Source organism: Ursus americanus, chromosome 11 (genome assembly GCF_024610735.1).
Source record: "Ursus americanus isolate L20-20 chromosome 11, mUrsAme1.1.p, whole genome shotgun sequence".
Classification (NCBI taxonomy): Eukaryota; Metazoa; Chordata; class Mammalia; order Carnivora; family Ursidae; genus Ursus; species Ursus americanus.
In genome coordinates this window covers 71,637,106-71,709,194 of record NC_142137.1, presented here as the reverse complement: position 1 = coordinate 71,709,194, position 72,089 = coordinate 71,637,106, and the positions used below count along the sequence as shown (strand labels likewise).

Below are 72,089 nucleotides of genomic sequence, written 5' to 3'. Positions count from 1 at the left end.
ATTTTGCTCTATTCTTAGTTCTTTGTATTAATTTCTGAAGACACTATTTTCTTTTTGTGGGCTGAAGAGAAGAGCCAGAGGAGTTTGTAAACATATAATTTAGCTGACATCTTTCCCAGAAGTCCTTGTCATATTCATTTAAATTAACTCAGGGTAAGCAGATTTGACTCCATAATATGTAATTTGAATATATGCATGACCATACTAATGACATATCTCTAGGGTCCTTTAACATAAATATATGACAACTTCTCTAAAGTCTTTTTAGAAAGAACTGGAGAAGAAATTCATTTGGCTGAAAGTCTAAAATTTCACAGGTGAAAACAAACGTTGCTTACTTTTTCTTAATCATGCAGTCACAGACATTACTCTCATGTTTATCAAATAATGTCTAACAATTATATTCAGATAATTGGATTTTCTTTTAGCATTTGGGTAGAAGATTTGAAACATGTGCTTATGAAAATAATTGGAATTTTTTAATGCAGGATTTAGCCTTAATTATGTACATATATTTACATTGGCCTTATTATTATTATGAACAACACAGGATCCTATCACTTCTACCTATGCACAAAGAGGCAGAACAAAGAAGAGAAGATTCGCCCATGATTTTTCACTCTCTGGGCTTCAAGGCAGAGCTACCAACTTAGCAGGCGATCGGGTAGTTTATGTTCAATATCATCCTTTCTAGTCGTTATTTTGATATATGCCTGGGCTTCAAACATGTAAAACAAATACCCAATTGCACAGGGCATCAGAGATATCTTTGCCTGATTTTTGGCAAATTGTTAAACAAATGCTTTCCCAAGGACCCAGACAGCTTTCCAAATCTTCTCTCCAAGTTACTTCCACACCCCCCATGTATGACGAATCCAGGAAAATGAACAAACTGATGCTTTATCTCTATCTCTAAATGTTGGGATTGAAAGAGGCAGAATTTAATAGCAGCATGAATGTGATATGCTCTGGAGGGTAACGTAAGTGCACCTGCTTCACAGGGACCGCGGCAATTAGGGAAAGAGTGTGGGGGTAGCATGGTGCAGGTGAGCACGACCCTCAGAAGAGTGGCCTGCTGTCGCTCCCCCGGTCACAACAGCTGGCAGATGCTGTCCTCCCCCTGGTGTGGAATTCAGATACCAGACCAGCCCTTTAGCCCATGCGTGGGCTTCTCAAATGCAGAGGAGGGGACCGCTTGCCTCATAGAAATGATAGGACTATCAATTATATGAGCTATAGAAAAAGATGTTTAAAGTCTTGGGTTAAAGCAAAACCTAGAAGGCGGTCAGGTGGTGTTTGACTGCCGGTCTCGTGTATGCATCGCATCAAGGCCGGAAGCAGTTCTGCGTAGAAGCTTCCACATTCACATGCGGGTGGCGCTCAGGCAGGTCTCTTCTAAGCGATGTAAGCAATATAATGGATTACAATCCACGAAACTGTGTACAAACATTTCTCCTTTCTCTTCTGAGCCCTCCATTGGGTTTTGAAATCAGTGGATTCTGCGTGCACTGAGAATATCAATGAGTGCAGAAGTCAGCACTTTCCTCTTGTGTAACTTCCTGAGCGGGTGCATCAACGTGAAGACAGATTTCAAATACAACAGCAAAACCGTACACGCATCTCTTCCAAGGAGTTTTATTGGCAGGACCAAGATGTTTCATAGCATCTGAAACATCGTACGGTAGTCATGGCGCTGTTCCACATCGGACTCCACCTGGGGCTGGGCGGGGCTGGCGTCATCGCTCCCGCGCACAGAGCAGGCATGTGACACCAAGACCTCCTGGCTAAGTAAATGGGAGGCTGACGAAAACCGGAGGCTTTCTGGACGCAACTTCATGCCTCATTCCATCACAGCTCATGATCTTCCGCGGTTTGAATGCCCACATCTGTAAAAGCTCCCCAAAGAGCTTCTCAGCACTGCTGGAAAACGTAATCTATACTCGCTCTCTTTTGATCTCACGTAATACTCTTCTTTAAATACCAAGGTATTAGCAGATAAACCATGTGGAAATGGGTGAGTAGATGAGTTGCTTTTCATATTGCATTACACGATGGATTGGAATGGATTAAGATTTCATCATTCATCCCCCTTGGCCCCCAAACCTAGTGTTATTTTTACCATTTTAAGCCAAGTGGATGTGCTTATATGACTTATGCTCTTCGGCTATGAAATCCATTTGTTTTATCCATTATACTTTCAGAATGATTGATGCAGTGCGAATACATAATAAAAACTAGTAATTACACAGAAAAAATATCTCTGGACTAGTTCCGGCTAACTTGAAGTGGATTTGGGGCTCACATTTTAAGGGTCTTACTCATACATTCTTTGATTAATATGTTAGAGTCTTAAAGGCTTTTCCAAGACCAACGCATGATCCCATTGGCTGGCTGAATTGTACGCTCACCCTTGAACAAGGCCATCTGCGCTCATGCTGAGCTCCGCGCAGACTGCTCTCCCTTGGCTTTTCACTGAATATGTGTTGGGGGATGGGGTGGGGAGGGAGTATCCTTAGGAGTCCTTTAGGCAAAACGACTTCACCAGTGTATCAAAGAGAAAGCGTGCACAGTTACCTCTGATACCCCTAGAATAAAGATAATATGAAGAGATCAATGAGTATCACACGGCTGAATATATGTGCTTTTTTTTTAGGTTTTCAGAAGTGATTTTCAGGTTTGGAAGTGGAAGGAAAACAGGTGTTACCTTTTGTCTTTCAGTGCTTTCTTTTAAAATAACCCCCAAGACTAATGACTCATGCAAGTGAAAATGTGGGTTTTTTTCCTAAGATGGAACAAAAGTGGAGGACAGCAAATGGTATTTCTGCTTTATACTGATGAGAAAATAATTTTAAGTAAACTCTCCATTTTCAGACAATATTGCATGCAGATAGGAATTCAATCAAATGCAGGTGAAAGTGTGCGGAATGACTGTTAAGTGACTCATGTTTGGGCACAAGCTTCTCCCTCCGTGTCACACAAGCCATACAGCAGGAAACACGGAAAAATAAACAAAATTTAACATCACCATTATTATCACCTAATGTCCCTACTGTATGTGTGGTGTTTTTTTTTTTTTTTTTTTTTTTTTTTAATTTAGACTTGAAGGTTTCCTGGCTCCCAAAGCCTGTCGACTAATAGTCCCCAGACTGGAAGCAGCACTCCTAGCTAATTCTCTATGCAAGTCCCAAAGCAGTTCTACCATCCCCACCCCGTTTCTGTTTCTTGGGTCCACTCTGTATACATGAGTGCTGTGGTTAGACCCCTGCTGCCCCAATGTTTGGAAAATATCCTAACTCATATGGATGTATTTCGGACCAAGTCCACTTGGCCATGGAGGCAAGGGTGAGGCGGACCTATAGAGTCACCACACTAAGAAAGGAGGTAGAAAAGTCTCTCTTGCTTTGGCACTGTTATGTTATTTCTGTCCAAATTCACTTGCATTTAGGCCTTCCTAAATGCCTTAAGAAAATTACTTCCAATTTCTAAAATTCTTGAGAAACCACTCCCAAGTTAAAAAAAAAAAATGCTTTCTTCCTTCCTAAGTGCAATTTGCTTTCAAGTATTTCATAGTTTGGTAGCCTTGCCACTCAATCTGCAATTTGTCTTTTTCATAAATGTTAATTTCAAGTATTTGCGAAAGTTGTGTATTTGGGGAAGCGCTCATACATTTTTAAAGCAGCCGACAACAGGAGAAGGAGATCACCCGTGTCTATAAATACAGCTACTGCTGCTGTCACAGCTTCGGCAACAAAAGAGAGGAAAAAAATAATTCCCTTTTATTCCTGCCGGAAGAGTTGCAAGGCTTGAGCATTTCTTTATGAACGTTATAATGAGTTGCAGTTGCTGTCCTTGTGCCCAAACATTGGGTCTCCATGGCACCTGGGAATGAGGGCACCCAACAGCGATCCTATGAAAGTACCCAGAAGTCTGCTGTGAGTTCTGTGTGAGAAAGCTCTCCACTGTCTCTTTCCTTCTCTTACCCTGAATGCTGGGGAGGCAGAGGGATTGAGGACAGGACATGGTTAATTGGTAGAAACCAAAGATCCCAGGTACCGTCGCCTTTGCTAGAGTTAAAATATAAGAAGTGGAGTTATGTGCTCGCAAAAGCATTAGGCTCCGGCCTTGAATTTGCAAAGGCGCTAAAAAGGGAAGTTACTGTTTTACTGCCATTGAGCCAGTGCACTGCTGAGATTCAGAGTTATTGCCAGATTTATTGTAGGGGTAAACTCACTAGTAGCTAAGTTGAGACAGCTCTCTTGCACTAATTCAGCATTTATGACCTGTCACAAATATACTTTGTTCATCTCTTAATGCTTCATCCAGAAATATAAGTTCTCATTAAAACATTTCTTCATCTCACTACATAGTAAGGTAGCCGAAACAGAACAAATGTGAGGTATGTATAAAGTGCTGGGGAGCTGTCTTCTATGAAATACCCCAACATTACTCTTGTTTTCCAAGTCAGCTGTCTCTGCCAGTAGGTGGGTTTGCGGGGGCTGCTTTTAAGGATGACTATTGACTGCTTTTTTGCCTTGGTAACCTCATCTTTTAATTCAGCAGTCTTTAGACTCCAATAAAATAAATATTAGCGCATGTTAAGTGTGGGGCCACAGGAGGAGGTAGGAGGACTCGCTTAACTTGAAACCCAGAGGAAGTAACACCTTTGGTTCCCCTGTCAAGGTCTGTAAACTGCAAAAAGTAAAGCAAGTGGTCAATGGCAAGTAAACATAAGCATCACGCAGCTATTTAAAATGAATATCACAAACTTGCTGGCAGTTAACACCAGGAATTTTTTAAAGGTACTATCATCCTGGTGCCTGGGGGGCTCAGACGGCGAAGCGTCTGCCTTCGGCTCAGGTCGTGATCCCAGGGTCCTGGGATCGAACCCCTGTCAGGCTCCCTGCTCAGCGGGCAGTCTGCTTCTCCCTCTGTCCCTACCCCTGCTCGTGCTCTCTCAAATAAATAAATAAAATCTTAAAAAAAAAAAAAAAGAAAAAGAAATGTACCTAAAGTATATAGTTAGTATCTGATTATTTTGATCATTAAGAAGTCAAACTCTTGTTTAAGCAAAATAAAAAATATGTAAGGTAGAACAGGTGTTTGTGCATATACATGTTTTTTGTAAAGGAAGCAGCAAAATACACGCATGCACAGACATCATACACACGTGCATTCATACACACACGCATGAAAACTGGCACACACGCATCCACACAGGCAGGCGTGTGTATGCCTGCATTGCAGAGACACAAATACAAAAGTACATACATATACATACATGTATCTGTGCTTGCACACAGGGACGTGTCTAGACACGTGCACACACCTACTTGCATGTGCACAAAGACAGTCATTTGTGCAGACATATCACAGCTGTCGGCGTACGTACTTGCACACGTGCGTGTGTGTGCATGAGAAACACTGGTCCAAAAACTAGCACCACCGAACTCTACATCTTCATATCTCAGACGTATATGTGAGCTTTTGGAGGCCTGAGCTGCCTGATCTGTAAGCTCGCAGGTGAGACCAGGGTCAGTGACTTTCACACCCAGCAGTTTCAGGCAGGTGCTTAAGGAGTTTTAAAGATGTCTCATATGAAAAAAGTTTGACTTTTCAAAAATAGAAATAATAAACATGATATATACAAAATGTTTTATTTCCTGTAATTTGATATGTTGAAGGCTGCTAATACCTTAATTTGTACTGGTCCATTCACTCAGTTCTAACGGGAATCAGAAACACAGTTTTTCCAAATATTTTCTCATGAATACATCTGAAGTTCTTGCGATCATATCCTTGTTAGAAAGCCTGGAGTCCCACACTAGTCCTTTTCTCCCCTCCATTACTACAGGCTTCAAACAAAAATGTGTAAGAGTGCATTACACATCCCGTGGAGCTGGGCTCTAAGGGATAGCAGGTGCTGGTCCCCACTCACCATGGAACGGCAACAGATTGTGTAATAAATTCCATCAAATACAACATGGGCACCATGTTCAAAATTTTAGAACTTAGAATAAATGTAGACACTTGAAATATGAATTTTAATAAACTAAATTGCATATACCAAATTTATTAAATTATCAGCACACTTGGAAATTCAGCTCAAATTTAATAATGAAACTAAAACTTGCATAACAAATACAATAAATGTGAATGATTTAAAGTATCAATGAATATTACAGAATAAGCACGAAAGTATCTGTAATTTTTAAAAAAGGAACACTAAATGTCTCCAAATGTGACAAAACACTTTGAAAGCTGTTCTCTGCCAAGTAACACGAATATTTTAACTGGCTAGAAAATGTGGCCCTCGACTTTGTGCAGTGTGAACACTTCACAGTTAAGGAATGCAACAATCGTTTTCAGATACTGTGTTCATTATGCTACGGTTCGCTTCTAGTTTTCACACTTGAAGGTCTTTGTCAGCGAGCTCTGTCTCACCAGTGATGCCATGAGGACATAGCCGTCAGCCTGGCCTGGGTTGCGACAACCTCCAGTGCCCGTGTGTGTGCTGCACGTGGGTTTGCTGGAGTGCGTCTCACTGGTACTCACCAACGTTTCCAACAATTCCGCTCAAACCCTTCCTGGAAAGTAGGAGTGGCCGTGAGACTCCCTCTGTCCAGCGGGATGTGAAAAGAAGCAGCGTGAGCCAGTTTCAGGGAGAAGCACATATTCACGCTTTTCCAGCACAAACTGCATTTGCCCAGCGGCCAGTGTCATGCACGCAGAGGAAGTCCAGAGTGTTTGGTGACTCTGAAGAGGAATGGCTCCGTTTAATAACCAAATCCCAGAACTCACTCTCTACAAAGTTTATGGGGTTAATCTATCAGATGCATAGTTTCAAAATTAGTTAATTTTACTGCCTTATTAAAGTTAATAACAAACAAATACGACTGTCTTGGAAACAGAAGGGGTGAAAAGAAGGAAGGGGTAATGACACAGGCATGGTTTTTCCGAGTGAACTTGGACATTGAAGGCATATGACTATTTCCCTGGATAAAATGCAGTTTCAGATCCAGAGAGTGTATTTGCTAAGTTCCTACTATGTGCCAGGCACTGGATTGGAATATAGCGGTAAGAGAGAGAAACAGTGGGATTCCCTGCAGAGCAGAGAGCTTATCCTCTGCTGGGAAGGGGGTGCCATGGGGTGAGTCCTGGGGGAAGTGGCAGTTAAGACCTGTAGGAAGAGTGCTCTGCCATGAAAGGGGAATAGTTCTTTTATTACATAAATACACAGATTATTTTCCTCAGCATGAACTGGACATATGAATGCCCAGAGGAAAGAGAGCATGGCACATTTAGGAATAGACTGTGGGAGCCTCTAGCGTAGGGGAGATGGGCTGGGGGGTGTTCAGTGGCAAAGAGAGGAGTCTGCTTTAGATGCAAATGACTAGGTGCATTTATGCTATACTTTCTAAAACTACCCTTCAGATTTCAAAGGGAAAAGTTTGTGAACCACATTTTAAAAGAAGAAAAATGTGTCTCTCTAGGGAATTTCTCAAAGACTAACGAGCAAGTAAGTGTTAAAGTTTCTTATAACCCACAAAGAGTGAAAGTGTATCATTTCCAAAGCTGGAGTTGAAGGTAGGGTTTTTTAATAACTCCCAATCAAAGGTAGGCCACGCTGAAACGGCATCGATCTGCCTACCTTAATGCCAATTATCTTAATTCAGAAACAGTTGGACACCATAATTCTGGGAAACTTTTAAAAGATAAGATGTAGCGACTGAGTAGTGGAACCGTGTTTTCTAAAACCAATTAAAAACAGCTGCACCTGCTAGGATTCCGAACTGCTCCGTGGATGGTCCTGAGTTAACTGTTGTAGACACACAGCTCTCTCACATGCCGTCCATGAATATGCCAGAACCTGGACAGCAACACCTTAAAAATAGGAACAGTGACTTCTTCTCTATGTCTTTTGTGTCATTGCCTAAATGTCCTTAAAATGGTTAACTACTAGAAAGTGTGAACCGACTCAACACAATTCCTTTTGTAGATTTTGATGATTACTTTTTAAGAATAGATGATGAAATTAAATGCTAAAATCATAACAAACCTGAGGAAAAGCTACTCAAAGTAAGCTGCAACCATCAGATAATAAAATGCGTAAAAGTAATTGGCAGGTGTGTGGGGGGCTGGGTAATAACATAAGTAGCAAGTGATACTGACAACTGCCAATTTCAAACGTCTGCCCGCAGAAGGATTTTGGTGCATATTCCGCAGGGTGGACATCAGCTCATCAACATTCAACAGGACTCAAACTGCTTTATTCAGTTTTTCCCATACTTGTATTTTAAAAGACATCTTATCTACGGTGTAATGCAGTCAGGTAGGTTGAAGGGTCTCAAAACCAGAAGTCCGTCTGAAAACGCAGGTTAAAAAAAAAAAAGCATTTATTAAACATTTCAGATAGATCCATATATCAATAATGGACCAGAAATTGGCGTATTATCTAGTCATTATAAGTAGCCAAGCTCCAACTGAGAAAGAACAGAAATCTTCCTGTGGATCTTCCCATGGGAACCACAGAGAAACTCCAAGTTCAGACAGAATCAACAATATAAGAGAGAGGTGGACTGTCAGGCGATCATAGTTCCATGAAGAAGCTCCATTCCCTCATGTATCTCTCTCTTCCTGTGTGAAGTGAACGGCTGGTGTCGGGAGCTTTTGACACCAATCCCAAAGATGACTCCATAAAGAAAGTTGTTTTTGTCTGAGGAGCGCTTCCAGGGCCGGAGAAGGATGAAGGGTAGCGTTCGAAGCACAATCATGCTCCAGTTCTGAAGTAAAGCCTCCTTGCATTGGTTAGTTTGGAAATTTTGGGGTGAAATTCCATCCAGAGGAACAGAGCTTTCAGGCCAAACTTTAAGTTTTGCAACCGGTATAAAGGAAAGATAATAAACCAAATGCCGAACACCACCTGAAGTAGAATTCATGGAACAGACACATCAAGAATTTAAAATAAGATAATAAATATCCTCAAAGGCCTAAGAGAAGACAGTAACATTATAAAACAGAAATAAAAGACCATGTGGGAAAATAATTGGTATGAACAAATATAATAATTTAGATAGAGAGGGCACTGATGTGGAAAGCAGCAGATGGATAGAACCAAGAACGAGCTGGCGTGCTGGAAAACCAGATGGAGAAACTGTCCCGGGATGGAGTAAGATAGACTAGAGCAGACGCCATGGAGAAAAGCGAAGGCACGTGGGGCATGGAAATAGATTTGCCACATCCTGATAATAAGAGCTGGAGAAGGAGAGAAAAATAGGGGAAGAAAATATATGAAGACATTGTGGCAAAAGCTTTTCCCAGAATTTGAAATGAAATTTCAGATTTTAAGACTTCTTAAATTCCAAACAAGAGGGATAAATCTCAGCGAAGTTCAGAACAGCAAGGATTTAAAAAATCCAAGGCTATCCCCAGGAAAAGTTGATAGGTGGCTAGAAAGACAGATGATAGACGCATGATGATAGATACGTAGACATAATAGGTGATCGGCAGATGGATAGACGCGAAATCCGTACGCACATGCACGCGTACAGAAACTTACAAAAACAGGAGCCTGTTTGACATCAAACTGCCCTCAGACACACTAGATGCAAGAAGACCATAAAAGGGTATTTTTCTAAATTTCAGGAAAAAAAAAATTTTAAACAATTTTGAGCAACGGTGAGGACACATGTTCCCAATCAGTCAAAGTCTTGCTCCCTCCTCCACCCTCACATTCAACATCCAATCCCTAGTCAAATCTCCTGATTCTGCCTCCAGGAAATCTCTCAAACATAATTCCCCTGCTCTATTTCCAGTATTTGCACCTTATTTTATACCCAGATAATGAATCCTCTAACCAATCAATTGCAAAGGTTTCCTAACTCATTCTCCTGCATCCAGCCTCCCACCCTTCTGATAAGTCTCCTGAGCTGTTCTCAGATTTATCTTTCTCTCAAACAATTCCAAGGGGCTTCCTTATTATTCTTCAGTATGCTGTTTAGCCTCTCTTCCCTGCTCTAAGGGATCTCCCGGAGCCCTGCTAGTAGCAATTTATCTCTTCCTCTCAGTGAGTTTTCTACTTTGGGTTAATACCGAGCATAATGACCTTGTATTTTAATACTTGATTCCCAACTAGATTGTGAACCCCAAATGGGCAATATGAAGGTTCATTCATTTTGGATTTACTAAAGTGAATGAATCCCCTCTGTATTATAGCACAGTTGGTTCTCAATAAATTTATGGAAATGCTGTTAAACGGCAACACATCCATGAAAGATGCCAGGATTTTCCCATTCGGGCACCCATCTCCATTAAGTCCTGTGCAAAGATAAGAGTGTTTCTGTAATAAACAAGGCCCAGTGCATTCGAAACAGGAAGATCTGCGGGGTGGTCACTCATTTGCATGCAAGGGACATGAGAACATGGCAAAGGAGCTGCTGTAAATCACCCGAGAGCTCAGTGACGGGGCCTCTCGGAACGCCTGGCTCAGAATTATTAATTAAAGCTTCCTCAAGGCTGGTTTGTTTGCACATCAGTTGAGCTAAGCCACACTGGTATCCCTGTAAATAATAAGACAGCCCGATTAGGCCTAGTCATTAATTAAGTGTCTTTGCTGTGGATAAACAGTGCAATCTTTCAGTCTGAGAAGGCCTATGGCACAGTGATAAATATGCAGCTGTTGACGCTCATGGAGCGCTGACATCTTCATCAGTTAACCGAGCTCCCTCCCCAGGGACATGAGCCTCATGTCACAGGGAAGATGACACATGCTGCACTTGGCCCCTAAAGTTACATCATATGCAAGTTTAAGAATAATCCGAATCAAGAATAAGCAAAAGGGGGATGGTTCGCACCCTTAACTATGACTCTTAGCTGTCACATTTAATCGTCTGAGGCTTTGGCGTGCTTATGGTACACAAATTTAGGCAGGATAATCTAATGGTCTTACTTGTAGGAGATGGTACAAGTCTGTATTGAAAAACAAAAATCAAAACTTCACTTGGGGTCCAGACTCTTCCAAAACTGTTGGTTTTTTGTTTTTTGTTTTTGACTTTTTTTTCTAGTTCAGCAAATGCCCTCGAACTGATGAAGAAGGGAAGTCATGTGTACATGCTCATACCACTTGAAAAGATAGTCATCTCTACAACACATGCTCATGGATTTCCTTCTATTCTTCTGTCCTTGCCAGTGCTTTGTAAACTGTGAAATGCACACAATATGGAAGGAATCGACTCAATTATCATTCTAATTTCCTCATGAAACTCTACTTTGTAATAGGGGTTAGATCACAGTGTTGGTGAATCTAGCCAGCCTTAGAGAACTGAGGAATTCTCAAGTTCTGCCATAATCACCTCTATCTCAAGATTGCCAAGAAAGTTACAAGCAGGAGCCAACACAATGTAGGATAAGCACTGTTGCATTAATACTTACTCAGCGGCCTTTGCTCCAAGTGGACCCACTGAAAACGTTCGCTAGGGCAGTGGGCCTCACTTGCAAGGATCGCATGGCCTTCTCCCCAGTCCCCAGAACCTAAATCTCAAAGTATCTGGGCTTCAGTGTAGACAAAGTGGGCAGAGGCGTGTGGGAGGTGCAAAGGACACACACTCCATTTTTTACAAAGAAAGGGGTGGAGAAATGAGGAGAAGATGACCATCCAGGCCTCTGAGGGTTTGTCTACCAGATGGGGCCAGAGCAGGAAGTTCAAGACAGGAGATCTGAACCTTCCTGATGATTCTCTCATTCTTGGGCTTGGCACGATCTGCATCTGAGAGTCTGCCCAACCACATTAGCACCTCTTCTTGGCTTAGGAAGGAGACGATTATGGGTAGGAAAGCTGGGCCTGATATGACCAGCCTTGCTGAGAGCTATTCGCATGAATCTCTTCTCGCCCTGACCAACCTCTAAGTCCCTTAGAACAAGCCATATCCTATTCATCCTGTATCCCCTGTGGAACTTTCCTTGGGCTTTGCCCATGATGACGCTCAGCGCATGCCACTTGAGTGGGTGAATTCAGGTCAGGCATATCGTGGTCTTTGTATGTGGGGACACTGAGCAAATAGCTGGCCATAGGGGATAATTGAAGGGAACTTCCTCAGGGTCACCCGAAACTGCCTTTGAGGCTCACCTACCATACTGTAATCGACAATTCTTGATTCTAGCTGAAGACACATAATGAATAAGTGAAAGGAAAACACATTGGATCAGGAGACTTTATTTATTACTGAACAGTTGCATAATTTTGGGAGAGACTGTTACTGTCCTGGAGAAGAGCTCAGGGTGATGAAGAGCCCCCGCCATAATCCAGGAGCTCAGCTAGTCCTTGTTGAAAATTCAACCACAACACACACTTCTGCTCTCAAGGCTGTCTATAGGTTAGCCAGGCAAAGGCGTCTATGATACATAAGAACCCAAGAATTCATCCCAGAGCACATACTGGGACAGTTAGAAGCAGAGGCAGCATGGTTTCTTTGACTGAAGTGGCCTGAGATGTTGTGGTGTTACTTGTTGGAAATATAAGGATTCTGTCACGCTGGGAAGGGGGGTGGAATTCTACCTGGGGTCAGAAGTCATGTAAGTAATGAATAGAATATGGATGTCACATTAGGAAAAGAGAGAGAAAAAAAATTGCCGGCCTTACTTAGTGCAGAATAAAGGGTCAGATAAAGATGTACAGGAGTCCAAACTGAGGTCAGAGGGACAGAGCCCCAGATACCAGGCTAAGGTGTTTGGATTTACAAGTTAGTAAGAAAGTGTCATCACTGATGGGTTTACTCAAGGGGAGTGATATGATTAAAATTAGCCGTGGTGAGCAAAATGAAGCAGAAGGGAGAAAGACCGGCACCAAGGAGATGGAAACAAGTCACCACAATGACCCAAGTGTGACTTGATTACAGCAAAAGCCAAGTTCACGGCAACAGAGTTTAAAGGAAATTATGGCGTCAGAGCCATTAAGAAGAAAACATCCGTGGCTGGGAGAGTGAGGAGCGAAGCCTGGACGGAGGGGCTCGCGTCAGCTGCTGATGAAGGGAAGAGCGCATAGATCAAGGTCAGGGCGCTTAGGGTCTGCATTGCTGAAACACCATCTGAGCAGAGCGCACAGTGCCCTGCAGACGCTCGTTTGGTGGGTGTCGGGAAGGAGTCCAGGAATATGCATTCTAACAAAATTCCCGAGTAGCACTTGGACTGAGAAATTTTAGCTTAAACTGGGACTAATAAACCAATAAATTATATCCTCAAGAATCCTAAGACCTCTGGTTGACACGTAGTGTCCACAGACTGTGATGTGGACTCCAGACTTTTCTGTCCCCTCCATCTAAATTCGGTGCCTGTATCTCTTCCTGATCATGGCCATCCTTGCCCTACTTTCAACCAGAAGCTAGTCTCTCCTGACAAGCAGTGTCTTCTAGCCTCTTCTAAAGAACTCCATGCACTGTCTTGCCTCTTCCTCTCCACTTCCCTGAGACATCCTTATCTTTGTAGACAAGGAAGCTGAGGAATCAGAGGGTTTTTCACTTCAGATTCCTTACACTTGCCCCCCAAATATGTTAGTGGGAGGAGTAATCATCTGCATAGGGCCCTTCTAAAAAAAACAGCCCTGTTTTCTGACCTGGGGGTGATGCCCTGACAGTGGCAGAGACCGGAGGCTTGCAGAGCCTCGTGGAGCCCTTCCCCTGGCCATCCTGCAGGGCCCGGAAGGCCATCACGCTCGAGCTGTTGCATGTGAGCACGGCTTCCCTGCAAATACCTAAAGCAAAGAGAGCAGCTGGGAGAGCTCAGCTTTCAAGGCTCCAACTTAACTGAAATTCAGAGTGAAAAAATGAATGAACAAGCAACACAGAAAAAGAGACGTCCACCAGGCACGGTGGACTGAAGGGACTCGTCATGTGGAGAACGGATGTCTTCTCATCTGCTCCCACCTGCTCTCTCAAAGTCCCCCTTCAAAACCTGATATTTATCCTAACCCACAACCTCATCCTACAGAATATTGGCTGGAGCCTAGACACAATTTGGTTGGATTAAGGACATTCACCCCTTTTCTGTAGTAAACCACATTATCCTAATGATCAATAAAAATGATAGTGGCTCTTATTTATTGAGCATTTAATACTGTCCAGGTCATTTGCTAAGCACTTGCAATCCCTGTGTCTTGGGGCGGGGGAGAGGGGTGGCAAAGTGAGGTTGGTAGTTTATCCTTTTTATAAGTGAATAAACTCAGAGAGGTTACAGCTGTTCCTTGATTTCAAGAGCAGGATTTGAGTCCAGGCTGTGTGACTGCACAGCCTGCCTGCTTACACATCACACATTACGCAGGAGCTGAACAAGTTGAATGACTTTATTTTAATTTCTTGGACAATAGAAATGAATTAGGGGCACACATGTTTGGCATTTGATTTTGAGTTTGAATTTTGGATCCCATCCCAAAATGGAATGGTAATTCAATTGCATATGGAAGCTTTATTCATACTTTCTTTTTGTCAATAATTCTTTATAATGACCTGATAACTTACTGTAATTAGTGGAATTGAACTCAAAAAATTTGAGTTTATGCACTGTGTCACATTCTGCTGCAATGACAATTGCTCCCTGACTCAAGGCTGCCAGCAGGAGCCCTTCGCCCCAGGTGCAGAGGGCCCATCAGGAAGGACATAGCTCCCTCATCTCGCTTACCCAGTATCCTTTCTTTGCTAAATACTTCAGGCCAGACGCACTGCATTTTTGCCATAAAATCTTCTCATTGGTAGGATCATGGAGTTCCAGACCAAAATTTCAGGCACTATCCCAGACATCTGGAGGTCTACCACTGACTGTATCCCCTCTCCGGTTCTTCTTGGCACACTTTCTTCTGTCCTGCTGGGGCTGTGCTTCACCCTTTTTGTATTTTGCCCTCCTGGTGGTTAGATAAGGGCTTCTCAGCACTCTTCTGTAAGTACAAGGAGCTGAAAAACAATTTTTCACTGTGGTAAACTCATATGAGGGGGTGACATTCCTTTTCCTTAAAACAGAACATCTCTGCTTCAGAGATTCCTGACATCTCCATCTAAAGATGTGACCTGATATTTCAAGCACTATGTCATGTTAGCAGAAAAAAATGTCACCACATTTTTAAATTTATTTTATATTTTTCCCATGTGCGTGGATGTCCATTCTCTTCCGGACAAACGTCTGTGTGGGTGTGCACTGCTTGTGTATCACAGGCTTGAAGCGGACGCTCTAACCAGTAAAAACCGCCCAAGAAAAGGCCACACACTTCGAAAGGAAAACAGACACTGGCCCCCAAGTGCTCTCATTTGTTTGCACTAATAGGGTCCTCCTTTACATGGCCCCCTGATGGCCAGTAGCCCCACACACAAACAATATCTCCGCTTCCTAAACGCTGCAATTCACAGATTTTATTCTTCATGCAGCATCCTAGCCATGTACCACCAGCCTGTTACAGTCGGCAATATTTAATCTGCAGATTTTTCCATTTACAGGATGGTTATTGGGAGAAACTGGATCTCACAGCGAAGTCAGACAGTTTATGAACTCTTCTTTTTAAAAGACACAATTTCTTCCGGTAGAACCTATAAAGAATAGAATAGGAGCTGGGCTTCTTTTACCATTTAGTTTGGGTTCACATTTCACATCTCAAAATGCAGGAAGAAAGGGGTTCCAATGTTATTTGACCCAATCCTTCCTTCAATTCTCCTGGCATTTATCTCTCTTGTGTATGAAAAGCTTCTTTTGAAGTCCGAACGCCAGGCATGGAGGAAGGAGAAATTCGTCAAGAGAATTGAACTCGGTGAGATTACAATGTAGTTTTAATATAGCTGTAGCTGACACATGTCAAGGAGATAAAAGGAAGATTCTGGATTCTAAGAACAGTGCCAGAACTATGAAGCACTGCTTTAAAAATACATATTATTTTGATTGAAATTTGTAGGGAAAAAAATCAATATAATCAACCACTCTAGCAAATGGATGTGTTGAGAAAATGTACTCGTCCCTACAGTGTTCATTTTTTAAATGGAAAAAAAAAAAAAAGGCAAGCTTTCACTGAACACATTTCTGATATGTTTTCTAACAGGCAATATTTCTAAGTGTACTCAACCTAGAGAATCTTCTCTTTCCAATTTTATCCAGAGCTACTCCCACACAAACAACTTTATTAACTCTAAATGAAAGTTGATAAATTATACCCATATCCTAACACAGTTGCAATAGGATATCAGAGTCTATTTGAAAATGATCAGTTTATCTCTCTTTGAAAAAGGACAATTATTCTAAAAATTCAACCTTATGTAGAAAAAAGGATGAAATTCTGAGAGGTTTATTTCAACATTTACCCGTTCTTGTTAGTATTGTCTCTCACACTCAACTCTGTAAACCACAGAATGCATTTGTATGACTTTTGCCATCAAATAAGAATTCCCTTATGAGGATCCTAGAAAATGACTCCCAACAACACAGGTCAAAAGTCTATGTCTCCCAAATTCTAAGATAATCCCACGGAGTTTTCATGATAGTTTTGCCCTAAATTTTCTGATTTCTGTATGTATAAGGGAAGGTCAAATTCTAGAAAGAAAATTTTTACATTGCAAGTGAAAATGTTTATTATGACTATTATTAACTATGAAAGAGGTGTTGGAAGCATGAAGTTCAGGCTAAGTAAATACGTTTAGTTATCTCCTCAGCTCCTTGCTTCATAAATTATGATTGCCAGAAAAAACCTCATGGTTGATATTTTGCTTGATTTAGTCTCAGGAAACAAACAAACAAACAAACAAACAATGGAGACAGAAATCTAAGTCGCTCTCTTCTTTGCTCATTATATCTGTATGTAAGGGACAGCAAGGGGAAAATGATTTGGTGAAGAAATGATGGATTCTCTTTTGCCAGACAGAGTTTGGGATGCCTCTGAGGCATTCAAGTAGACATAGGCACTTGGAGATTTGCAGGTCTGGTCAGAAGCTCCGAGGGGCAGTACAGGGTAGGTGTGTGGACTCAGGAGTCCTGGGCACTGATGGTGACTGAAACCATGAAAGTGCATAGGATCACCCAGCAAATAGGTACAAATAGGGAAGACATGAGTACGGGAGCAACAGCACCATAATTGGGATGTTCAGAGAGGAGAAGCCAGAAAAGAAGAATGAGGGGGAAGTAGCTGTTCCACAGTGTAAGAGAAAAGGAGGTGTCAAATAGGAAAGAATATCTTATTGTGTCAAAAACTACTGGGAAGTCAAATAAGATAACAGTGAAGATGGACCATGGAAATCAAGAAGAGATCATTTGTGACAAATGATTTGGTGAAAACAAAGCCAAATTCTCTGATGTAGATAGAAATTGGGAAGAGACGAAGTGGAAAAAAAGAAGTATAAATAATTTTTTTGAGATTTTTGGCTATGAAGAGGAAGAGATAGATAGAGCGGGTGTTTAAGGGGATGCGGTGACCAAGGGAGCTTCAAGGCTGTTTGTTATAAAGATTGAGGGACATAAGGATGATCCAGACACAGATCTTTTAGGAAGACACAAGAGATGTGATCCAAGTGTGGAGGGTCTGGCCAGACAATTTGCAAAATGAGAGTGCAGTTATTATCCCCACTTTATAGGAAAAACAAACAAATAACAGCAAAAGAATCTGAAGATTCAGAGCTAGTCAGACACACATTCAGTTACTAATTCTACCTCCCTCTAGCTATATCTCTGGGCAAGTTTCTGCACTTAAAGCACAATGATTATATGTACTGTAAAGAGATGGAGTGAGACATATATTGGGCAAGTATAAAGTGCCAATAGCACAATGCCTGGCACAGAGTGAGCACTCTGGAGTTTGCCATAGTACTGATGGGGCAGTGGTTTGGGATGTGTGTTTGTGACAATTGTGGTTGTGGATACAGCTATAGAGTTATTAAGTCAAAGAGCCAACCTTAACACCTATGTCATGACACCAGATTCAGCATTTGATACCACACTATACTCAAGAGAAATGAAAAACTATTTTGAAGTAAATGAAAATGAAAATTATGTCAAAATTTGTGGGATGCCGCAAACACAGTGCTTAGAGGCATGTATTGCAAAAGCACTGCCTGCATGTATTGCCTGCATGTATTGGAAATAGAAAAAAAAAATCTAAATTCAATAAAGTGTCCATCTTAGGAAACCAGGAAAAGGAGAGCAAATTAAATCAAAAGTAAGCAAAAGAAAATAAATTGTGAACATTTTATAATGGAAATAAAAGTGGAAATCAATAAAATTGAAAACAAGAAAACAATAGAAAAAGTCAATGATACCAAAAGATGTTTCTTAAAAAAGATCAATAAAATTATAAGCTTCTACCCAGGCTAACAAAGGAAAAAAAAAGAGAAGACACAATTAGTAATCTCAGAAACTAAAGATGAGACATCACTACAGACACAATGGACATTAGAAGGATAATGAAGGAATGTTAAGAACATCTCCAGACCCACAGATTTTATAACTTGGATGAAATGAGCTAACAGTTGTATCTGTTCCTCTGTGGTTTTTCCTTAATATCAGGGCTGGATCCTCTTCCTTACCCAATGTTTAAGAAACATAGATTTTTCTAATGCTTAGCTGAGCCCTTACCACTTAGGAGGTATGTTTACATATTTCTCTGATGAATGAGTTTCCCCAAGTTTCCATCCTCTGTCCTTACCTTTTCTCTTTGAAATTGACCCTCACTTGTCTCACTATCAGAATTCTAACTGTCAGCTCTATGGAGAGAATGTGTCCTCATAGATCTATGTCTCCAGCCACCAAAACTGCAGGTTCATATTTCCCAACTGCCTGAAAGATACTGTGACCAAAATGATCCACAGTGATACCAGTTTAAGAGTCTATAAACTGAACTCACTGTCTTTCTTTCCTTCAGTGCTCGGGGACATCCTCAGGATATCCAAGTTCTGTTAACGTGCTCGTGTTCTCATTGTGAAAGCCTAACATTTCAGAAAATATCACTCTTCCTTTTCTCTTGATTAGAAACAACATTGGTTGTTTCTAATGATCCTTGACTCCATCTCACTTTGTCTCTACTGCTCCTGGCTCAAGATTTTATCTCTCATTGGATTAATTCAACAGTCTCCTAAGATGTCTTCCTGTTTTGTGGTTCTCCTTGCACAAATTCATCTGGTACAAAAATCTCAGAGCTAGAGAAAAGCTTTTAGACACTGAAGTTAATTTGGTATGGCTGCACTATATCATTCAGCCTTCTTTTCTTCTAGGTCATGCCCGTATCCTTGTATCTGCTTTCTGACATCCTCATTTTTTTTTTTTTTAACTCAGAAAAAGCTTCAGAGTTTACCTTTGAGTGTCCAGTTTTCTATGGCTCTCCCGTGTAAGGAAAGTTGGTGATAGGCAATTTTCTCTCAAATGAACTGATGTGGGTGGGAGAAATGCATCACAATTCTAGTGACATATCCATTGCCATTAAAATTGGCACATCCCATTGACTCTAATGCACTAGTGCCTCTGACCAAACAGTCAGTTAATTTCATCTGCACTTTGAGCTCTTTGTTTCCCCTTCACATGTGATAGCACTGCCCAGAGAGTTTTATGTGTGCCCAATGAATTCCGTTTATCTTTTCCTCTGCCATAACCCTGAAGGGCCAGGTTGTTTTTATTTCTTTGAAAGTCATGAGGAGAGGTTTAATATTATTTTTCACCAGTTGGATCTCAAATAATATCTGTGTGTTTGGCTTCCCCTGGGGTTCAGTCCATGAGCATTACTGGCTGGGGTCTGTTGGAGGGAAGAGAAAGAAGTTAGCATAGTCATTCTTCTGGCTCCTCATAGAGTGGCAGTGCTGCCCGTGGTCTGGCTGTGTGTCTCCTCTGAAGAGGACACTTCCTCTTTGGGTACCTACTTCCCCTCAACACCACCAATCCTCTCCAGCTTCCAGTAACCACTCACTCCCTGCGCTTCTCCATCCTGGGGTGGTTATGGTTTTGCCCACTGTTACTAGTCCTGGGGAACTACATTACTCCTTGTGATTTTCCAACACACTCTCCACACCTTTGAAAAGAGTGCCTTTATTAAGCATTCCTTAGATACCAATTTTGACTATATGCCTCCTGTGGGGACCCAGATGGACTCAACCACTTACTATGTTACCTATGCCACTTATTTGACTTATATCAACCTCAGACTCCTCACCAGTAGAATATGTTGCCTATCTTTCAGAATTTTTGTGAAAAACAAAAGATAACCTTTCTAAAAGCAAGAGGCTCAAACTTTATGTAATAAAAATATGATAAGTATAGTGTCATAAAAAATTTTTGCATAGATGAAATGGAAAAGATAAAAGACAAACTGGAGAACATGTTTGCCATATATAATAAACACATTTTTAAATATATAATGAGCTCTTACAAGTCAACATAAAAAACTAGAAAATGAATCCAATAGATAAACGGTTAAATGTAGTCAGTAACAGAGAAAAAATACAAATGGGTTTAACATTTTTAAAAAGTGTTCAACCACACATCTAATAAAAAGAAACACAAATTAAAACCACAATGAGTTGTTTTTTTTTTTTTTTACCTATCACAATGAAAAAGATCCGAAAGCAGGATAATGCAGTCTATTGATGAGGATGTCAGGAAATCCGAACTCTCATACATCATTGACAGGAATGTAAATTGGTACAACCTCTTTGGAGTGAAATTCAACAATATCTAATAAAATAAAAAAGCACATATGCTCTGGGCCAACAACCCCACTTTCAGAAATTAATTTTCTAGCTAGCTTACATCAGTGAACAAAGATGCAAGTACAGAGCTATTCATTACAGCGTGACTTACAGACTCAAAAGATGGGAAACACCCAGTTTCCATCAGTTTGGGACTAGCGTAGAGCTTTGACCTCAGAACCCAGTGAGGCTGGAACAAGTTTTCCTGATTCCCTCCCTTGTAAGTTTCTGGATTCGGGCTTACCAAGAGAAATGTGTAAGGTGAGCAGAGCAGAAGTACAGCTCCTACGGCATTTCCTCTTGCAAGTTCTCTGCATCCTGGCCGGGTGCAAGTTCAGCTCTGTGGTAAAGGGTACCAGCTATCCTGCAGGTGCCGGGGTCATCGACAACAGAGGTGGTGAGATACCTGGTTTCATTTTACCCTCACAGTTCTAGTTTGTCCTTAGTCTCCCACTTCATGCCCAACTGCCTGTGCCAATGACTTCAGACTGAGTACCATTTACGGGGTCCACAGACATACATAGGCTGCTCGACCAGCCCCCAGACTGGAGGGTCTAATTCTTCTAAATCACTCAAACTGTCCCTATTTCTCTGATCAAACACCTACTGATACAATTAGTTAAAATAAATCATGAGGGTTCTATAGCCATTGGAAATAATAAAGTAGTTCTATATATGAACATAAAGCAATGTCCAAGACAATATTATTAAGTGAAAAGACTGAGGTTCAGAAAACTGTATAACATATGCTACCTTTGGTTTTTTTAAAAAAAAAGTCGGGGCAGGCCCACACCTGCACTCCACACTAACAGGTACCTCACCTTGCCTGTCACGAGCTCTCACAGGAAGGACACATACAGAATAGCAACTGTCATCTGGGGAAAGGAGCTGGGGGTGGCGGGGTGACCTTCTGTTGTACATCTTTGGTACTGCTTGATTTTTTCCCCATGAACTTGTATTAATTTTAAAAATAATAATATTTTAAAAATGAAATGACTCACTAAAATCTTGTTACATGAATCTCCCGAGCACAAGGGTGTCTGGGAGCAAAAATTCCTGTCTACTTCAAGGTCCTTCTAGCTGGACTAAGAATCAAGTTGCATGAGACAGATTAACAGGAGAAAATCAACTTGAATAGTGTATGTATGAGTAATTCACACAGATGTGGAAATTCCAGAAACAGGTAAAAAGAGGTGTATGTGTCATTCTGAACTAAGAAGGGGGCAGAGGTCTGGGACTTCCAGGAAAGGAATGCACTTTCCAGGGTGATAAGAAGGGCAGAGGTTTAGTGATTAGATGTTTGCCCTGCCATACAGATGGGTCACTCACGGTCTGAATTGCCTTCAGCTCGAAATAATCTGTGTGCCCAAGTGGGACCTTCTGGAGAGATTGTCCTGAAGTCCTTCAAGGGGTGCTCAGTAAACATCAAGCTCCTCGCCCTCCTAAAGGCTCAGCTCTTACCCTCCCATCTCTGTAGTTCATCCGTGTTTCTCCCCGCTGCAAGACAGGCTGGTACCGTGAGCCATGTTATAGACATGTTGGATAGAACGGACCAGAACATGAGAGGGTATTCATGTACTCTACTCAACCTGAGAGCCAATGACACAGTTATTTTGATAAGGGCACTGGACACACGACTCTAGTTGCTGGAATAGGAAGGAGAGAGATCGTCAACAGCTTGTTGTTGAAACAGGAGAGAAGGGGAAGGCCTCGAAGTTTAACGAGGGTGCAAGTGGAGAGAGATACTGCCTATGGCTGCCAGCTTTCAATATTTCACTTACGTCTCCCTGAAAAGGGGGAGCAGGGACCTACTATGTGAAAAATTTGAAATGCCTATAATGCAATAAAAGTCCCAAGGGCTGAATTCTGCTTTATTTATAGCTGAAAAGTTTAAGAATTAAGTATGTATGTGTATGTATTGTATATGTGTGTTTGTACTCAAGAGCCTTAGGAATACATTTTTTTTTTATTTATTTACAAAAATGAAAAGCTTCCTGGGAAGTCACAGTGAGGAGGACAAGTGCCGTGGCTGAATGTATACTGGCAAAAAATATTTATGGCAGATTATCAATTTTATGAAACAGTCACACACAATTATAAAAGACGCTGGTAAAAATATAACTTCACAAAGCTCATTGTCTTGAACAAGGCTTATTTTCAACTAACTGGTTGTGGGAATGAGTCACATGTCATGGGCTGTGGGCAGACGGAGCTAAGCTCTGCTCTGCGTCACCCACACAGCATCGGGAATGTGTCTGTTCCTTTCACATCACTTCCTCAGAGTAACTCCCATGGGACCTCACACACCAGTGCCCTTCCTCCTCTTTGCAAGGCCTCTACCCAGCAAAGAGAGTGGGCTTGTATTTGAAGGAAGACAATAAGTCTGTAGATGGACTCTAAAGATTGTACCAGAAAGAAGGAAGGACAGAACGAATGGTTGGCATATTACCAGAGATCACCAAAGCCCGCCGCGTTGCGCTCCTAGCTGCTTGCCACGTCTGCACTTTAGTCTGGCCTTGACCCACGGCTCCGCAGGGAAGCAAAGTGAGTAGCAGAGACAAGCGATGTTTCAGAAATGAAGCAAAATCCTTTAGAAACGTCTGTAATATGATTGTACTCTGTAAGACCAAAGAGCACAATGCTTTTTCCCCCCCTGAACATCTAAACAGACCTGTACGTCGCTTGTAGGATGGAATCAACGCGCCCTCCAAACTCGCATCCACGGCCATTAGAAAAACTAACTAACTGAAAACGAACAATTAAATCTCACAGATGCATAATTGTAATTCCTTTCAGATTGGTGTGGTTTTCCTTTGCTGATTAGTCCTAGCAAGTCAGACATCAAGCTTTTTAGAGGGAGTCCTCCTTTTTAAATGTCAGTTGGTCAGAGAGCATCCAAGAAAAGGAAAAAGCATCTGCGAGTAGGCAGCATTTGCCCTGCTGTGATGCCTACTTACCTTTCATCACTCATAAGCATCGCAATCATTATTATTACCAGGCATTTATAGACCACCTTTCCTCCCCAATCAGCTTATAAATGGTTTTACAAATGGATTAGAAACAGCATAGATATGGATCGCTTCACACAGCACAAAGTACAGTCTCCTCCAGGGGAAATGCGGGAACTTCTTTAAAAATCAGGATAACATTAGGTGAAGGTTGAAGACCAACCATGAAGAATGGCTTATTTGCTTAAAGCTGTAGGGAATATTAGGTAAGCAAAGGGCATTTCCTTCTCCTGGTTCCAAGGTCAACGTGGCCTCGTCGCCTGAGGTTTGAGGTTAATGGATGGAGCTTCCAGATGGCGGTGTTTCCAAGGGCTAGCGCACCACGTTTTTATCTTCTGGCGGGAGACTAGTCAAGTCACAGCAAGGCTTCCCAGTGTCTCGGCGTCTCGCCAGCGATGCCACCCTGGCCTGGTGAGCTCTGATGACATGGTTAAATGACCTTCCGATGCTCACAAAGCCATCGGGACCCAGGGCTCTGCATGCTGGTGTCCTCTTCTGTAAAGACAACAATGGTACTTTCCTACAGGATCCAACATCGCAAGCCATTTTGGTTTTGTGCAGAACCTTGCCGCGCTCATCGGCTCGAGCTGCTTCACGTGGGCCCTCACCTGTGGTAACTGGGAAAGGATTTGTGATTCTTATCGAAATTGCCTCTTCAGATGTTGTCAGGAGATGCGCCGCTGATCCCCCTGTTCCCTGCGACTCCCACCAAGCCCCCTAAGGCAGCACTTGCTTCGAGCTAACAGCCCCCTGTCAGTCCTTTGTGGAGACAGAGAATCAATCTACTTTATCTCGTCCGTGGCTATTAGAAGTGAATTTCCTCAGGGCGGTTATGAGAGATGCCAATTTTTAATGAGGCTTGTACTTGATATTTACTATATTTAGATGTAGGCCTCTCCTCCTTGGATTTGGTGAAGTTTGCTAAGAAACTTCGGTTTTCCACAACCTGTCTGTAATGATAATATGGGTAGTGGCACCCACAAGCAAAGGAAGCATGCACTTAAAAAATATTCTGGAAGTAAAGGTCGCTGGGTTCTTCCCAGCTGCTAGAGAAGGGGGGCTCGCTGCTTGTCACATCAAAAGTGCAAGACTCTCGTTACCATGCAGCTTCTGACTCAGCCTGTGTGGGAGAAGGCCTGAGGTTCTGCATTCCTAATAAGCACCTGGGGTCTGCCCGCTGCAGTCTGGCGGACCACCCCGAAGGGGCCGAGAGCTAGGTTACTTGCACCTTCCAAGTCCCACATCTGAACTTTTCCCAGCCAACACACTTGCTGGAAAATTCTCTGCACGGGAACTCCTTGCGATTCCTGATCAGATGTGACCAGAGAACCCCTCCGTGACAGCCCCACCGCTCAGGGAGCAGCAGAGTGTGGGGTTCTCACTAGAGAAGGGAGGTTTGTGAGAAGAAAGGTGTCATGCAGCAAGAGATCCATGCTGCCTTCCCTTCATACTCCGGCATTCTGCATGGGTCGTCTGGCCTGGCTCCACACAGAATGCAAAGTTAGGATCTGTTGTAAAACCCGAAAGCTAATTCTCTCGATTTTAACGACAACTAAGAAGCAAAAGCCAAGGGAGCTGGGCTCCCTGCAGAGGGCCCAGGAGGGCTTCACTGACAGCATTGGCAGCAAGCGGGCACGCATGGAGAGGGACCAGGCACTGGGGTCCGGAGACCTCCACCTGGGAACCTATGTGGATTACGTGCGGGTGCTCACGGGTCTCCTAGGGAGAAGCTGAGGGATGCAGGAGGAAAGGGCAGGCAACTGCTAGTCCACGTGAGAAATGAGTGCATACAACATGGGCTGCGAAATCCATCACTGGCTTTCACTGGGGAACATATTCCCAAGTAGCAGTAAATCAGGTTTGATATTGAAAGAATAGAAAGAGGAACAGAAGCAGCTACAAAGTGGAGGCACTCCGAAGACCCAACAGAGGGGTTGACGGTCCTTTATTTCACAGTTTGTTCACAGCTCACCACTGCTAGCCTACAGCCGATGTTGGCAGAAGAAGGGATGTTGTATTCCAGTCTGGGGTAAGCCATTTCAGCTCTGGTCACGTTGTTCAGATGGCCTGGGGAGTTCTCAAGGAGTACACCAGAAACGTGCGCTTGGTGGAGACGTCTGGGTCTGGCGTGCCTGAGTGAGTGAGGGCTGCAAGTGGCAATGAGCGCATTCCTCCTCTTTACACAGTCTACGTACCTTCCGGGACGGGAGACGTTGTGTTAGCTGCTGAGACAGAAATCAGTGTAGGAGCTCTTCAGAGGTGGCCGTGTGACTTTTCTTTCTATTTCTCCGGTGTGTAGTAGTCTGTAGAACACAGCGGGATCAAAATACATTCACCAAATGAAAAAACAGTAGTTAACACTGAAGTATTTACGCAGTGCCAGGCACTACACTAAAATGCTTTGTATGCATTATCCAAGGGGGAAAAAATTAATACAAAGGATACAGCCATTCTTCCTGGGAGGATTAACAGATTAGTCAAGGCCTATTAAGAAATCTCCTGCAAGAATTTTTTCAGAAACCAGAGAGCACAGAGGACAGCATAGTTTTCCAGACAGTGATGAACTAGATCTCCAAATAGATCTGGTGTTTCCAGAACGTTCCCACAAGATGATTTGCCTCAGTTCCTGCTCTGGGCCGTATTGATTAGATGTTTGTTTTCGGGTGTGAGCATCCCCTCTGCCTCGAAGCCAGGACAGTGGTTTCTGTCATTTGAAGACATTCTCCTTCCTGGATGTGACACTAGCAGGTTTGAGATGGGAGGGACAAAATGTGCATACCTCACATTCCTGATAAGGTAGGTCTGTGGGCCTTGGGAGGTTGTGGTGCCTTCCTCTCCAAAAAAAAAATGCCTGTATGTTCAAGCACGTAAGTTAAGAGTGCTTAAACCAGAGGCCAGCTCTCGAGAATGGAATCAGGAAATAATCCCTACAGTTAGTTTTCCGCGAAGGCGCAGCTTTAGGGTTGAGCTCATTACCATTCTCCTCTTGGGCTCTTGAGTCCCATCACCAGAACCTTTTACTGAGGTGCACGCCTCCAAGAACAGTAAGATAAAGTCTCTTTGATTGCCTCAGAGGCTCTGAGCACCACCTTTGTCCAAGACCTCAAAGAGAGAACTAAACAGCCATGCAGTTTATGTGTAAGAATGAAATTACCCTCAATTATTTCCTTAATGGGGAGGAAATGGGAAGTTAAAACTCTTTTCTGCTGTAGCAAACCAAAGTGTGGGGTGAGAAACAGCCTTTTTTCCACAATTTACTTTGCTTAAATTCAAAGTTGTTTTGTTACAGCCCCACATTCCCCCAGAGGAATTCTGTAGTTTTGCAGCAAATAGCATTTGCATTTGCTCATTGACTCACTCTCAAGTTTCCTGTAGGAGAGCTTCAAAAGATCCTTGCATGCTGCAGGAGCTAATGACTGCCCTCCCCAGGAGTCTGCTCAGAAAACGGTTTCCCTGCAATGACTTGCAAAACTCACAGCCTACCTCTTGGAAAAATCTCAAATGTGATAATTAGAGCAATAGGCATTTTCATAGGAGAGGAGGTATATCTCAGTGATGGGTGTTCCAAATTCTTGGATTTCAGCAAGCAAAACACAATGCAGTCAGGGGAAAACACTTCTCTGCATAGTCCAAGGCCAACGTGGAATTTAAGGGAGAGATGAGACAGGTTCCTAGAGTACCCAGACGAGGTCTGGAACTCATGTCTTTCCGGCTTATTGTGCTTGATGGAGCAGGACAACACGAAGAAACAATGTTTTCTATTGCAATTAGAGATTAGAGATTACATGTACCCCAAGCTCTCTCCTTTTCCAGCACTGCGTCTTTGCCAACGTCACACAAACTCTCTCAGTCCCTGTGACTCCATCTGTAAAGTCGGGATCCTAATATCTACGCTCCCTATTTTGCTAAGAGGAGTAAATGAAATACAAAATAAAAGTTTCCGAAACAGTATAATCTGTCCGAGGACGTTCATTGTCTTTACTCGCCACTACTGGACCTCTGCATAATCATTTTTTAATTCTAAAAAACAAGAAGGTGAGAGAGAGAAATGAAGCCATATGTTATTAATTTAGAGGCAATGGAAGCATGAGAGAGAGAAAAACAATCTGCCTTTGCCTCGTGATATAAACAGTGGAGAATTAGAAAAACCGGTGAGACAGTCTTGGAGAGCTTACTGCGTGTGTGTTTGTTGTGTTAGAGATAAACTGAGGTATATTAAACAGTTTAAGAGTTTACCTGAGCAAAATTGGATTTGAATGGGGCAGCACCAAACAGGAACTGGTTAGGAGTCCTGGGGCAGGAGCCTGCGAGAAGGTAAAGAAACAAAACAGGAGACTGTTCCATTGGCTGCAGCTTAAAGACCAGTTGGCTCTTTGTGATGGGTTGTCCTTATGGTTGTGGTTTTGTGACCTTGAGGCATTTACCGTCTTTGATTTTGGTTTGCTTGGGGTAGGAGGCCAGGGCATGAGAGCCAGCTCAGTAGAACGGCCTCCGTGTTTAATTAATTTAACAGTTTGCATGTTTGTTTCGGTTTGGTTTGACTTTTTAGAGCCGGAAATTCTCATAGCGATGACCTAGCACAAATGTCTCGTTTTACTGAAGGGAAGACTTAAACTCTGTGAGGCCGCCGTGTCATCCCACATCTACGACGGTAACAGAGCACGGATGGAGTCCAGTTCTTCTGATTCGCATGTGCTGTTATTGCTACCATAGCTTCTTCTATTCGCTGACTCCCCCAGGACACGGAGGGTACCTGATCCTACGATTCCCATGAAGCTCCGAGCAGATCCCCGTCCTTACTCTGCATCACTACAGTAAACTGTGACTTTGGCGATTTCCTTGATGTCATCTCTGGATCAACTTTCTCATCAATTTCCTTTTAGGTCATCCAGGTTCTTAAATTCATCCAAAACAAGGCCTTATGTGAGATTAGGAAAAACTGCCCATGACAGACACTGCTGTCCCATCACAGCACAACCCTGTTGACCTCAGACGTGGCCTCAGACTCTTCCAACCCAGAGCTTGAAAGACTCTAGCGATAAGGATTGTGCAAAAAGAAACCTTTTTGCCATCCATAGATTAAATGAGCTCAAATTCTCAAATGATACGAAATGGCCGACCCTGAATGAACTGTCCCTGGTGTTTTGTCCCCTATTATCTGTTCCCAATCATGGTTTCCCTCTAGGGCTGCCCCCATATGGATGACTGTGACCTGATGAATGTGGTAATAAAGTATTCTAGAAAATGCCGTGGAAGAAGTTTGGAAAGGAAGGGCTCCCTCTGGGGCTGGTAACGGGAACCGCAGTGGAGCTGGGAAGGCAAGTCAGATGCATCTACCATACTGATCGATACGTGACGTAGAGTCAAACTGTGCTGAGCAGCGTCCTAGAACACTGTTGTGTCCCAAGAGGCCTGCAAGCCCAGGTCAGGAGCTCCCTCCTTTCCAGCCGAGCTGTACTTTCCAGATAAAGACTATGATGGAGGCGTGCCACGAGACAAAGAAGGGGACTTAGGAGCATTTGGATACGGTGTCGCCGGGCAACACCCACCCTGTCTGTGGCTGTCGTCTACCACACTGCAGGGACACTCCTGCTCCCTCCTCGAAGACTTGGCTCCCGGCCCCTCTGCTCTCCCGATGCTGTTCCTACTGTGATTCTCGCTGATTTCTATTTTCACCAAGATGACCTTCCACTAGCCTGGCCTCTCTGTTCCTTGACCTCTTCTGTGATGATTGTCATTTCTACACTCCAACCAACTCGTTCCCTTTGCCAAGCCTCAGACATTTTCATGACAGCAACGGCAAACATTCTGCAATCTAAATTTCAAGCATTTGCTCTCCACTCCCCACTTCATTTTCCAGATCAATGTCTACACTAGAGGGCATACTAGCCGGTGTGTTAGGACCAATAGTCTGCCAAGCCTGTCTTTCCTCTGTCTCTCACTTCCCTCGTCTCCTTTCTTTCTTTGACAGCTTTAATTCTAATAGCAGTTATTGAGATCACTCCCTTGGATTTGCCCTCAACCCCCTTCCAGTCCAGGTGAAGTGAAAACCATGGTTAAGCCCAACTTGTCCCCTCCTGTCCCTGGACATCTGCAATTGAACACAGCAGGAGAAAAATACATCTCCATGTGGACTGAAATTTGGAGTCTTGAGCATTAACCTCAGGTGGGCCCTTGGTAATGGCTGGCCATAAAACTGTATTCCCTACCCAGCCACTCTCCCTCTCTTCCAGGCTAATATCGCAAACCTCACTCTCTCTTGTTAAACCTTGTGCACCTGCTCTTCCATCCTCCTTCTTGTCCAACGGCCTTAACTCTTATTTTAGCTACAGTAGGAGTCCCTAGAGGAAGATCTCACTGCTCCCACCGTCACCTGTGCACCCCTCTGTCCATGTCTGCACGCCACAGACTCACGCCAAACTGCCTGTTCAGCGTCGCCTCCGCTGGATGGAGGATTATGTACTCGGTCTGTGCCTAACTTCCCATTTATAAAGCAGGGACAATAACATTGTCTACTTTTTTCAGCAGTTTCGGTCGTGAAGCCTGTAAGTAGCACCTGGCCCAAGTACACACACCACGTTTATTTGCTGTGATTGTATTCTCTATGCACACGTGCTCTGTCTCCCCTGCTATGCTTGTGGATGAGTGACCCCCCCCCCCCTCCTAGCGAAGGGCACCCCTCCACCTGGGCACTGGGCTCTGGTCTCATCCCCTCTCACCTAAGCAAGGACAACACTCCGGGAAGCCAACCTCCCCACAAGACTCTTCTCCAAAATACAAAAATATATAAGATGCAGCTATTTTGCCTGTCTCTGAGAACCTCTCTAGACTCCTACGTATCCAGCTTTTGCACTGCCTTCTCCTTCTTACAGTCAGACTACCTACAAGCATTGCCTCTCTCCCATCTTCAATTTCTCTGCTCAACTGTACCCACCCCAAGCAGAGTTAGCCCTCACCGTGCCACCAAAACTGCTTTGTCAGGGGCACCAGGGTCCCTTGAAATGATTTCTTCACTTGGCCTTTTGGATGTCACAACCGCCTGCATCTTCTCCTACTGTTTTGTTTGCGTTTCCTTGGACTCCTTTTCTAGACCAGCCCCATTTCCCCACGCTTGAGGTGTGGGAGCCCCGGGACTTGGTGCCTGGCTGTCTTCCATAGACCCTAAGTCCCTGGCTGGTCTTCTCCAATCTTGTGGTTTTCCGTGCCACCTAGGGGGCATTCCCCTGCATGGATGTCTTCAGTGTGGACTTCTTTCCAGTGTTCTAAACTCCAACAACCCACTGCCCTGCAGCTCCCTTCGAATGTAACCATACCGGACACGGCTCCTCACCATCCCCTTCAAACCCACGTTTCTGCCAACCATGGCACCTCAGCCCATGGCGATGCTTTCTTTCAGGTCCTCAGGCGGAAAACAGGAAAACCAATCTGGCTTCCCCACTTTCTCTCATATCCCTCGTCTTCTTCTTCTTCTTCTTTTTTTTTTTTAAAGATTTTATTTATTTATTTGACAGAGAGAGAGACAGCCAGCGAGAGAGGGAACACAAGCAGGGGGAGTGGGAGAGGGAGAAGCAGGCCCCCAGTGGAGGAGCCTGATGCAGGGCTTGATACCAGAACGCCAGGATCACGCCCTGAGCCGAAGGCAGACGCTTAACGACTGAGCCACCCAGGCGCCCTATCATATCCCCCATCTTAAACATCAGAAAATCCTGTCAGTTTTACATTCAAACTACCCTCAAAATCTGGCCAGCTCTCAGTCCCTTCACTTCTCCCTTCGTAGTCCAAGCTCTGAGGATTGCCATGTTCACCTCCCTGCGTCCTGGGCTCTTCGTGCCTCTTGTCAGTCTATTTTCAACAGAGTTCCAAGGGGATCATGAGCCATTCCAGTTTGGAGTATGTCACTTCTGAAAGCCCTCTGGTGGTGTCCTTATCACTGAGACCAAAGGCCAAGTGACGTTGGCCCACAGGCCCCACAATGTCTGCTTCCACACACACCGCACTCCTTCCCTGGCCTCATTTTCCATGGCACTGGCTCACTTCCGCCATGCTTCTCCTAGAACACTCTGGCACACTTCTGACTCGCTGTCCTTCGCCTGTAATGTTCTTCCTCTGACGCCTGATGTCCACCTCGTCCTCTTCCTCACCCCCTCCGCTATTTGCTTAGACACCTCAGTGATGCCTGTCTTGGGCACTAGATCTACAATGTCGCCTGTCACTGCTTCCATGTTGTCTCCTCTCCCTGATCTGTTTTTCTGCTCCCCCCCTCGTGTATCCAGAAGTACAGTATCTTTTTCCTATTTGATTAGTCACCGTGTGTCTCTGCTCCAGAGTACAACCCACATGTGGGCTGGGACTTGATTTGTTTACTGCTGTGTTCTCAGCTGTGCGATGAGGACTTTGCCCAAAGAGAGGTCTGGCCCTCTTCCCTGGCAATTTGGAAGTAACCTCTAAACTTATCTAATTTCTCCTGGGATAGGAGTGTCTTAGTCATTCCTGGTGGGCCCCTTGGATCCCATCTGATAGTTTCTGCTAAAGAAGGGACTCATGGTGGCCTCTCAGTCCACCTCCAGGGAAGGGAGGTGCTGGAGATTGCGTTTAACGTTGCGGGCAATCAAGCAACGGATCAAGCAGGCCTACCTGCTGGAGGCCCATGGAAATCCCTGGACACCAAGGCTCGGGCGATATTTCTGGTTGGCAATCCCAATGTTTGTTGTCACATGTCTGCGCCAGAAGGGTCACGCACCCAGAGTCAGAGGAAGCTTTGCAATTGACGCTTCCCTGACTCTGCTCCATGTGTCCCTTCTTCTGCCTGACTTCAGGTTCTAGTGAGTTCTGTGAGTCTTTCTAGTGGATCATTGAATCTGAAGGTGGTTTGAGGAAACCACAAATGAGTCATGGGTACAGAAGCGAGGGTGGCTTTCTGTGGACTCTTCCCTTAGGCTTTGCAGCTGGATTGTAACTGTGCACTGAGCTCAGAAGCCCTGGGTGGACATGGCTTTCTGGGGGCCATGCCCTTCACCTTGCATGTTGGTTAACCCAGGATACCGGCTCTGAGACCTGTGCTTGGCCTCGTGAGGCATCCCTAAGTAAGTGTTGGATGAAGACATTAATGAATGAGTGAAAAGATAAGTCCTAACCCAGATCTACATTTGGAAATGTTCAAAATAGCAATTACTAAGCTCAGCTGATATTCAGCACATTTTTCCCGGGTTCCATTTGCTTCTGACCTTTGGGGGTCTTGCAGGACATGTGAGGCCAAGGACTAAACTTTGCCTTTGTATGAGCCATTCCTGAACTTACCTAAAAGGCCTTCTGTGAACATTTCATATGCAAAACTAACAACGACATCCTTTTTATTCAAAATTGCCATGTTGTGATTGACAAATTTGGGAGTAAGCAGTCTCTGGTAGAAACCTATTAATATGTGCTGAGTGTAAAGAGAACAAACCTAAGGAATATAACAGTGTTTTATTCTGTAATTGAAATACATAATAAAACAAATGTGTGAGTCATCTAAGACAATGACAAATATTAATGTTAAAATATGTTTTAAGTTATAATTTTTAATTTTTTTAAATCCAAACTATTTTAATCCATTCAGATTAAAATTGTATTGATTGTTTTTAAAACCACAGCCTTTCAGTTTTATCTGCTAGAACATTATATTCTTAGAAATAGTAAGCCCTAACCTCAAACAGAGGGGAACGTAAGAGGGTGACAATTAAGACTAATAATAGAACCCTCTTCTTGTGTGTTGGAAGCCTGAAGGGAGCCTAAGACCTTCCATTGAGAAGACAACCTTTGCAATTTTAAAAATGCTACAAAATGTTTATCTGAGATGAAAGGAAAAAAATGGGGCGATATAGTTTCCTTTCAAATTAATAGTAAATAAAGGCTTCCTTCTTTCATACAGATTTGACTTTTTCTTGAAAATCCCTAAAAAACTAGCAGGGAAACAAGGGAGTAGAAATCATGGACGACCCAATTTGATAGTCAGTGCAATTCAAGGTTTGCAAGAAATTTCTGGAAGAACCTGAAACACCATTTATCCCACGTGACACAGGCACACGTGTCACTGGAAACATAATGCCAGTAATCAACGGTGAAATGTCAGTTATGGCTCGGGGCTGAACAGGGAGGGACTCTTTATCAATTTTATTACTTTGGAAAATGTACACACACGTTAGTATTTTCCAGGTCCTTTTCCAAAACTGCCCAGCAATGAGAAATATATGAGATCAAAAATAACTTTGACATGGGATATTTTTGGGTGACAGAATCAGCCTATTCTTTTCTAACCTATCATTAAGGTCTGGGTGATTCTCCTGCCCTAGAAATATGAGCTTGGATGATGAGACCTTCTTACAAATGAGACATGAACTGAGTAAATCTCATTCAAGATGTAATTTGAATTTAATGCCTTGTCCGTAAAATAAACAAAGTATCATAAAAAGTTTAATGGTACATAGTGAATCAAGAAAACTCAAAAAGTGCCAAAAACTGTGTAATCCCAGCAAGAGCACTTCTCTATTTACTGCACCATGTTGTGGGAAGAGCTGAGCTCATCACGATATTTTCGTGGATCATCACAACACGGACTTTCTCTGAACTCACTGAGCCGCCTAGGATTGCTCATCTTGCCAGCTTTTAAATCATTTTACCAAGTATCCGTGCTTCATAGTCGATGCTTTCACGTTTATTAGGGATCTCTGCGCTCTGGGCACAAAGCCTGGGATTTCAAAAGGAGAGGGTTTATTGCCCAAGACAGACATTGCCCAAGAACAGTTCTGGTGGCACGATTTGGACAGAAAAAATCCTCTCTCCCCCTGTTTGCTCAGGTGAACCACATGGCCCGCTGTATCATTTAATCATTGTCCAGGAATTGGCTCTTGTGCTGGAGATGCTTCTTGTTTCATGGTTCAGTATCAGCAGTAAAAAGACATCATGGACTTTTAAAATTATTCCTGCCATCATGGACCTCTCTCTACCCCTCACAGAGGCAAGCCGGGCAAATACTGGGTACCAACGAGGTACAGGAATTTTCACTATAAGTACAGTATGGTGAGTAAGGGGACAAGTTTGGAATCTTAGGGTTTGAATCTCAGAACCCCCACTTGTTATATGAACATGGATAGGGCTTATAAACTTTAAGGATTTCCATTTTCTTACCTATAAAATGAGGATTATATGCCTGCCTTCTAGGAGTGCCATATAGACGAAAGGAGATAACGCATTTAAAGGAATAATCCCATGCCTAAAATATAATTGTCAAAAGTGGCTCATAATTATTATTATTAAAACACACGTAGAGTAAATTTACATATTTTCAATCATAACTTGAAAGCCAAGTGTTTATATATATATATACATACACACACATATACATCTATATGTATATGTATTTTGAACAACTCATCTTTCAGAATTCAGGTTAGAATAAATTTGTATGGATACCACTGTCTTGGCAAATAAGAGGTGTTTGCTGGTTCCCTCTCTTAAGTGGAAGACCTGAAGCACAAAGCAGCACTTCTCCAATGTCACAAAAGAAAGTTTTCTTCTAAAAGTTCTGCTAATAAAAGGAAGTCCAAGGCTGAAGTTAGAGAGGACATAACTTACAAGACAACAGAGCAGAGGCCCTGGGGACGCTGCTTCGTTCTAAAGGGGCCGTCGGCCTCCCTGTTGATGACAGGGCACCCCGATTTGCTGAGACCCAGAAGAGTCAAGCACGCTCCTTTGCCAAAGAAAGTGCAACACGGAGCTCCAGATGGGGAAAATCACCCGGAGCAAACCGACCTGTCCCGATGACGTTACAAAGGCCCCCCGGGAACCCTTAGCTGAGGCAAGCGAGTGACTGTGACTGCGTCATCACGGCCTCCTCTCTGTAAATGCAAGACGCCTCGGAGAATGTCTTCAGTGTTGGCAGCAAGGACTCCTGTGTGCCGCGTGTTCTTCCTCGCGGCTTCCTCCCCGGCTGGGCACCCTGGGACACTTGGAGGGGCATCCTGGCCGCGTCCCACTTCCCCTCCCCCCAGCATCGATGTTTCTGCTGAAATCCCTCTTTTTAAAGGTGAGATAATCAGCTTTTGTTCCATTGGCTTGGATCAAAGACAATCTCTGAGCGGAAAAACAAAGCCGCCCTACGCTGGGGGCAGCCGGCCTCTGTACTTCACTAGCAGGGAAAGGGACGGGGTGTTTTATTCCTTTTCCAGGACTGGAAATTCTCATGCCCTAGAAACCCCAGCAGCAGAACTGAAGTGTTTCCCAAAGACAAACATCCCTATTATGAAGGGGACAGGACTTTGGCAGCCACCTCCAAACTGTGGTGGGCAAGTTGGCACCGGGCCGCCCTGCCTCGTAGAGGGAGAGCAAACAATTCCTTTGTCTGCTGTCCATGGGGTCCGGACTGGGCGCCACAGTCAGGAAGTTCTCTTGGAGGCCCACAGCCCCTCCGTCAAAGCCTGCTTTCTCCATTTAGTGCATTCCTAATTGTATTATCTGACTCCTCCGGAGAAACAGCGGCCTTCCCTGTCAACTGTGGCCCTGCCCCCCGCGAACGGCTTCTTTCTGACTCCCAGGGAGAAGGGCAGACACCTGAATGGGCTCAGCCATCCCTGGGTGTGGGCTGAGAAGGCCTCCTTGGCTGAAAGCAACAAGTACCAAACACGAGGACGTGAGTGTAGAGTTATTGCTCTGATAAAAAAAAGAGACTTCACTTTACACAAAGCCCCTGCACCTGCCGTGGTTATAAAATCTCTGGAGTTTCTACATGTTCTCTAAAAATGTCAAATGGGAAGACTGGTGACGTGATTTGGGCGCATCCTGCTTTCCAGATCATCTCTGGTTTGCTGTCTCTGTTCTTAAACGAGAACTGCATTGCACTCCCTCCTTTCTAGAGAAAAGGGCCCCGGAAGCCCCTCGTATTTTCCTGGAGGGTGACTTCTCAGAGACACCTGGTTGCCAGGCCCCCCACCAGGGACCCTGTGCTTCCCCTGGAGAGAGGGCTCAGAAATGTGCAGGGCTGGTTTTCTTGATTCGCTCTCTCCTGTCAGAGGGTAAGAGGGAGAAAAGTCTATAAAAAGGAGCATGCAGGTATTTCCATGTCATAAACAATATTCCACAAGCCTCCTCGCTGCTGATTAGCACTTGAGGTGAGATTTTCTGAAATTGTTTTCTCCACCAGGTCCTCCTTATCAAGGGAAGCCTGGCACTGCTGATTACCACACCGACTAAAGACCCTGATTAAGAAGCCCCCCTCCCCGCCCAGGCGAGAGTCACCAGTCCCTCCGAAGCTCCCTGATGGTGACCGTCCTCCTCTGCCACTGTGCCCACCCTCAGCCTTTATCTTCCTAAAGGAAACAAATGCCCCATTTTGTGCTGTGCCTCATTTAAAAATAAGATTTACAGGCTTCCTCTTCCGCTCAGCCCTGCACACCTCATTCAGCCTCCCTGGCATCTGCTTCTCGGTCCAAACCAGGAATACAAAGATTCTCCTTAGCTGGCTTAGACTCCTTGAACACGTTCCAGCGCCGCCGAGAACACCCAACCGATCTTTCAGTTAGATGTACGTACACACGCAGAGAGAGGGAGAGACGGAGGGACAGGGAAGGACAGAGACGAGACAGGGAGCCCAGGGACATGGTAGGTGTGTCTGTAGAAAATAATGATCCTAACTGCTTAGCCTTCCTGTTTTACCAAATGATTATTCTGGCTGCCAAGTATTCATGGCTACTGTCCCTAATGAAACCTAAACGACAGGCCCACAGGCTATGGATTCAGAATCCTATGGCTTTAAGTTCTTTTTAATAAAATGGATCAATTTATGAAAATACCATTTTAAAGCCCAATAATGTAAACCCAGTAGAATTTTGTGTCCTAAACTGCATAGAGAAAGTTCTAAGATTGCTCCTCCTGAATTTCTGTATGTATGCATTTGTGTATTATTTATTTATTTATTTTGTCAAACAAAGCAGATGACAAACATTGCCTTCACTGGGGACATTAAGTTAAGACGAACATTTGGGAAGAATTTTTTAGCAGTTTGTAAAAGACTTTTATGGGCTTTTAGCATGCCCAAAGTGATCCATGGTTAGGAAATCAACCAGCTCTTTTGATTGTACTGCCTTCTTTACCCCTGTGGCAAACACAGGCCCCGGACGCTCTGGTTTGGGCTTTCTTGCTGCATCGGAATTAGGACACATTTGCTAAAATGTCAGCAGAGCACGTGTTCCTTCCGTCGTGCTCTCCGTCAGTTAGATGAACGATACCACCCTCCTGCCCAGCAGTACAAGAAACCGGTGTAATCTGAGGACAAGTCATACTCGCCTAGAATGATACTGGTTATCTTCGAAATAAATATGCAGCCAGACAAACGATGCATCCGTTTACCTAACTTTTTTTTCCCCATTGTGACCTTGTCACCAGAGTCTCGGGAGTTAAAACTAGCAACATTCCTTAAAACTAATTTTTTTTTCATTTTCTCAGAATATACAAAGCATCACCAATAGACCATTAATTAAATTCCATCCTTTCTCAATTTCAGAAAATTACTCTTTCTCCACAAACTCGTATGTGCGTGATGAGCAGAGGGACAACAAAGAGAAATCCATTCTTAATTGGAAAGGTCAGGATAGACAAATTAACCAATAGAAGAGACTAGAGTTTAGAGACGGGTGCCAGGCGTCTGCTATCAAACAGAGACACCTCTGTAGCACAGTGAGGAGGGGTATGCTATCAAACACCTCTGTAGCACAGTGAGGAGGGGTATGTTCTCCCCAACAAATGGTGCCGAGTCAATGGTCTTTTCCGCACAGGAGACAAGATGTATTTGAACGCCATACACAAAAATCACTTCCTGATAGATTTCAGATCTCATTGGCAAAGGTAAACAATAAAGCTTTTAGAGGAAAATGTAGAGAGAGGTTTTTGTGACCTTGAACTAGGAAAAGACTTCTTTTTTTTTTTTTTTTTTATTTATTTATTCGACAGAGATAGAGACAGCCAACGAGAGAGAGAACACAAGCAGGGGGAGTGGGAGAGGAAGAAGCAGGCTCATAGCGGAGGAGCCTGATGTGGGGCTCGATCCCATAACGCCGGGATCACGCCCTGAGCCAAAGGTAGACGCTTACCCGCTGTGCCACCCAGGCGCCCCTAGGAAAAGACTTCTTAAACAGTACACAAGTAAGTACTAACAATATAGGAAAACTTTGATACATCGTTCTATGTTAAAATTAGAAAGCTCCGTTTATCAAAAGACACCACGAAGACAGTGAAAAGACAAGGCATGTTCACGATCCGTGTGCCTGACAAAGGACTCACATCCAGAATACATAAGGAACTACTAGGAATCAATTTAAAAAAATGAAAATACAGGCAGCCCCAAAGAAAAATGCCTAAGAGAACTGAGCAAACTCTTCACAGAAGAGGATATCCAAATGACCAATAAGCAAACGAAAGGTCTTCAACTTTACCAGTCAGCATGAAAATGCCGATTAATGCCATAATGCCATACCACTGCATACACAAGGAATGGTTACAATGATACACAAGAAAACACCCGTGTCGGCAAAGATGTGGGATGACCGGACCCTCAGATGGCACTTGTGAGAAAAACCATCCTCTAGCCCTTTTGTATGCAGTGACCTCACAACGTCACGATCACTCAGCAAGTCCATTCTCAGTGTCGAGCCCCAGCAGACACGCCTGCACACGTCCACGGAGTCATGAGCTAGCAGGTGCAGAGTGGTGCCTCTCGGGATCGCCCCAAACTGACAACAACCCCCATGGCCATCAAGCCTAGAACAGATAAAGAAATTGTGATATGTGCACTTACTGGAACACCATGCAGGACAGGAAATAAACGCTATTCAACTGCATGCAACTGTATAAATAAAACGTAGGGTGGACAAAGACGCTGAACTCCAAAGGGGGCATATGTGCTGACTGCTTACATGAAGTCATAAATTAGGGACCACTAATCTCTTCTGATAGAAAGTGAGAATTGAGCTAGTTGCCCTTGGTGGGGGAGGGTAGAGTCTGGAAGGCAGGTCGGAGAAGTTTCTGGAATGCAGTTAGTGTTCACTTTCCTTGTCTGGATGGTAGTTACACGGGTGTGTTCAATTTATGGAAGTTCATTGGTATTTGTACTTTTCCTTATGCGTATGATGCCTTGTAAAGTGTTAAATAAATAAATAAAACGTAAAACGTGCTCAGTGGGAAATACAGTAGAGAGTAACTTAGTCACAACATCAGTAATGAAACCCATTATTTTCAGAGTTAAATGTAGTTATAACCATGTTTCCTTGTTTTAAAAAAATTTTCATAATATACTTGTGGAAAGGGGCAGCATTTCCAGAGAGATATTTTGTGGGCCCCTTGGAGAGGTTTCTTTCCCATGATGGTTGCAGCAGATAGCATCCTGGCCCCGCTCCCCTCTCCCCTGTCTGCCCCTGCAGCACTCACCTCCCGAGGAGTATGGACATCTCTCTGCCCGGGCCTCTGCCTGGTGCTGCCGTCCCCGTGCCTGTTCCCGTGACAGACCAAAGTGCAGGGGCACTAACCTGTCTGGGGAGCAGGTCACAAGATGGCTGACCCAGCTCGTTCGCCCCTCATGTGACACTCAGGGGCACACGTGTAGCTGGGCGGAGCTGCCCACTGGGCTGCCTGCCCTTGGGTTTCTCCCTGCCCCATGTCACCACCCAGGGAGCCATCACCTCACATACATGCACTGCTGGCACACCAGCCCCCATCTTGGAATCTGCTTCTGGAGGGAGCTCAAATTAATACAATACGATTGAACACAAAAAGTTCATTTATTTACACTCAAAGCCTAACCAGATGTCAAAACAGGAGGGAATCAAACCCGTGATGAAGTGGGAAATAGATAAGAAACCACAGCGTGAACTTCGGTCCAGACACAAGGCAGTTGGGAGCGAAGCAGACTTTAGAAAAGGCAGCTGATGTTCAAGGATAAAGAGAAAGGAGACTGCATGGAAGGAGTAGAGGTTTTCCCAAGGAATTCAGAGAGACCTGGACAAGAGCAGTAATTACATAAGTTGTGGTTCAGAGCTGGAAAACATGCACGAGAAACGGAGATGGGGCTCAGTCTTGGTCTGAACTGAACAGAGAGCTCTTTCCTCCCATTCTGGCCTATTTTTTATTTACAAGGACGAAGAAAAAAGTGTTACAAAGACCCAGGAATACACGAAAAGCAAACAAACTAAAAATGAGTTTCTCTCCAAACAGAAAAGAAAAAGATTGGCACCATACTTCTTTAGAAGATGAAATGCAACAAGAGCTGGTAAGACATGCTGTAACGGGAGGTGAAGGAGAGATTCTTACCTACTCAAGTTACCATACGTGTGAGCAAGTGACAGAAAACTTTCCTTGGGTATGCACGGAGTCAGAAATCTTCAATGAATAGGTCACTGCTGGATAATCTATTGAAGATAAACTCCAGATAACCAAGTGAAAAGTGTGAACCCTGAGAACACAAATTGGAGAAGTCATTGGATGAAAGGAATGAATGATTTCCTCTGAAGTATCAATGCCTAATGAGCAAGTCGTCATGCACACCCAGAGCAGAAGTCCCCTCAGAAAACCAGGAAAAGCTGCAGGGGAGGGAGGGTCCCACGGTGGTGGCATCTGCATCGACTGAGTATAAATTCTCCACCTGGGGAAAAGGAGTGTGGCTGTCACACAGAGCTGCCCTCCGGAGGATGACAGGTGACAGGAGTAGCAGGTGGAGCACTGACTTTAATGTGACAGTCAGAGAATAAAAGGCAGTCCTGCCACCTCCAACTTCCAGGACCTTGGAAAAAATCACTGAAACATGAGCCTCAGGATTTATTTTAATCCCTAAAATGGGAATACTATTTGCATCAATATGGTGGCATTGTTATAAGCGTGACCGAGAGAATTCAACTAAAATATCTAGTTACTATTATTAAAGCATCAGCCCTTCAGCTTGCTTGTGGGTGCTGATAAGCCTTTTCTGCGGGATGTGGTCCTGCAAGAAAGAGGAAGCTCTCGGATTCTGCCCTAAGTGCCGTGCACCTGTCAGCCGGGGATGGCATTCCTCGGCGGGGGGTCGGCAGCCCAGCATTGGCAGGGACTCCTCCCGGCTCTGGCGGCACGCTGACCGTGCGTCTCAGTTCCACTGCCACTGTGAGTGTTCCCCGTGTTTTCATAGCTAGTTTCACAGGTAAGTCACAGACTGCATGACAACTGGCTGCCAGACACCATTTTAAACCTTTCACAGCAGAAATATCAAACAGAAGTAGAAAACCAGAAGCAAAGTAGAATCACAGAAAGGGGAAGATACATGGGAATGCAGATGACTAAGACAGGCACCCGCCAATTGTGAAAATTGCTTTCAAGGGATAATTAATGTGAGGAAAATCAAAATAGTATATTTGACATGAAATCCCTCATATTATTTTGGAGACTTTTGTTTTGTTTTGTTTGTTTTTTTGTTTTTAAAGATTTTATTTATTTATTTGACAGAGGCAGAGACAGACAGCGAGAGAGGGAACACAAGCAGGGGGAGTGGGAGAGGAAGAAGCAGGCTCCCAGGGGAGCAAGGAGCCAGATGTGGGGCTTGATCCCAGGACCCTGGGATCATGACCTGAGCCAAAGGCAGGTGCTTAATGACTGAGCCACCCAGGCGCCCCTGGAGATGTTTTTTTAAAACTTTGAAGAACTGGATAGAGCCTCATTTTTCAGAAGCAAATACCAAACAGCACACCCTCTGAAATTAAAATATATTACTAAAAAAAAGGAAAGTCTATGGAAAATAAAACGCATATCAGAAAAAGATGTGCCAATTTAATAGAAGTCACATGAATCAATTTCAATCTAGATATCCCAATATTTCCTATGAGAGATTCTTGCCAATTAGGCATATTACACATTTGGACCACTTCTGCTGTGAAATATGTAATAAATCCTAACGTGGTGTTCAGTTATATAGTAACATGTATGACCTTTATGAAATCTGTTATTTTATTACCTGGTATGTTACTTATTTATTATGTTATTTATTTATTTACCTGATAGGTTACATTTTACATTATATAATTTCATTTCTCTTCAAAACATTAATATTTAAGTCAATGTTATATGCCCTTGGAACAAGTTATTCCGAAGTGTCTTTTAATGTTTTGTGAACCTTTAGAAATACGATTCAACTCCTGGGGCCCCTGGGTGGCTCAGTCGGTTAAGCCACCGACTCTTGATTTCGGTTCAGGTCATGATCTCAGGGTCCTGAGATGGAGCCTGGGTTGGGCTCTGTGCTCAGCGGGGAGTCTGCCTGGGATTCTCTCTCTCTCTGCTCCTCCCCCACCCCTCCTTTCATGCACATGCAACTTTCTCTCTCTTCTAAAAAATAAATAAATCTTAAAAAAAAAAGAAATATGATTCAACTCCTAATTAAACAGAAGTTTCTGTTCATGAATTTTAACAATGGTTATGTTGGAAAAAATTAGAACTAAGCTAGTTTCGAGTGTTTAAATATATTGTTTTAAAATTATTCTTGGAATGTGGCTGCACAATAGAAAGAGTTCACTTTCATTGTGGTCATCGCCCTCCGAAGGGCTTAGCGATTAACAACGAGCCTGGCATGGGTGCTGAATGTAAGGGCATCGCCGATAATGCTGCGCCATTGCGGGTCACAGAGTTAGCAGGGCTCCGCGTGAAAGGGGCTCTGGGACGTTCTTCTCAGTGAGGGCTGGTGGCAGAGGGATGACTAGCTTTTTTGAGCACCTGTACTGACATTTTACATTTGGAGATAAAGAAATGCTCATTTGTTCATTCATATATATTTATGTTCAGTGTTACTGTATGTTGAAATATACCTTTACAAAATACTGTGTTAGTGCTGGAAAATGGAGATAAATTTGAAGAGTCTGAGAGAAATGATAGAAATTTGGGGGTCCCAGATAAGGTCTAAAGTGCACCTTGAAATGCTTGAAAAACAAGACAAATGCTAGGCTTTTAAGAAATTTGTAATGAACTTATTTGGCAAGATCGGAACGAATCAAAATTTGGTTGAAGGACCTCACACGAAATGCCAAGTCTAATGAGAGAAGAGGCACTTCATTCTCGAAGGCCCAGCCCACTGGCCTCAGGGTCACCTTGCCCTTCCCCTCCACTCCACCCACAAGCCGGCTCTACACAGTCCTTGCAAACAAACGGACGAAGTGCCTTGTCTCCAGGGCACTCCCACTTTCCCTTGCAGGGTTTTTGATTTATTATGATTTTTAAGCCAGAGTAGACTCATACACGTACCCTCTTAGAACTTTAAAGCAGCTGCTGGACCAGAAACGGTACAAAATATTACAGACATTGTCTCACTTATTCTTACCACGCCACTATTAGTCTGGGTTGTTATCAACGACGATTTTTCCAACCTTCTCCCATCAAATGAAGTTTTGCTCCGTCCGATCACACCTGCGGTCTCACACCGTGGTACTTTGGAAAGACAGCGCGGTAGTGGCTTTTGCGCTCTGTGGCACGTGCCTACACTTCCTCCAAGCGCCACCAGATGACAAATTTTGATCCCTGGCAGCATAAACCCGTGCCAGCCTTCCCATTTGGATCTGTGTATCTAAAGAAAATTAATTCTTTATTGTTTAAATTTGATTCCTATGACTAATTCTCAATCATTACCAAGACTTAAAATATAATTCGGAGGCATTTTTCGAAATATCCTTAAATACCAATCTCAAATAGGAGCAGTTGGTTTTATAACACTTTAATACGCTTTCTGAGCGTCTGTCAGAGAATAGCTTTGACTTAAAATAAAATTGCTTTTCTTATCTGAAGCCTTCTGTGAAGCTGGGACACAGTGTGGCAGGGTGTACTTCTACCTGGAACGGAGATTTTGCAGTTGGCCTTGGCATCAGCCCCATATCAAAACTCGTCGCCTCTCTTGTCATGGAATTCACTTACAAGGTATCCGAACAGAGCTCCGCTGCCCGCTGCCGTCATTGCTACAAGCCCGACGCCCCGCTTCTGACGTTTAACTGCACAACGCACCGACTAGTAGGTTACCTACCATCCTCACACCCATACTCCCATTGACTTCCTGCAGTGCGGGGAAGAATTAAGTAAGTAATACGCCTGCAGACAGTAAGCCCTCAATAACCCCGTTATAAATATTCTTATCAGTGTTTTACCGCTCCACGTGTTATATGATCCCATGCAAGAGATGGAAGGAATAGAATGGAACTAAGGCGAAGAGAAGATTTGTGGGTTGACTCTGGCACTAAAATAGTAAAATATCCATTTTGTGTTGTTTTAAACTTCTGTGACACCTTTTCTTTCTCCCACCTCCCCCCCTTCACAGACAGGAAGAGAAAATTGTCAAAGCTGAAATAGCGTAATGACCCCTCGTTTTAGCATTTGATAGATACTCAATATTTGGGAAACGATTGTTTCGATTTTTAAGAAGCTGGGACATTTTTCCTTGGCCTTTAAAGTGCACACAGCTCTGCCTGCATTTCGCGCAGGGCCTCCCATCCTGTCTTCCTTCTGGTGCTTCCCCGTCGCACCCAGGCTCATACCTCTTCTTAGCGCACCAAAGAAACCAGCTGCAGTGTAGAAAATTTCAAATTCTATCTGGATCCAATTTGAGATTTTCCAAAAGTTATTTTTTATCCCTTTAAATAATAGTCATTATTATTTAAATATGTAGCATTTTATTTAAATAATAAATAATAAATAATAACTATATTATTTATTATAAATAATAAATAATAAATAATAAAGCATATTATTTAAATAAAGTAGTATCATTTAATGTAGCATTATTTAATCATTTAATGTAGCGTTCATCAGTCCGCCAGGACGCGAAGAGACAGTCTCAGCGTGAGGGCTGAGCGGAGGGCACGGCTGTGGGGCTTCATCCCCGCCCAGGCTCCAGGCAGGGTCAGACCCAACGCGGCTTCAGCAGAACCAAGTCCAGTTTCAAATGTCCTAATGAAAGGCTGTGCCTTGGTCTCTTTCGCATTTAACTTAAGCAGGGATAATTTCATTCAATTTCCGTTGATTTTGTGCTTGTCTATTTTCCTGGACAATGTAAACATTAAGGTTCTGCTTATGTTAAAGACAAGGCTGTTTTGTTTTGTTTTGTTTTTTTAAGATTAGTTATTTATTTGAGGGAGAGAGAGAGCATGAGCAACCTTGTGGGGGGTAGGAGGCGGTGGGAGAAACAAGCTTTATTTATTTATTTATTTATTTATTTATTTATTTATTTGTTTATTTTAGTTTTGTAGTAATGAAATAGAGACGTTGAGTAGTCATCCAGTGGCGGAGATATTTCTATCAAGCACACTCCTCAAGCCAATATGCTAAGACCAAAATCCTTGAATATAGGACCTTGTTTTTGTGTAAGGTAAAGGTTGTTAAAGACTCCTATGAGGAGGCAGAACCAGGGCAAGGTGGTTAAACATGCAGAACTTAGTACCAGCCTGCTCAATTTACTAGGGAGTAACTTTGTGCAAGTGATAAACTCTCTGTACCTCAGTTTCCTCCCCTACGAAATGACAATAGCATTGTTGCCTACCTCGTGGGTTCAGGGGAGGATCAGATGAATTAATATATGGAAGGTACTTAGAAGAGTGCCTGGCACATAATAGATACTATAGTAAGTGGCAGCTATTATGATTACTTGAAAGAGTACACTCTGTGCCAACAACTGATGTTGATGTAAAAAGAATCCCACCTTTGAGCTTGCTACAGTGAATGGGCAAGTGTATTAAAACACCTCGGTCAATAAGCAATATTATTTAACTTTGGAAATTTGGTAACTCTGTGCTTCTGTTCATGACACAGAACTCTAGTACTTTGCCAGATGTCTCAGTAGAGGTAAATTTATCTTCTGAATAAAATGTTGGTCCTCTCACAGGCTTCCTGGTGGCACACTTGTAGGCAAAGTTAGGACTGACTTCCATCTGAGCTATATCTGTGTTTGGGAGAAAGTCAGAATGTACAGGTCTATCTATGGAAGTGACAACAATCCTGAATCTTCCAATACGTGAATGTGGCATAGTGTGTCACTCTTGTCCCTCATTCTTCTTAATTCCTTCATTCCTTCTTAATTTCTCCAAATAATATTTTGTAACTTTGTGTGTAGAGCTCTTATATAGCTCTCATTACATACACCCATTTCATTTTTTTGAATTTTAATAATGTTAATTTTAAATAATATCATTTAAAATTTTTCAGTGTTGCTGGTATATACAAAAAATGATTTTTTGTATAGCATGGCATTCTAGCTTATCTAGCAATCTTATTAGGTTCATTTATTAATTCCAGTAATTCATTTTTTTCCACTTTTGCAATTTTTGTTTTTGTTTTCTTAGCTTATTCCCATGTCTAGGACCTCCAAAGCAATTTAGAATACAACTGAGCCTGGAGATTTCTTTCTGGGAGATCTTAAAATATATATTCAACTTAATTCAGTCTTGCTGAGTTATGTTTCCTGGGAATTTGCTCACTTCATTTAATTTTTCAAGTGTGCTGATAAACTTTATCATATCCTCTTAGCATCTTTTAAAATCTGAAGTATCTACAGTGCAATACAAGAGTCATTCTAGATACCGGTAGTTTGTATACTTCCTCATTTTACTAAATTTTTTTGCTGGATGCCTGTCCATTGTTTTAGTCTGTTAAAAGAGCCAACTTTTGGTTTGTTGATTTTTTCTATTGTGTTTATACTTTTCATTTTGTTAGTTCTTCTTATTATTCTCTTCCTTTTATCTTACTTGGTATAACCTGCTTCCTTTTCTAATTTTTGAGAATGGATATGTACATCGTGAATATTCAGAGTTTTTTTTCTTTTCTATACATGCTTTTAAGAATATAAAAATCCCTCTCAGGAATATTAGCTGCATCCTACTGTTCTTATATGTAGTATTTTCTTTAGTATTCCTTTCAAAATTCTTTGAAATTTCCATTGTGTATCTTGCCCATCAGTTACATAGCACTTTATTATTTACTTTCAGGATTTTAGGGGCACCTGGGTGGCTCAGTAGGTTCGGCGTCTGCCTTCAGCTCAGATCATGATCCCAGGGTCCTGGAATCGAGCCCTGAATCAGAATCCCTGCTCGGCAGGGAGTGTGCTTCTCCCTCTCCCTTTGCCCCTCTTCACTCCCCACTTGTACCCTCTCTCTCTGTTGCAAAAGAATAAATACAATTTAAAAAAATAATAAATTTCAGGGTTTTAATTAAGAACTTTATTTTTTTATACTATCATTTTCCAGCCGAATTCCACTGCTGTCAGAGAACATATTCTGAATGACATTAATACTTGGAGGTATTGAGCCATGCTTTATGACAGAATAATACATCAGTTTTGATAAAGCTCTTTTTTTGAAAATTTTTCTCCTTTGGGGGCTTGGAATTACACACATATACCTTTGCAGTTTGTTAATGTGTTGAGCGGTTCTCCCGTATCTTTCCTGAACGTTTGTCACACGTACCACCTACTATGGAAGAGATGTGATAACCCTTCCCATTATGATTATGCCTTTATCTTCCCTCTTGGTTCTATCAGTTTTTGCTCTATGTATTTTAAAGCTATACTTTGGGGATTGTAGGGGTTTAAAATGCATACCTCTTCCTGATGGACCGACCCCACTGTGATCTGTTAATATACTTCTTGCCGCAGATTTCTCTATCACGTCTCCTCGGATATTAGAAGGGCGAAATGAGCCTCATTTTTATTAGCTTTACATGCGATGTCGTTTCCAAACACTTGAAGACTTCTTGGTGGCATATTTTAATTTTGTATCTTATAAACAGGATATAGAGAATTGTGCTTTTTTTTTAACCAGTATAACAATCTAGAGTCCTTAGTTCATTTGTTTATTGAAATTACTGGTATATTTAGCTTGAAATTTGCCATCTTCTTATGTTTTTTAATTGTCACATTTTTATTTGTTCCTTTTTATCTGTGGTCTTCCTTTACATATGTTAAGGGTTTTTTTTTTTTTTCGTTGTATTTTTAACTCTGTTAGTGTATACATTGTTTGTACTATTACACATTGCTACTGTTCTAATTGTCACTGCAGACATTACCGGATTTAATACAGTCCAGTGGATTTTATTCTTTTTCCATTTTCCAGACAATGATAGGGACTTGGAATGGTTTACTTTCATTCTTCCTCCTACTTAAAAAAAAGACATTCAGTTTAATTATGTGTATACATACATCATAAAAGACAAATGGATATAATATTTGTTACTTAGTTTCATTAGTTTTTATTCATATTTATCCACTTATTGACCCTTTGCTCTTTGCTCATTTCTGGCTTTGTTTCTCTCTGAGATCATTTTCTTTCTTTCTGAAGAATTTTCACAACTTTTCATTTATTGGTATTTTAATGATGTTTCTAAAGAAATATTTGATTTTCCAATTCTTTGTTTAAAAATTATTTTACCTTAATTTTGGTGGAAATAGAATTATAAATTGTTAGTGATTGTCTTTCAACACTTTAAAAATGTCTTTTCATTTTTTTATCACTTCCATTATTCTTTTTTTTCAAAGATTTATTAATTTTAGAGTGAGAAAGAGAGAGAACTTGAGCCAGAGAGACAAAGGGAGAGGATCTCATGCAGACTCCACGCTGAGCACAGAGCCCAGTTTGGGGATCAGTCTCACAACCCTGAGATCATGATCTGAGCTGAAACCAAGAGTAGGACACTCAACCGACAGCCACCCAGGTACCCCACCCCCCTCCCGTCCATTATTCTTATCAAATGGCCAACAATTAATCTTTGCTTTTTTGAAGGTAATATGCCCCTTTCTTCCCTTTGGGTGCATTTAAAATCTCTCTTTCTCTGCTTTTCATTAATCTCTATAATTTTCCAGGTTGGGATATATAGAGCTTCGTGAATCTGACAGTTTACAAAATTCCCAACCATTGTAACTTTAAATACTGCCTCTTTCTCTCTACACTGGTTTTGGTACTCCCAATTATATGGGAGTTAGACTTTTCTCTACTGTTTCATATGTTTTTTATTCTCTTGTCTATATTGTGGATCTTTTTATATTTAGCTCCCTAATTAATATGCATATTTTCTTTTGACCTGTCCTTCAGTTTGCTATACCTGATCTTTGCTGGTTTAATTTGCATCAAATCCATTTATTCACAACTTAATTTTAAGTTATTTTTCACTTATTGAAATTCCATATACTTTTTATTAGGTTAATATTTTCTCGTAAAATAGTATGCATTTTTACATATCTGTTTCATCTTTTTCCTCTGGTTTATTAAATAAATTGCTCATGGTTATTTTGAAATTCCACTCTGCCAATTCTAAAATAGGGGTCACCTAGGCATGCGTTTCTGCTTACTTGATTTTTGATAATTTAGACTTATTTCTTGGCGTGGCTGGTAATATTTGATTATCCTTGTGCATAAAAGATATAACAGCACATAATTACATTTCCCTCCACATAGCTTCCACCTTTCCCCCTGGTCAGATAGAGTAGGGGGCTGTTCACCTTGGTCCAGTCAAGAAGGAGGTGAAAGAGAGTAGCTGACACTTCTGCAGGGCTCACGCCACTCTGGTTCTCAGCCTTCGGTTTCAGGACACAGGCCTGTAGGAAGCTGACGAAGTCAGGGATGCTGACCAGGGCTCCTCCCCACGGTGGATCTTCTTACTAATCCGTATCTTCTGGGAACTGGGAGACCGTGGCAAACTCTGTTCCAGGTTCTGGAGATGTTCTTCTAAAATCCTCAGACCCTGCCAGGTGTGGCTTTGATTGAGGAAAAGACAGGTCAAGTGTCAGGTGTGATTCTTGGATCCTTTAGTCGGAGTGGGATTTTGGAAGATTTTATCTCCATTATTTTTTTTTTTCTCTCAACCCCCACAAAATTATCAAAAACTCTGCGGGTTCCTTTGTGTTTTATTTGTCCCCTCTGCCAAAGCAGCCTAGCTTCTCAGAAACATCCTGGCACAACGGATGACAAGTACCCCAAGGAAAACTGCAGGTACCAATGGCTTACGTCCTGTCCCGGTGGTAACCTTTCAAGTCCTGGCTATGCAGAAACCACAACACCCTCACACAGAGGGGCTTGTGCTTTATCTGATTTTTCTACTTGTCAGTGGAAGTTGTGGTCTGCTACAAGCCTCCCATCTGAGTCAGCAGCAGAAATTCCAAGTCTTGGGGCGCCTGGGTGGCACAGCGGTTAAGTGTCTGCCTTCGGCTCAGGGCGTGATCCCGGCGTTATGGGATCGAGCCCCACATCAGGCTTCTCCTCTGGGAGCCTGCTTCTTCCTCTCCCACTCCCCCTGCTTGTGTTCCCTCTCTCGCTGGCTGTCTCTATCTCTGTCGAATAAATAAATAAAATCTTTAAAAAAAAAAAGAGAAATTCCAAGTCTTGATTTCTGTTGGGGGCGGGGAATCTGGAACTTATGTGATGAAACTGGGCCACAAAGAGAATAATATCATCTCTAAATTAGATTATCAGCAATTGTAAATTTGTTCTAAGAAAAAAATACCCTTTTATCTTTTTTAAAGTTTCTGTTAAATGCTACACTACAACAAAAGCCATGTGAAGTGTGACTATTGTGATAGGGTTTGTCTCTTATAGTTAATCTTTTTTGCCACAGTAATAGTATATATATAGGTTTACCTCTATTAGGCTAGTTGAATTTTAAATTTTTAATTAATTGCACAAAATGTATTGTTTTCAGGAAATGAATACACATAACATTGAACAAACCTCTCAAAAGGTTATTAAATCAGCACAAAACCTCAAAGATAAAGTCCCAAGAATCAGCGAGCGGTAAATAAACTGGGAGGACATAAATACACTCACAATATGCATCATTTACAATGTAGGTAATTTGAGCAATGTGTGTTTGAAACAGCGTGTCAACTCATCAGAACTAAAGACTGAATGAATTCGGTATTGAAGAACACCTATGCAAAAGTTCAGTTTTTTTCTCCAAGATGCTACCCGGACTCTAAAAACCTGCATACGAGAAGCTGTGTCCTTAGGAGAACACCTATAAGGAGAATTATTACTAAACATAATACACAGCAAATGTGGCTAATTTTCAATGTGCTATAATTAGAAACTATGGTTACACTCTGCACATTCCATTAGGAAACAGAACTTTCTTTAGTCCCTGCTTAGGCAATCTCTCATGACCAGGAGCCGTACACACCAGTGCAGGAGACTTTTAATTAAAACTACAGATTGTGGTAATTGTGCATTGAAATATCACCAGAATTAAACCCCATGAATTTCCAGGGCATGCCCGCTTTTAATAAATGTAAACAATCACCACCGCATACCAGGGAGAAAGTGACACCAGTGTTAGTCACCCTGGCCGTACTGCCAATCACAGATGAGACCATTTTCCAGGATGGACCTTCCATGCTCAGAAACACCATCAGCATCATGAAATACTGAATTCACAGCACAGTGACACAGCACAGCAGACACTCACCTGGATGAGGAGAAACCTAATAGTCCATTGGCAGGAATGCAGAAGAGACAGTGCTTGAGTTTCTAGGAATTCTTAAGAAGCAGCATCCATTTGAAATGCAATGCGAGGCACAAATGTAACTTTAAATTTTTAGTACCCACATTGAAAAGTAAAAAAAAAAAAAAAAAAAAGCAAAACCAATTGTAATAGCATATTTTATTTAACCCAATCTGTCAAACATGTTTTCATTTCAACATGTAATCAATATAAAAAATTTTGATGCATTTTACATTATTTCTTTACACTAACTTTTTAAAATTGGTTTGTATTTTACGTGGACCGAACATCTCAGTTTGGATGAGCCAAATTTCAGGTGCTCAGTAGCCACAGATGGTTAATATCTACCATGCTGGACAGCATTTATCTAAAGCCACAGAGTTTCTTTTAAGAATTATAAATGTCTACACATCTCAGCCTTTGGAAAAACAGCTAATGGCTAGAGCCAGGAAACACAATTAACAAATTAATAAATTATCCTATTTTTACAGATTCAACAAGCATGCTCATTTCCTGATTATTAATGCCTTTAATGCATGAAGTTCTGTTAGTATTTAAATATACCAAATAATACAACATGCTGTTGGTGATTAAATATATATTTAATTAGAACACGAAAATATGGACGTGAAGAATACACAGAAATATTAAACTAGGGTTCGTTCTAAGAAAAGAGGGAAGTAAATATGTGTGGGGCATAAAAAGGTAGTTGTTTCTAACTGTAAAACTTTCAAAGGATCTTTTTTCAAAAGAAACAATGTTCTACTTCACATTTCTTAATGTTACAGGTTGTTCATTAGAGTCCAAGTAGCAGACTTTGTTTTACTTTTTCCTCATGGAAAAATATCTTTTATTGAGGCATAAGGTAAAACACCAGAACTTTTACACTCGGTTTAGTGTCTTAAAATATGAAAAACTAAAAAAGTTTCAAAGAAGGAGTTCACCCATTCCATTCTTTCTGATAGCTGAGTATATGCATTTTCTCAATAGAAACCATAGAGAATTCAAATATGCTGAATGAAGGAGAAAAGCAAATTTGCTCAAGGCACGGCACCCACTTGGAATGAGGGCATCACCATACGGTACAAACCACAGAGATCTGACAGGGCCGGGCTGGCCCTTGTCCCTCGTCAGGACAAATCCTGAATCATTTTCTGCCTCAGGACCCAGACACACTCTTGGTGGCCCCAGGAGATTTTGGTAGTCTGAACTAATTTTAATTAGTCTTATTTACAAATTTGTTGGTGTTCTCACTTATGAAAAATCTATTCTCTGGACAAAATAGACTGTAATAAGGCAGGGGTGTTTCTCACCAGCAACACCTGTTACCAGTTTGTTGTTCGGTGGCTGAAAAATTACAGATAATGAAAGGAAGACGGGGGGGGGGGGGTGCGCACAGCATTCCACAGTGTGTGAACAAATAACCGTAATCTCCATTTCCCTGCTCTTACTCACAGAAACAGAGTGCATGTGCCTAAATTGCCTTTGCCAATAGCGATGCTGGCGAGCCCCTTCTCTACATCGCAGGGATGCCTGAGTAGACGTTCGTCATGTTTCCTTTTGAAAAATTAGTGCTGACGCCCAGACCCTCCTTTCTCTTACCACAATTTAAGACACAGGGTGTCTTCAATGCCTTCAATACTTAACAACTACATAAAAATAGTCCTGAAAGTAAGGAGGAGATGGGAAGAGGGTGTTGGCATTAACTATAATTAGGGGCTAAAGAAACCCCAAGTAATTTGGACATTTATTTACTGACATTCAAATATAAGGCAGAGTTACTCTGTCAAAAGATTCAATCACAGTAATCATAGTTTTCATAAATCGAGTAAATAATTTCCTGCATTTTGGGTCTTTGCACAACATGGATGATCTTTCCTTGTCACAATGTGTTAAATAAAGTATTTCTGTGTTATCTCTCCTCATTATGACCATTCATCAGCGGGTGAGAGGCTGAACATCAGAAGAGGAAAATAATGGCCCAGGGTACAAAAGGCACACACGTCAGACTGGAGGGGAGAAGGCAGTGCTCCGATGAGCTGGCGGAGAGCGACGGCCATCTCTTCTCATCTCTTACCTGGAAAGATGACAACTTGTTCTGTGGCATCAACTTGGATGACCATGGGCAACTTCCTCTCAACAAAAAGAAAACTCATCTGTTCTTGCTTCTGAATTGACTGACGCCCCTTCTCATGGCCTGACTAGATGGCTTCCTTCACCACACAGAGCAGGGGCTCTGGTCTCTCTCCACAGAAGCCCTGACTTGCAAATAAGTACTAATTCTAAACTCATTCCAAAGTGGAAGAAAGAAAAAAAAATCTGTATCACATCAAAGCAACCCTTTTCTTGGGGCATCTGGGGGACATGAGAAGGAGGATAAACAAGACAACGTATTGGTGGAACCCACCAAGCCAGGCCAGACAGCAGCTGGCCAACAGGCACTACCACTGTCGTGGAGCTCGAAAGGGACAGGAGGAGAGTCCCAGGACATGGAGACGAGAACATTTGCGATTTCTATTAGGAATAGAACTGAGTTCATTGGAAACTTGTTTTCTAGGGAATCAGTAAACGTTTCAGGGAATGAATAAATAAATGAAATCTTCCCTCCACAGACCTGAGGCATCAGTAATTCCAAAACTAGACAGTGATGGGAAGAGACGAGGGGCTCATGCATTCTCCCCTCTGGTCTTGCTTCCCTCAATCTGCAGGGAGGGCTGAGCCAATCCACTCTGAGATATTTTATAACCAGAAACTAAATATTCCCACTCTCCCCTGCCAATTTTTCTACGAGTGAGTTTCTTTCTCTCTGTTTGAGAACACTTACTGCACAAACGGCAGTCTTAAGAATGACCTCCCATCTGGTGTTAGACCCTTTTTATCCACTTTATGGAAGACTAAGTGAATAGGAAGAATGTGTCTCTCATTTCTTTTATTGCATTGAAAATGTGCTTTTCAATTAAGAAGACGGGATGGCGGAGGAGGGTTTCTTTTCAATTGGAGGTCAGTTCATGCTCCTATTTCTGAAGATTATACACTATTTTAAAAGGAAGCAGAGTCGGTATCATTAGTAATAAGCTAGAAAACAATTAACTCGTGCCCTAACAAACTGATAGTCACAATAAGCTGCTTTTGTAGAAAAATTATGGGAATAATTGATTTAAAGAAATGCAACTGTCAACAAGTAAAACTGTGTGATTATTTTGTCTGGACTTCCAGCTGAGGAACAATTTACATCCACAAAACAATTATTATTTTTTTTCTTGAGTTCCTAATAAGTTTATCTATTAATTTATGGGTGTGCGAAAAACCACTAAATGGAAACCTGTGCAAAGTGTAAATATTGATCTCTGTTTCAAAGGCAGCAAGTACGCTCTGGGGACTGAGGATGAAAACAGTTCCTGGGCAGGACCCTCCTGGGGTCACGATGAAGATCCCTGCTCAGGACCATCTTGGTTACAATCCCAGCTTGGCCACCACGTAGGTGCTGCTAAGATACTCGTCCTCTTTCAAAACTGTAGGGTTTAAAGAAGCCAAATTCCCTCTCACAAGATTAGTTTCTTGAAAGAAAAAAAAAAGAAGACAGAAGAGTTCTGTTTGGATGTATCTGTTGTGAGACACGCTGATTGAAGTCTTGCTCAGGTCTGAGGAATGACGTGTGTGCGTGGGCGTGTGCCCTGAGTTAAGGACTTCTGAACGTGATGATTACACCAGTGGGTAGAAGAAAATAACTGACTGTAATCTCCATGCCCCCTCCAAAATTTTGGAAAGGTAGTGGTGGACAATGGAAACTTGAGAAATTCTAGGTAGGAGGAGCTTGGGAGTACCGACCTGGTCCTACGGGTCCCAAACAGAACTTTCCTTGACAGCACAGTTGCACGGTGAGTATTCTGCGTGCGCGCACATTATCTGTCTGTGGACGGTGGCTGGGGAGTGGGGAGCTACTTGGCCAGGGTTTCACGCGTCAGCCACCTCTAGAACGCTAAAATCGGCTCTCTTACAATAGTAACCTTCATTGCCTCACCTCAACTTAAAGATGGGAGAGTCCCCCGTAGGTATGGCCAAGGTCCCAAGAATCAAGTCCGCTAGAAGCAGCTGGGTCCTGACTCAGGTGTCCTGTCCTATCCTGCAGTCCTCTTCCCACGGTGCCGCTGGCTCTCTGCTTCCCCTTCGCTATCCTCACAGCCAAGTTACCCGTGGAGCCATGTGGACAGAAGATGTGGCCAACTTCGTGTGACTCGTAACTTGCCTTCCTGGGGAGCAGCCAGTGTCCCCCCAGGAGTGGCTACGCAAAGTGGAATGGGAAAGCCTGGTTTAAAATTGCTGGGAACAGTGCTAAATATGAACATTTGTCCCTTCCTCAGCGGTCACTCTCTGCAATAGCCAGGACACCTATGTGACTTATTTTTAATGACGTGATAAGTAAACTTACGTTTTAATTATGAACACAAAGTTTACCATTCAGCTTTATATCAAGCAGTGCCAGGTTTGAATGAAAGTCTGAGCTCCTTTAACTTGTATGTGGAATCACTGACATGCACATTCATATCTCCCAGCACGTACGTGCATGTGTACTTTGTTCTTACCAGAACTTAGAACCCTTGCTCAAACCCAGAAACACTGCACAGACCGACCCAGCTGTATTTATGTCACTTCTTGCTCTGTGCACATTCCACCAACACTCTCTGCTTCATGGTGAGTAAGGAAGGACAGAAACGGCCAGGAACTATAGATGACCCGATCTTTTTCCTTTCATGTTATTATTTGCAGCTTAACTGGTTGGTTAATACAGGAAATGAGTACTAGTTAGAAGGGATGTCATAGGGTTCTTGACTGCTCTGTTTTTAAACACAGCATTGTCTTCTTTCTGCATTTGGAGTAAGTCCTTGTTCAAAAGGGAAGGAAGCATGGTCTCCGGGGGCTGTCAGTGCCCCTTGACACACAGACATCACGGACGTACCTTGTCCTTGCTTTGGGGCTCTAGTACTCCCACCCATTGTGGGGCCGCAGGAATTCCAATGGCACGTTACAAACGCTACATGCAAATGTGGCAGTAGGCACAGCACACACACACATTGCTTGTGCTTCCTCTGCTCGTGTACAAGACGCAAGCTTGGACATCAAATTGTTCAGAATTGTGGGCTGCAACAGCACAGCATTAAAGCAATGTGGAGCCCTCTGCGCGGTGGGTGGAGAGAGGAGTGGGTCCTGCTGCACATGTCCCACATCCCTGAAGCCCCAGTCTCCCTAAAGAAGGCTTGCCTAGGCTGTGTCGAAAGCTTGAAGCACAGTTTAGAAATCCCTGTGTCTTCAATGGTAAGTTAAACCCAATATATACAAACCAAAAAAATGTCTCTATGCTGTGGAATCAATATGTAGAAATGAAGCTATTAGAACATTCTACCTAGCCAGCCATACATGCTAGAATTTCCTACCACATCAAAATGTGAAAGTATAATGATCTGTGCTCCTGAACTGAGAGCCACAGAGTCACCTCAGGCAAAGAAATCCTACAGATGAAACCCTATTGTTTTGGCAGATTAGGGAAACCGAGGGGATCGAAAACCTTGTCCAAGGCCATGGATCTGGTAGTGATAAATAAGGGAAGACTCTTTCGGTGGCCTCCTCCACACCTCTTTCCTATTTTAGGGAATTCCTTTATTCATTTACTGAAGGGTTGCAGATACTCGGGAGGTAATTTAAAGGGTGACTAAGAGATGATCTTTGGCCTTTAGTTCTGTGAAAATTAAAGTTTAACAGGAAACTATGTAAACCATCCAATTTAGAAACAAAGCAACTCTCAGAATTCATGGGGAGGAGCATAAACCAATGTAGCTATCTTTTTTTTTTTTTTAAGATTTTATTTATTTATTATTTGACAGAGAGAGAGACAGCCAGCGAGAAAGGGAACAGAGCTGGGGGAGTGGGAGAGGAAGAAGCAGGCTCCCAGCAGAGCAGGGAGCCCTATGTGGGGCTTGATCCCAGAACCCTGGGATCACGCCCTGAGCCGAAGGCAGACGCTTAACGACTGAGCCACCCAGGGGCCCCCAATGTAGCTATCTTAAACAAAAATACGTGAACTCCCTTGCTTTAGTATTTTCTTGTTATTATAACCTTTTAACATCCTATCTTCCCACGATTGGGTTTGGTATTTGCATTATTTTAAAATTTCAAAGGAAGTACAGAGGGCTGACGTATTAAAATATTTTTATAGAAAATAATTTGGCAACGACTACTGAAAGGAAGAAGTTTCTAGTTTTTTGCTAATATAATGTGGGTAGGGGGGAGAGTCCAAATAAATAAGAATCATATGCTAGAAGAACTAAACAAACACCCAACTAACCAGCTCCTGTGTATCTAAATACGTACTGATAGTTTGAAACCCATAGGATACTGATTAAAATCTAAACATGAGCCAGAAGAAAGTTCAGAATCTCAACCTTTAGCAAAAAAAATAATAAGCTTAGGGAAAGATTGTTAGGAAAAACAAACAAACAAACAAAAACCCGTATCTCCTTTTATTCTTGTTGTACAGTGCAATTGAATCAAGTATTCTAAAACAAAGCCACTGTTAACGGTGACCTTGGGCTGCGGGAGTAGCCCAGTAGAGTCTAGAATGCAGTTCTGGTCAGACTTAAGACTGAGGCAGAAAACCCATCCTACAACATATTGTCAGGACACTTGGAATTTTTGAACTACAAAATCTGCATGATTTCATTTTTTCTTTTCCAGGTAGAAATGCGGATTTTCCAACTGTCTAGTCACACCCGGTGCGAGTGCAAAGGAATCCCCTGGCACCTTCTCGGTTGCCAAGAGACCTTCTTGTCAAGGGCACACGTGTTTCCTGAGCTCTCGGTGCCGTGTCCACGCAGTGAAGAGAGACGGGTCTCAGCACATGCTTAGACTGTGGAGAGAAACCGATCTTCTGGATGACGTGTGGGGAGCGTGTGAGCAGGGGCGATAGAGAGCTCACGCCTACAGCAAGCAGGACACAAGCCGCTACAGCTCTTCCACGTGGGGGACGCCATGTGCCCACGTGGATGTAAGTCAGAACTTCCAGGTGTCGCTTGGTTCCCCTGGTGTTGTCACAGGTGTCAGCCTCCCTCCACAGCCAGCTGTGCCCAGTTAGGGTTCCACGCCATCCCCTCTATCTCCTTCCCGAGATGATGTCCGGGGGAGAAGGGCCTGCACGACCTAAGAGAGAAGAAGAAGGTGGACGGCCCTCCGGTCCCCAGGAGGCCAGAAGCCACCTCTGTCCCACTGGCCTTCCCAAGGATCCTCCTTACCTGCGTGTGGCTGATGGCTGAGGGCCTCACCAGGGACGTCAGTGCCTCGTGAACTCCAACACTGCTTGCAAGGAGCCTCAGTCCGGACCCAGTGACCCTGCAGAGGCTCTGACTGGTGGCTGCGACACCCTGAGGTGGGTCCCGATTTCCTTTCAGCTTGGCCGGGCAGTGACGGCGGCCGCCCTCGCTTGGAGCGCGACAGAGCTCCTCGTCAGGAAACCGCACCAGCAGGCTCCCCCCGATCCTCAGGTCACTTCCCTCTTACCTGAGGCAGCTTCCAGTTTCACGGGGGGTCTCCGGAGACTCCCAGCTAGCCTGGATCCTTGAGGCAAAGGACCGCCCCTTCCCTGGGGTCCGAGGTCTGAGTGCAGAGGTGGACGGCTGCAGTGGGCTCCCATGCAGGGCAGGGGTTGGAAATACCAGGTTCATTATCCCACTTCAGATACCCAGTGCCCTCATAATTTCAATTATTTATATTCTAAAACCCAAATACCCAGCTGTTCGGTCACAGTTTCACTTTTTACCTGCATCTTTTGTTCTGTAAATACAGCTAGCCAGTGCCTGGGATGCGCGGCAGACACTTCGGGTTTGGCAAATCAAGGGGCACCCTTTGGATAGAAGAACACGTGACTCTGTGTTGGGAACCATTCCCTCCTGGCTCACTGTTGCTCCTGCGCATTGTCATGGGCAGAATGAGAGCCAGACTCAGGCGGGGTGAGGTCTGGACAAGGGAGGGTGATGCCAACAGAGCAAGGACCCCAATCCTTGTCTGATCACCTGTTTTCAGGAGAAGGTGGGAGGGAAAGAATCAAAGGGCTTGGCTTTGGGGCAGGACTGGCTGCAGGAGAGAAGGGGGAGAGACACCTGAGCATGGGCGGCTGCTTTGGTGGGATCTACTGTCATTGCTGGGTGAGGAAGACTTGAATGATGTTACAGGGTGTGGGGGTGTGTGGGTGAAAGTCTAGGAGAAGCAAATTAAATCCAGGCAAGACCGTGCAGAGCTCGAGGGGAGCTGGCTCTAAAACCAAGGCTGAGAAATTGGTCTTGAACAAAGAGAGATCAAAGAGCAATGTGCTGAGATGAAGCTAAAATGAGAAGGCGAGGCTGGTGCATCTGTTGATGTGGGCCAGCTTGGGGAGGCCAGGCACCCATCAATCTGCATCTGCCACCCTCCACTGCCGCGGGTCTGTGCAGAACCAGGCTCTCCGAGGGGCCTCGCACTTCCATTTCATGCTGTCACCCTCTTGAAATCCTTTATCATTTCATCTTTGAACTTCCGATCTGTCAGCGAAGTCTCAGGGGCGGTGGGGCATCCGTGTGAGCAGAGGAGATGCGTGCAACATGCACGCCCGTCCTTGGCAGCCCCTGCCGCTCCACCAGAGAGAGTGCCCTTGGTCACCATGAGCGAGAAACCATGTGTGGGGCAGAGTAAGCTCTGTGTCTGAGATGGGTGGTCAGGAAGGCATCTCCGAGAAGGTGACACGTGAGCTCTAGGACAAGGAGAGTGCCATCTGGGGAGACCACTCCAGGCACAGGGAGAGGCTCTGCAGCCAAAGCAAGCTTGGATAACGCGAGGAAGAGCAAGGGGGCCAGCGCAGCCGGCCTGCCATGGTCATTCCATCACGTGCCCACAGTTGGATTTTTTTAACATAAAGATACAACTTTACATGTATCCTATTAAATCTATATTTTTAGATTTAGTACAATTTCTAAATTTGTTAGCTGTTTGGAGATCCTAACTCTGATAGACAATATATTTGTGCTGGACTCACAGCATCCATGCTTTTGGTAAGAACTCGTTCTAAGTCTCTATCTAAGTGATTGAACACTATAAATCAGGTATGAAGTGATATCAGAAATCCCTCTCAATGCCTCTAGGGTCCAGAGTAGAGACCTGCCTGGGGAAGCTCTTCCTCTGGTGTCATCGCAGGGCCACAGGACCCATCTGTATGCTCACTTTCACTCCTTGTGCTTCTTCCCCTTCGTGGCTTACCACACCACCCCCCCCCCACCCCGATCCCCCAGGACCCAGCTCATGCCTGAAAGGATCCCCGGCTCTCTGTGAGACACACAGCTTGCAGCAACGTATAATGCCATGAAGGATGCTTTGGAGCTAGAAATATCCCGGCTCAAATTCTGGCTTGGCGACTCTTTAACTGGGTATGCCATCTGACTCTCTCATTCTGTTTCCTTGTCTATGAAAGGACTATAGCGCTTGTCTGGGAGGATCACCGTGGGGGTCAGAGAGCATGTGTGGAAGAGCCGAGTGCACAGGGAGCTAGGACACGTGAACGGTTGACCGCGGTAGTAGCCCCCAGCATTATATTGAACGGTCCTGCTCCAAAGACCCACACATTTTGGTTCTCTGGCTCTACACACACATCACACCCGTGGCTTGTCCGGCATCCCCCCATCCAGTGCCAGGTCTGGATTAGGAGCCAGAACTACACTTATCTTAAATCGTCCCACATATGTTTCATGAGTTCGCCTCCTGCAGTAGATCAAATATTTATGCCCCCCGCAATTCATATGTTGGAATCCTAACCCCCAAGGTGATGGTATTAGAAGTGGGCCTTTGGGAGGTGAATAGGTCTGGAGGATGGAGCCCTTAAGATGGGATGAGTACCTCATGAGAGGAACCCCAGGGAGCGAGCTCTCTTGCTCTCCACCATGTAAAGTTACAACCAGAATATGGCCATGCTGGACTCCCAGGTTCCAGAACCATGACAATAAATTTCTGCTGTTTATAAGCCACCCAGTCTATTGCACTTTGTTACAGTAACCCGAACAGACTAAGAATCTTCCGACACCAAAAACATTTTTAAAAATAGCATAGTCAGTACTAAAGTTTGCTCACATTATAACTTAAGATTTGTTTTAAAGGTGTGTTTGCCCCACTATACAAGCTTCAGCTTATGCTAACCATGTTATATTAACTATGTTAACCTGTTATAACCTATTCTGGCCTTTTGAATTAGTCACAGAAGGAGGGCAGTTCTGAACAGAGAAGGCAAATTTGCTAAAAAATGCAGGGAATCAATAAAAGATGCATGATCTCAACGTGGATGAGGCCTTGAGGATAATGACTCCCTCTACTCCAATAATACGAACATACCCATGATCAGTGAACAACTCGTAGTTTCCAGGATGGAAAAGAAGTGGAATTTCTGAGAAAAATTGTTCTTTGGGGATAGATGAAAGAATGATGTCGGCAAATGGACTTGGGATTTTTATCCATTTGAGATTTTCTTATGATGGGAGAAAGGAGACAGAATTGGCTGGGGGCGAGAAAGAACTGGGAAAGAGGGCTAATTCTCAAGAGAGAAGTTGGAAACCAAGAGGAAAAGAGCAGATTTAAGGGACAGGAGAGGGGCACCTGGGTGGCTCAGTCAGTTAAGCATCTAACTTGATTTCAGCTCAGGTCATGATCTTGGGGTCATGGGATCGAACCCTGCGTCAGGCTCACCGCTTAGAGCAGAGCCTGTTTGTTTGTCTCTCTCTCTCTCCTCCCTGCCAAATGCTCTCTCTCTGTCTCTCTCTCTCTTTTAAATAAATAAATAAATAAATAAATAAATAAATAAATAAATAAGTAAATAAATAAGTAAGTAAGTAAGTAAATAAAATCTTAAAAAGAAATTAAGTGAAAGACAGGAGATGGAGAGGGAAAGAAAGAGAGCACCACAGGGCCCCACGCTGCAGGTCTGAGCCCGGTGGCTGGAGCAGGTGTGGAGAGGAGAGACCCCTGGGAGTATTTTCCCCATGTTTATCTTTCTTTGACACAATAAATAGTGTATCCGGACAGCCAGAGAACTTAACCAAGAATTTTTGAGGTAGAAAAACAAGAATATTTGACCATTTGGTTTGTTTTCTGGCCTAGGGGGGAAAAAAATAACATTCTCACAAGTTAAAACGTAGGCAAATATCTCTCCAGACACCAATGCAAACAGTAAAATAGCAGAAAAGCTCCCAGCTTCACCAGACTTCATGGAAAAACTAAAGCATGTATAAATCAAATGTGATACGTTTCACCCATCTCTCCTTAATTTTAGGAGACTCTGTAGCATAATATCTTTACTTTGCAAGAATCAAAGACATGAAATAGGCTATTAATGGATGCCTTGGGGACTTTACATGATTTTAAATCCTCCTTTCAACTTCCAGGCAAACAGAGAATCGCTTGTCACTGACTCTCCTTTTCCTAAATTGTATCCATCCCTACAATGTGATGCTTCCCACAAATTCCGATCAACAATTCATCTTTTGCTGACACACCAACCTTTGTAACTTTAAATTCGTTAATAATGAAGGATTTTAATCAGTAGTTCAGAAAATACTGCAACTGGATCAGCCGTAGGACACCCCATCATGTTATCGAGACAAGCCCCTGAGTGAGAACTTACAAAATGCCAAGACTCAAAGGGCTCTCAAAATTTAAAAATGAAGGTTAGAAAGAAAATTGAGCTCTTGGCCATGTTAGCACTTCCAGGTAATTACAGACCCTCGAGTAGTCTTCAAACATCTTAAGCAGAGGTGGAACTTTGAGCTGAGACGATTACAATGACACAGATTTTATTTAAAAGATTACCCGCCACATGCAAAGCCCCTGGTAGGCCCTGGTGGGGCGGGGGTGAGTTTCTCCCCTCATGCGGAGTGAGCACCAATTTCTGGAACCTGGAATTGGAGAGCAGGTTCAAACACCATTCACAAACACCCACTGAGGGCTCACTACGTAGGGACCATGAAAGAAGGACCTTTGGTACATAAGTAAAAGAGTAAAGGGTGGTCCTCGTTGTGGGGGGATGGTTGGGTTGGTGAGCAGACGTAAGGCAGACAATGGAGGTTGAAGAGGGGCGGAGAAATGTAGCAGGACGTCTAACTGCTATCATATTTTTAAAAACCTCTAAGTATCTTGAAGGGGAAACAAAAGGACCATCAAGATTTCGGGATTACTTTCAGAAGGAAATGGTCATCTACACTTTCTGCATTTGAAAAAAATGGCTCCGGATTCCAGAAAAAGAAAGGGAGGGAAGTGGCAGACAGCTATGAGGAAAAGAGAGTCAGAAGGACGCCGCTCTTCCTCTGAAGCTGGAGAACCCCCTTCTTACTTCCTGGCATTGGAGAGACAAACAATGTTTTTTAGAAAGTGTATCTTTCTATAGCTCTGCCAGACCGGAGTATCTCATACTTCTCTTCGCCATTGCCCTAGTAACACATTCTGAATTAAATGTTTCTCATTCCAAGGAGATATTTAGTACCTAATAACAGACAGTTTGAAAAAGGGTGAAAAAAAAAATCCTGGAAGATAGAAGCTTTCCTGGTCAGGCACAATACTGATAAATAAAAATGACATTTTAAAGTTAAAAGCTTAGACCGAAAAGGCTCGGAGAATAATTCACCCTGCGGCCTGCAAACTTGTTGACCTGAAAATAAAAGAAATAGATTTCATCGTGATTGTCTCCAGATGTAGACAAACAAGTTGGTCTAATCCAGAAGCGGATTAGACCGGGACACACGGATTTGGCACCCGGGGTCGTGAGTGATATCCCGGCGTGTTTGGGTAACCGCGCCCGTGCAGACCGCTGTGGCTGTCATGCTCTTTCCAAATGAGATGCTTTTCATGAAGAGACACGGGCGTCCTCGCTGTCGCGGTGATCGGGTGTGTGACACGGAACTCAGCTCTCCAAACTGAAGCAAAGTGGTTCCAACAGGCTTTCTCCCACGGGGCAGCCTGCAACTGGGCAGCTGGAGATCTCCTCCTTCCCTCTGCCTCCGCCCGGCAGGGAACACTCCACAGCCTCTCCCTGAGCCCCCTCCTCCCGCACCTGCCTCCTGCAGCCTGTCCTCCCAGGGAGAAGCCAGTGGGTCACTGTGGGCTCTGGTCATTCCAGTTCCTTCTGTGCTCACTCATGGCGGCAGAGCCCTCCGGAGCGTGTCCCCTCCAGTCCACCTCCACGGCCCTCCCCGGAGCTGCAGCCACGCGCTCTCCTGCACATCTGAGGGACGTTCTGCTTGGGCCCACCTCTGGCCTGGCCCCTGTTCCGGCTGCTGGGAGGCTTGGCCCTGAAATACCCTGGAAGCCTCCCCCTCCGCTGCCTCCTGTCTCTGCTAGCAGTCACCTTGGGGAGGGCCCCAGAGACCTGCCCCCTCCCCATCCCACCACCTCACCCCCCTGCCCAGCACTGAACATCATTTGGTCTTCTGCGTGTTGACTGCCTCTCTCCCCCAGTCTAAGCTCCATGAAGCCAAGGATTGCTTTGGGTTTTTGTTTGTTTGTTTGTTTGTTTGGGGTTCTCCATTGCTTGGTGCACTGCGGCTCAGTAGCCTTCGCTGCCTAAAGAATCTTTCCATTTCTAAGAAAGGCCTCCAACTTCAAATTCTCTGTAGAGAGGCTAAATTGGAATCTGAAGACGGGATAATAGTGGATAGGAATTACATGATGTATTTAATACACGTGAACGTATTACGTGGTGATAGATGCCAAACACGGGACGAAGCGGGGAAGCCAGAGCTCCCGAGAGGCCCGTAATGTGGGTGGAAAAAGTGTTGGGGGGGGGAACACGCCCAGTGGTTGTTTGCACCCCCAGCTGCCACTTGTTGTCTCAGGTAATCTGTGTAACAGTGTCTGAAACTACCGATAAACACTGAAGAAGAGGTAGGGGGATTTCAGGTTGAAAGAGGAGACCATGGAGCTTTGGAGAAACGGTGTCACTTGGCCGGAGTCATGGCCACTCTGAGCAGACAGGGTTTGAGTGACTCAGCTCCGTCTAGTTCCAGAAGCCACAGGTGCTCCTCTATGACTTCCAAGGGAGGCAGGGGCAAACGGAATCTGGTGTTCACACCCCCCCCTTTGCCCCTTCCCTCCCCTCCCACATGCCACTAGTGCAGAGGGACAGAAGGACCGCTGGGCGGTGAACTTCATCCCATCTCATTCAACAGGTGACCAGGAACGCTGTCCCCCACAGAACACCAGCCGGAGAGATCCACACAAGGAGAAGACGTGTCCCCCCAGCAAGAACGCATCATTTAAGGGGACAAGATATATCCACGTGAAATGGTTGACCACACAAAGTCAGCATGGGATTAAGGGCTATGGGAAACAGTAGTGTAGATGGCGGGTTGTTGCTGGAGCTACATGGACCACATTTTCAGCAGGAGCCAGTTTGGACCCCTCTACCTTATTCCTCTGCCACTGACACATAGCTTGAATGTCAGAGAGAAAGTTGGTCTCGGCTTGTGCACTCAGGTGTCTTTTTAAGTTCATGCCTTGCACAGAGAGGGGAAGAGAGGCTGGTGTGACTTGCCACAGGTCACACGTTCAGTAACTGTGCCGGGGGCTATGAGCTCAGTGGGGGCCCCTCAGCTCCATGGGGAAGGCCTCGTCACCCCTCCCCCCCGTGAAGACAGGGTCTTTAAAGACATGATTCCGGTTAAATGAGATCTTGGGGATGGGTCCTAACCCAATCCGACTGGTGTCCTCATAAGAAGAGGCAGTCGGGACGCAGGCAGGCACAGGGAGAAGACGCCGAGGAGAGAGGCCTCCGAGGAAACCCGCCGCGCCCATAACTGGATCTCGCACTTCCAGCCTCCGGAGCCCCGCAGAGCGAAGCCCGTGTTCAGGCCCGCAGTCCGGGGTACCTTGTTATGGCAGTCCTGGCAAACTAGTGCCGCGCAGGAAGCACCGTTCCCCCCCGCCCCCACCTCACAAACAGGCTGAGGCGTAGAGATTGCAGCCAAACAGAGAGTTAGCTGCAGAGCCTGGATGGGAACCCGGGACCAGGGCGTCGGAACCCCCACTTCCCTCCCTGCTACTTACTGCTACTCTTTTGTTCCTTTTGTCCAGCAAAGTGTGCGGAGGGCCCGGGCTTGAGCAGCCTCTGCAGACACCAAACACACATCGGGTCCCTGGTGTCCTGGAACTCCCGCTGTGGCCAGGAGGGGAACACAGGGCGATAGTTGGGACTGCGGGGGGCAGCATCAGGGAGGGAGCGCAGAAAGTCCAGAGAGGTGGCCCTGGGGAGAAGGACTGGCAAAGCGCCTCGTAGCGGGCCAGGAGTAGTCAGAGCGCGCGGGAGGGAGCGCGCTGGCCCAGGGCGCCTGGGGACAGGCGGCCGGGGATGAACTTGCACTAAAGCCCACCCAGCATCAGGCTGGGGGAGGAAGAGGGGACACACCTCAAGAGCGCTGAGTCCTTGTGATACAGAAATAGTAGTAAACAGTCAACGTAGCTCTGTAACATCTAGTCCACAGACCGTAAATATCTACGCTTAGTGTAAGGAATGCGGCAGGGACGCAGAGCCCGTGCGCACCGCATGGTATCGTCTATGTTTGAATAAACAGAATACGTATGGTCCCATGGGCATAGATGTTGATCCGGCAGTCTACACAAAGATTCTTGGTTGTGCTCACTTTCGTGTGGATCGTTTTTTCCCTGGGCAACTGGGATAGTCTCTTAACTGGTCTCTCGTCTTCTGACCTGGAAACCAGAGTGAATTTCTTGGAGTACAGACCCAGTCACGACTTGCCTCTTTTTAAAACCTTCCGTTGGCTGAGAATGAAATCCACGCCAGCTTCAGCCATGACCCTCTGAGGGTTGTCCACACCATCTGATGTACTTATATCGTATTTCTGCCCTTTGACCTCTCTTCCTATCGTATCTATGACAAGCCAGACTGCTTATCCCATCAGGGTCTTTGCTAGAATTCAGATCGCCTTGGAGTCCAGTTCAAATGTGTGTCCTCCGGGAAGCCTTCCCTGACCACTGTGACCAAAGCCGTCCTCTGTGCAGGGCCAGCATCACAGGCAGGGGACCTGTGCTGATGCCCGGGTGTCACGCTTAGAAGGGCTCTGTGCATGGCTTAATGCTCTGTGGTGACTGTCTTGAAAATTCTCATACTTTTTGAACACGGCCCATATATATATTTAATACCAAGTCCTGCAAATGATGCAGCCCGTTCTTGCTTTGCCCCTCGGTTCCCCCATTTTACATCATTCCGTTTGGTTCTCCGCATGACACTTCCCGTTAGTCAAAGTGATCGCTTTTGTTAATCTGTTTACTGACCTTTCCCCTCTCTAAGACATGAGCGCCAGGAGAGCAGGAACCTCGGCAGCCTGGCTCACCACTGTGTCTCCAGCCCCTGGAGCAGGGCCAGACGCAGGCTGAGTGCTCAGTAAGCACATGGTGAATTAATGACGAAGGCAGAGCACTAAAAATACAGCCGGGAGTCCGAAAAATACAGAGGGCAGTTGATGTAAGCTGGGCTTTCTGCCATGGCTTCAGACTCACTTCCCCACTCCAGTCATCCCACTGATGTGACATACTGATTAATAAAATGTGCACACGTCATCCCAGTGTAAATTCATCCCCACAAGTGAAGAACTAAAACAAAAGGTCTACCACGCGCCACGCCAGGATTCTCACTGGGGGATGGTGTTCTCTCCTCCTGCTTCCTTGTGGAATCCCAGTGGTCCTCAGGGATGTCTCCTGCTGCCGGACATGTTCCCCCCGGTGCTGAGCTCAGCCCAGCTGCAGAAGAGGACCAGCCTTAGGACCAGGCCGACCACTGCAGGATTCGTAAGATGAAATGTTGGGGCAAAGGCAAGCTCAAATGGGGAGTCTGGAGAGAGTTCTTTCCAACTGTTCCAGAAAAGCATCTACGAGCAACTCTGTTCTCCTCCTCTGAACACTGCCTGCCCCAAACGGATCTCAGACTATCAAATCTTAGCTAGAGATTGAATCACTAGCTCGAGAATAAAACCATTATTTGAAGGAAGGCAGACCCAAAGTATTTGCTCTTGGAGCTGGAGCCATTGATGGAGTAAACATCTGTCCAAACCCTCCAAGTGGGGGTGACCAATCGATTTCCTGTTTAACCCAGTTTAGTTGGTTCTCTGTTACTTGGAGGCTGCAGCACCCTGACTGGTACATAATGATACTTTATCTCCCAGGAGAGAATATCGGAAGGAGAGACAGAGATCTTAATTTGCATTTGTCATAAAGCTTCTCCAACATTTAATAAGATGTAATATTTAAAGATAAAATAAACTTGGGTGGTGTCTGACTCTTGGTTTTAGATCAGGTCATGGTCTCAGGGTGGTGAGATCAAGCCCTGCGTTGGGCTCCACACTCAGCAAGGAGTCTGCTTGAGATTTTCTCTCTCCCCCTTCCTCTGTCCTTCCCCTTGCTTGCTCACTCTCAAATAAATAAATAAAATCTTAAAGAATAAAATAAAATAAACTTTGCTTTTCCAAATATTTCATTATACTCACATTTGAAAATGGAGAATTTAACTAGCCTCTTATCATCATGGGTATTCAGAGAACCATCAAGAATGAACTTACATGGAAGGGTCATGGCTGATTAAGTGAGACAACATAATCTGGGATCGGGGTCACAGCCCCAGCCCCACCCTCCTCACATAGACCCAGGACCAAGGTCAGACTCTCTAGCTTTCCCACAGTTGTATGGTAGAAATACAAGTAGTTTAACATGGACTCTTCAAGGTCACAGTGAGGATTAGGCAAACTGAGGCACAGGATAGGCTTGGAGAACAGTCCACAGTTGTTTGCTGGGAGTGCTGGTGTTGATGCCACACTCCTTAACCAAGGAGGAAAAAGGCAGGGAAAAAGGTAAAAGCTGGGCCCCCAACCCACAGGGATAATCTCCTTGGGGAGGGAGTTGGGAGTTGTTTACAAGAAGATACAAGATACACAATAGCACGATTGGGAGCACCAAGGGATTTAGAAGAGGAAGCGTCCACAACGAGTAAAGGCAGAGAGTGGATGAAGATGGGGAGGCCTGGTGGGCCAGGAGAGGGGCGTAGACCCGCAGCAGGGCCTGGCGCCCCAGAGAAGCCAGCACAGGGAAGCAGGAGGGTGCCCGCCCACTGGTCAGTCCCTGCAGGCCTTCGTACAGATGTCCCCACTTGCCGGCGGGATGTGGTGGTTTGTGCAGGGCTCAGTCTTTGGACTCTATCCAGACAGCCCCGCTTAACACTCTGAACAAAGTAGGGAGAAAAAAACCAAAAAAACAGGTTTAAGAAATTTAGTTTAATTTTGAGACACGTGGAAAAATAAGGATGAGGGGTTAGAATCCTGAAGGCAAGGAGACCTTTGTGGAAATGTGTTCAGTGTCTGCGTTTGAGGGGACGAGCAGAGCCTGACCACAGCTTTCACACACGAGGATGATGGTGAAACTCCTCCCACTCTTCTTCAAACAACATCGAGTACTTTTCGCTCCAAGGATTGGAGGAGCTCACAAAAATTGAGAAAATGCTGAATAATGCTGCTCTTACAAAAAGAAAGAGAGAGGGACTCCTGGGTAGTTCAGTCTGTTAAGCGTCTGCCTTTGGCTCAGGTCATGATCTAAAGGTCCTGGGATCGAGTCCCCCGGTGGGCTCCCTGCTCAGGGGGAGTCTGCTTCTCTTTCTCCCCTGCCCCTCCCCCTGCTCGTGCTCTCTTTCTCTCGCTCTCAAATGAATAAAATCTTTAAAGAGAGAGAGAGAAGAAAGGAAGAAAAAGACAAAAAGTGTGTGCACAGCCATTCCGGCCACAAGAGGGCGCCGTCGGAGCCGGGCGCAGAGCAGGGACTGTGCCCAGATCCCCAGTGGGCCCCGCATGGGGGCTGCCAGAGGTCGTGTCTGAAAGGGGCCACTGGGTGCTTCCAAGTGGAGACAGCCTCCGGCCCTCCCCTGCGCCCTGTGTCATCCGTATAATCCTAAGATCAAGGAAGGCATTGAGCTCTTCCAAGTCTAAGAACGTAGACTCCTTAGTAGCAATTCAGGATCTGGCCCCTTTTGGAAGTGGGCTGCCAGCCTGCAGGGAAAGCAGGACTGCGCTGACTCCACACTGGGGCCCGGGGTGCTTCCCTCCTGCAAGCTCCCCTGCGTGAGGGGATTACTCTCCCCAGTTCCCCGTGAACACCGTCAAACCGAAACCCCGTTTCCTGACATGGCCAACGAAGTAAGAGAGCGCCAGGTTACCCGAGCTTAAAAATAGGATGTTGCTGCCCAGTGCTCGGCCGGCTGGCGGACGACACAGGAGGCTTGGGAGGGCCTGGACGGGGGCCAGGCAGCCGTCCTTGCCCTCTGCCACCCCCGGGAAGGGGAGGAGAGGTGCAGGTTTACAGGGAGTCCTGCCAGGAGAGAGCTGGAAGGGAGGGGAAGGGTGGAGAAATCGTTTTCCTGTGAGTCAAGGGATGACAGCTGTCACCACGGAGGGGAGAAGAGGTGGGGAACCGGGTCCAAGCCTTCACGAAAGCAGTGGCAGTTGAGTCAAAACAAGCAGTCAGAAACATGAGGCCCTTAAAAATACAGTAATTCATCCTACATCAAAGCGGTGATTAGCACAGCTTCCGGGCTGTGTCTTTCTGCTTATTTATGGTACATTACACATTTTAATGCTATTTTCATAAGGTGTTTCAGCTGCCACGGCCCGTATCTGGGAGACAAAATGCCTGAGGAATACCACAATTATCAGGCACCACTCCCAGCCGCGGACAAACCCAGTGTCCACCCCGGTGACAGCCACCTCCCAAACCGGGACGCGCAGGAGGACAAGTTCCCAAGGTCCCCTCCACGCGGCCAGGGGCAAGACACTCTAATGGAAGAAGACTCAGGGGTGAG

At 44.1% G+C, this 72,089-nt stretch overlaps 1 long non-coding RNA gene across 1 annotated transcript; it reads right to left on the bottom strand.

Annotated features, from left to right (window-relative positions):
* Positions 1-24,903: 24,903 nt before the first annotated feature.
* On the bottom strand, positions 24,904-40,237 carry LOC123797522 (uncharacterized). The gene is made up of 3 exons (XR_006780972.2): positions 40,145-40,237; positions 27,926-27,993; positions 24,904-25,992 (listed from the first exon to the last, which is right to left on the bottom strand). It is a non-coding gene; the product is annotated as an uncharacterized LOC123797522 (long non-coding RNA).
* Between the last annotated feature and the right edge of the window lie 31,852 nt (positions 40,238-72,089).